At 37.4% G+C, this 72089-nt stretch overlaps 3 protein-coding genes across 6 annotated transcripts; 1 reads left to right on the plus strand and 2 right to left on the minus strand.

The window, feature by feature from the left end:
- The first annotated feature begins 4174 nt into the window (after positions 1-4174).
- Positions 4175-7478, plus strand: LOC110604588 (40S ribosomal protein S7). The gene is made up of 6 exons (XM_021742825.2): positions 4175-4333; positions 5246-5330; positions 5422-5495; positions 5579-5702; positions 6189-6371; positions 7172-7478. Exons 2-6 carry the CDS (start codon positions 5256-5258, stop codon positions 7289-7291), a joined length of 576 nt encoding a protein of 191 aa, XP_021598517.1. The 5' UTR covers positions 4175-4333; positions 5246-5255; the 3' UTR covers positions 7292-7478.
- Positions 7479-25059: 17581 nt separating this feature from the next.
- Positions 25060-28857, minus strand: LOC110605031 (MDIS1-interacting receptor like kinase 2-like). 2 transcript variants are annotated; one of them, XM_021743325.2, is made up of 2 exons: positions 25759-28841; positions 25060-25630 (listed from the first exon to the last, which is right to left on the minus strand). In XM_021743325.2, the coding sequence occupies exons 1-2, from the start codon at positions 28496-28498 to the stop codon at positions 25242-25244; spliced, it is 3129 nt and encodes a 1042-aa protein (XP_021599017.1). In that variant the 5' UTR covers positions 28499-28841; the 3' UTR covers positions 25060-25241. The 2 variants fall into 2 exon arrangements, with proteins under 2 accessions (XP_021599017.1, XP_043808272.1); XM_043952337.1 differs by having other exon boundaries at positions 25454-25643; positions 25759-28857.
- Positions 28858-31299: 2442 nt separating this feature from the next.
- On the minus strand, positions 31300-52399 carry LOC110605168 (HEAT repeat-containing protein 6). Of its 3 annotated transcripts, XM_021743524.2 has the most exons (27): positions 52027-52399; positions 51825-51923; positions 51536-51717; positions 50983-51256; positions 50840-50907; positions 50647-50716; positions 49839-50204; positions 49417-49496; positions 49254-49305; positions 48534-48687; positions 48303-48390; positions 47638-47740; positions 47411-47501; positions 41481-41593; positions 40635-40817; positions 40191-40442; positions 39592-39687; positions 39367-39461; positions 39196-39259; positions 39010-39097; positions 38849-38922; positions 34753-34896; positions 34549-34622; positions 34036-34142; positions 32990-33108; positions 32767-32844; positions 31300-31589 (listed from the first exon to the last, which is right to left on the minus strand). In XM_021743524.2, the coding sequence occupies exons 1-27, from the start codon at positions 52216-52218 to the stop codon at positions 31398-31400; spliced, it is 3498 nt and encodes a 1165-aa protein (XP_021599216.1). In that variant the 5' UTR covers positions 52219-52399; the 3' UTR covers positions 31300-31397. The 3 variants fall into 3 exon arrangements, 2 of the variants coding, with proteins under 2 accessions (XP_021599216.1, XP_021599217.1); XM_021743525.2 differs by lacking the exons at positions 50647-50716; positions 50840-50907; XR_006349164.1 differs by lacking the exons at positions 31300-31589; positions 34036-34142 and having other exon boundaries at positions 32814-32844.
- Between the last annotated feature and the right edge of the window lie 19690 nt (positions 52400-72089).

The raw sequence follows: 72089 nt of genomic DNA on the forward strand, positions 1-72089 counted from the left end.
GGATGTGTTAATATTATGGTGGTTAATAGATTTAGTAAGTATGATATTTTCATCCTTATTCCTTCATCTTTTAATGTTGAAGATGTTGCTACATTATTCTTCAAGCATATGGTCAAGCATTATGGACTTTCAAGGTCCATTATTAGTGATTGAGATGCAAGGTTCACGAGAAGATTTGGAAGGGGTTGTTCAAGCTCATGGGGACTGATTTGAACTTCTCTACTAGTTTTCATCCATAGACGAATGGAAAGACGGAGCGAGTAAATACTTTGTTAGAAATCTACTTAAGGCACTTTATAAGTGCTAATTAAAGGGATTGGGTGCATCTTTTGGATATTTCTCAATTCTCTTATAATTTACAAAAGAATGAGTTTACATAAGCTAGTCCATTTAAGGTGGCTACGGGAAAATAACTATTAACTCCATACCATGGCTACTAAGTATAGTCGAAAGAGCATAGAAGCATACAAATTTGGCAAGTCATGGCAAGAGAAACCCAAAGTGACAAAAAAGTTCCTTAGCAAGGCATAAAAGAAAATGAAGAAGTGGGCCGATGGTTCTAGAAGGCACGTGGAGTTCTAAGAGAGGGATTTGGTCCACAAAGGCCTACTTCGGCAACATGAAGAAGAAGTGGGCCGATGGTTATAAAGCTCCTTTCTCACACAGTAAGAAACTATGGAAAGGTGCACAAAGGCCTATTTCGGCAATATTAGGACCCTTTTCCTATAGAGAAAAAGGTTGGAAAAGCCATATAAAGGCTCACCTAGTGTTACATGTTAGCATGCTCAAGCCTTTTTATAAGGATGAAGAAGAACCAAGTCAAGGTTATTCTTATTAAACCAACAACGATAAGTACCATTCATGCTAATAAAGTTTAGAAATTATTACTCAATGAGTTGTGTTTGTAAGGGGTAACTACCCGAGCTTCAAGAAATACTTAGTGAGGTAGCGGGGTCTACCCAGTGTAAAGGCATCTTGGGAGTATGAGTTGAACCTACGACAAAATGAAGATAAGGTGCTTGAGTATTGGTAAGGAGCAAGATGTCGCCAAAATAGTTGGAGGAGAATATGACACTCCTCTAGTAAGCTCTTGCAAATCCAAGGGAAGCCATCGACCAAGTGAGGTTTGGCTAGACCAAGCACAGGAAGTTCAAAACAATCAGTGGCAAAATAAGATTTGATTGGTGCTGGGAGTAGGCTTGCAAAACATAAAGGCAGGCAACACAAGCGTTGACAAGAAGCAATAGGGAGGCGCATGTAGGCAACTAGAGGGGCATGAGTTTGTTAGGCCTGTAAAGTTGCAAAATTGAGGTTAAATTGGAGAAGCACACACTAGTGGACCTATGGGAGATGTGCAAAGAGGTTCTATCAGGCCCAAAAGAATACTGAAAGGCTTTAGACGATGCTGGAATATGCTAGTAGTGTCCCGAAGCTTCCCATCAACCTAATGAGGCGTTCTGAGAGATTTTTCTCTCAAATAAACCTCATTTGAAAGTTTTCAGAAATTGCTAGGTGGGACCCATGGGACACTTATCACTTTACTAGATGATCCTTATATTTTAGATATTTTAGAAATAATACCAAGTGAATTTTAACTATATATAAAGGAAGTGGGAAAAACTATAAATACTTATACCTCCTCATTTTTAGGCATCCTTAAAAAGAGCCTTGTAAGAACAATCCCTCCAAAGTTGTAACCTATCCTTGTATTTGTTTTTCCTGAACAATACAAGCTTTCCATTTGCTTTACTATTATGTTTTCTTTTCTCCTTGATTTTTCTTTCATTCTTTTAATTTTCAGTGGTGCATTTCTTAGTAATTCATTGTTTTTATTAGATTACCTTGTATTGAAAGGTTGATTTGGTCTTGGTAAAAATTAAGTATCGCACGGATTTTTGAAATTTTAGCTAATTGATGCTACAAACTTGCAAAGAGATGTGATGCATGACACAAGCATGTAAAACTTGTTACTAGACATGACTACGGCACAGTTGGGATCATGAACCGTACTGGTAAAATTCAAAATCAGATTGGTCAAACTCGAAATTGAACCGGTCAATCGATTCTAGTTCCTAAACTGGATCGGAACCTTAGACTAGAGGACCGATTACGATTCCCCTTCAGTGAATCAGAATTAAAATCAGATCGAAATCGATCGATTCAAATCAACGATTCAGTTTGATTTTTTTTAAAAACAAATTATTTTATAAATCTGTGACCCTTGAAATTGATATATAAACAAGTTAAATTATTAAATAATTAAATTAAAAATTTTTTTTAACTTGTAAAAATTTTTTTACATTTAAATGTAATATTATTATATTTTTTTATATTATATGTAAAATTATTTTATTATTTATCATGTAAATGGATATATTTTAAATATTTTATTTATTTAATAAAATATATATTTAATAATATTTAAAACTTATATTTATTTCTTTATATTTTATTTGAATTTTTTAATTTTAAATTTTTTTCAAATCGAAATCTATTTATAATTTGGACTTAATTTAAAACTGGAAATTTGAATTTAATTTAAAACCGGAACTAAAATCGTGAAAAATCAAAACTATAATTACTTTAAAATTGGATCGAAATCGAATTGAAAATCAAAATTATCTCGAACCACTTTAAATCAAACTAATTTCAATTTGATTTATAAGATAAATTGAATCACCAATTCTGAACCAAAATCAACCCATAACCACGCCTACTTGTTGCTAACTTAAAGGAAGTGAAGCTTTTTCTCATAAAAAAAAATAACACCTACAATATTTTTTAATAATATAAAATAAAATATTAATTATAGATGATACTAAATAAGGTATACCCATTTAATATTTTAGAATTTTAATTAAAATTATGATATTTTGTTAGAAAAATTTGGAATTTTGTGAAAAGTATAATGTTTTAATATAAATTTACAACTTAATTGCAACATTTTCATAAGATGATTTTTTTTTCTATAAATTAAAGAATTATGAAAAAGTTATTAACTTGGAAAAACAGATATGTGAATTTTTCATAATAATATAAAAATATTAAGTAGAGATAAAGTCGAGTAATGTATACTGTTCTAGCATTATAATTTTAATTGGGATTATCATTTTATAAAAAGTCTAAGATTTTATAAAAAAATAATAATGATTTAATGTAAATTTATAAATTATTTTATAATTTTTTTTTGAAATGAGAATTGGAGATTGAGGGAATAAACCTAGCAGATAGATTTATCACTATACTATAATTGTGAGTGCCCTTTTATAATTTTATATTTTTTATTTTTATAAGAGAATTTGCTATAGAAAATTATTTTATTAAAATTTTGAAACAAATTACGTTACCTTATTTTTATTTTTATTGTATGATTGTCATAAAGCAGAGTTAAAAACAAAAGATTATTGGCAATTTGTTAAAATTAGTAATTTTTTAATTATGTATAATTAAATTAATAAATTAATCTACCAAATTCATAAATTTCACAAGCAATAATATGAATATCTATTATCTAATTATTATAAATTAATACAAAATTTTAATTAAATTATTATTTGATATATTTTTTAAAATAATAAATTAGGGAATTAATTAAAGAATCATTGTGTTCGTATTAAATTATCAACTACATTAAAATTAACTTATTCAAAACTACGCAGTTTTGAATAGAATTTAGGGGTGAGCATTCGGTCGGTTCGGTTCAAAATCGAACCGAACTGAATAAACCAAAAACTGAATTTTTAGTGTTTATAAAAATCGAACCGAATCAATTTTGGTTAGAAATCGAATCGAACCGAATCGGTCTGATTCGGTTCGATTCGATTCGGTTTGATCGGTTTTGATTTTTAATAATATTTTTATTTTTTACACTTTATTTTTAATATTTTAAAATTTAATTAAAATATTTTAATCTTAATATGATTTAATTTCTCTATATTATTGAAAAAATATATTATTATTACTAATCGGTTTGATTCGGTTTTTTTAGTTTTTTTCTAATCAAAATCGAACCGAACCGAAATAATCGAAATTTCTGAAATTAAAAATCGAACCGAATCGAAATATATAAAAAACCGAACCAAATTTTTAAATCGATTCGATTCGATCGGTTTTTTCAATTTGAACCGAATCCTGCTGAACCCTAAATAGAAAGACGTAAACCTGGTATAAAAGGCTTAAGGCTTACATCTTCTACAGCTACTTTCTTCACTTTGCCCTAGCCGCAGCCCACTCCCAGGCTTCCTCCGACTGCGGCATCAACCTTCCTCCCATTTTTAGCTTTGATTCTTCGCTGCGACTGCTCCTTTCTGCTCTTCGCTTTTTCCGAGCTCAGGTAAATTTCCTCTTCTTCTTTTAGGCTTCGTTGATTTCGAAGCAACACAATGGAGATGTGGAATGATTTCTTGACGGTTTATGAACTGCTATTTGGAGACTAGTAATCTCGTCCCTATGTTGTGATTAATAAAATGTAGTGGTGAAAAAGGAAATTTCTATGTCTTGTGGCTAAGAGCTTTTCTTATAATATAATGTAATCTAGATTCAGATTAGACATGATGGGCCTCTACCAAGAAATATAGATGTAATGCCATAAGTCAAGGCAGAGCTCATCTATTAACAGGGCAATAGATGAAAACTGTGCGCAAGTGATATGCAACTTGTTAAAAATGATGGTAACAATAAGAGTTATAATGAAATAAGTAATGAATATGATTTGGAAAACACTTGTATTTTTGAAGACTCAATATATTTTTAGTTCATAGAAAAGAATGAGTGCGTTATCATTATTATTATTTGGTTTTAGTGTATTTATGTGCTTCTGTGATGAATACGTTTCATGGCTTTGTTCATGTAAATGGCATGTGTGGATTCTGTGATTCATGATAAATTATTTTATTCCTCATTTTTTAAATTCTATCCGAATTGTGATAATTGTCTTGCTTTTCAGGTGCCATGTTTTGGCAATTCAAAAGTTTTATATTTTGACATTTTTGGTTTGAAGTGTCTCTGTTCATTATATATTCAGAGAACCAGACCTCAACATTTTCCATTTCCATTTTCATGTTCTCTTTACGATTATGTCAAGGGGCTTTTGATTGGGTTGGTTTCCAGCATAACTTTGATTTATGCCTCGTCTTCTTCTCTTACTGGGTTCTAATTATTTGTTCAAATGCAATGTCAAATTATCTGTTCCATTCTTGTTGTTTATTTTGTTTCTTTCCTGAGTTATTACATCTATATGATCCAGTTTTGTGAAGATGTATACTGCAAAGCAGAAGATTCACAAGGACAAGGATGCTGAACCCACTGAATTTGAGGAATCCGTAGCGCAGGTTTTAAAATGCTTTTGTTGATATATGTATGTGAAACCAAAGCAAAATGTAACTTTGATTTTGACAATGTTTGCTTCTCTTTTCATTGTAGGCTTTCTTTGATCTGGAAAATACTAACCAGGAGCTGAAAAGTGACATGAAGGATCTCTACATCAATTCAGCTATGTAAGAATGGTCTAAATTGATGCATGCATCATAGCATTCATGGCTTTAGCTTCTTGTTTATTTTTCTTCTGTACATGTTGCAGCCAAATCGATCTTGCTGGGAACCGGAAGGCTGTTGTCATCCATGTTCCTTTCAGATTGAGGAAAGCTTATAGAAAGATTCATGTTAGGCTTGTGAGAGAACTTGAGAAGAAGTTCAGTGGAAAGGTAATCTAAACTTCTGTTATTGGGGTCTCTTTCAATATTATTACCATCCTAAAGAAACAAAATAAGAAAACAACAAATTAGGCCTTCTTTTTATAGGAAAACTTGATATATTGGGATATCTTTGTTAAATCATGGCAAGTTTGTTTTATAGTAAGATCTAAGAAGTATTGTTTCTTTAGTTGTAAATAAATCTATTCTTTTTAGGTTTGGTTTCTCATTATTTTAAACGTTTCATAATTATTGTTTTATAAAGACCAATTTGATATTTTTGTTACTATAGCTGTAAGTCCATATATTTGTGTTTTTTGGTTGCCTTGTTATTTTATTTCCTTCCTGCCTTTTTGCCTCTGGTGCCAATCAGACGTGATTATTATCTAGAGGAAGTATTGTTCTCAATTTAGTATGATGTGCCAACCTAAAGAATTTTTTATGATTTTAATGTTGCAAGTGGTCTTATTTTTATATTTCCTTCTTGTTGTCTTATAGGATGTAATCCTGATTGCTAGTAGGAGGATATTAAGGCCTCCAAAGAAAGGTTCAGCTGCTCAAAGGCCTCGCACCCGTACGCTTACTGCCGTGCACGAGGCAATGTTGGAGGATATTGTACTGCCTGCTGAAATTGTTGGGAAGCGTACCAGATACCGAATTGATGGGTCTAAGATAATGAAGGTAGTTACATACATGAGAATTGGTAGTCACAATCACTTTCTAATTCTACCCATCTTATTAGTCGAAAATTTTATTTATTATATAGAGCTAACTTGTTATCCATTGTTGTAGATAATCCTAAAATCATTAATCCTCAAAAATTTTATTTATTATATAGAGAGCTAACTTATTATCCATTGTTTGAGATAATCCTAAAATCATTAATCCTTGCTTTCTTGTTAAAATCAGTAATCCTTTCTTTCTTCTTAAAAAAATTTCTTATACTCGAGTGTTTTCTATCCTATATAATTTGTCACTCTTTTTGACTTCTAATTTATTTATCCTCCTTTATAATAATAACTTTTTTAATAAAATTTTGATAATTAATTTAATAGATTAAATAATAAAAACAATTCTCTATACGTTAAGAAAACTAATATTATTATTATAAAAATGCGTTTATGTAAATATATTATGATATATTAGTTGTATAAAAACTATTTTTATTATGTACTTTATAAATTTTTTTAATTATCAAAATGTTGATAAATACAAAGGCAATTATTATTAGGAAAGTAACTAAATTAGGAGAAAAAATAAATTACAGGTCGAAAAGAGTAATTAATTGGAAGAGAAAAAAGGGGGGATTGTAATTTTGGTTACATGTAATAATAGTTGACAAGTCACCATAAATTATCTCCGAGCATTTTATTTTTTGTACAAAAACATTTTCTATGCATAATTTTGGATGCACCAGATATTAGATGCATTCAGGTTGTCGATGAGTTTATTATTTAATTAGCTGTTCATGTTATTCAAAGGTTTTCTTGGACCCAAAGGAGAGGAACAACACAGAGTACAAGTTGGAGACTTTTGCTGCAGTTTACAGGAAGCTCTCGGGCAAAGATGTTGTGTTTGAGTTTCCGGTGACCGAGGCATAAAAAAGTGCAGAGCTGGCTGGCATCTTTGCATGTTTTTTTCCTAGCAAATTTAGTTTAGTAGGCTATTTAAAATTCTCAAAATTAAGTCAATTTATCAGGATTTTGTGGTGGATCCATTTTCTTAATGTTACAGATGCTCATTTCCAAGTACTTTTCATAAATACGATGTTTTTAGTGTCTATCTACATATATTGAATGCCAAAATTCATCGCATACAACCCAGAATTTTATTGACCTTTCAAATTAAAACAAATAATTGAAATCGGAATATGATTTATAATTGAATAAAAATGAAAAATATTTTAATTTTATTAGTTAAATATATCAATAAAAATTTGTAATGATAACAGTTTATTCATAAAAAATAATAATATAAATGTAATATTATTTTTAAAATTATGAAAATTTTTATTGATAATATTATAATAAATATATTTTTTATATGAACGTGACATAAAGGCCTGGTACAATATAATTGATGTCAAATGGAAATATTTTTTTTAGTATAAAAGTGAATATTTCAAATAAAAAAAATGATAGAAATTCAAGCCTGTAATATAATGACTCGAGTTTGTAATCTCATCTACTTTGTATTTTGAAATCGATCGTATTATTTCTAATTATTTTATAATAAATATATTAATAAATAAAAATTTAACTGTTTGGATTATTTTAATTACTATTTAACGATAACTGAATAATGTACACTTAATCATTACTCATCAAAAATCAAAATTAAGTTTGTTCTATGGTGTAAGATAAACAATAGAATAAATTATTATACTATAAAATAAAATTACATGAGTAAAAAAATAATAATTATCCTTTTAACAGAATAATACAATTTCAATCGAGATAATATTTTTTATAGACATTGATATTTACTGATGTGATATGATATAATAATAGAAATATCTATAATTTTTTTTTAAATTTTTATCAATTATAGCTTAAGTTTATAATCTTTCTTAATTATATTTAACTAACTAGTTAACTTAAATTAGTTAAAATAAATATTTATTTATTAATTCAATAAAATTTAATATTTATTTTACTTGGTATGATAACAATAAAATTTCCCTTTTTCTATGCTTATTTTTTAATTAAATGAATTTATGAAAATTACTTGCAAAAATAGATAAAAATTTTAATTTTTTAAATGAGAAATTTCATATAAAAATATCAATAATAACGATAATCATTATCTTTCATAGAGGGAGGATAAGAGATTATAGATGATTTATGGAGGAAGGTGACAAAAATAAAAAGAGAGGTAGGTGAAGAAAGGGGGGAGGGGAAAAGTGTTGTGTCAGCCTAAGATGGCTGGTGGATTGGGTTGTCGGGACTATAGGAGTTTTAACCTTGCATTATTAGCCAAACAAGGATGGCGGTTACTCAACAATCCGTCTTCTTTGGTGGCGCAAGTTCTAAAGGCAAAATATTTTTATTGCTGTGATTTTATGCATGCTACTATTGGTGGGTCACTAGTTATACTTGGTGTAGTATTTTGGCAAGTAAGACGGTCTTAGAAAAGGAATTGCGTTAGCAGATTAAAAATGGCAACATGGTTGCATTTAGGGTGACAAATGGATTCCCGAACTAAGTCTTTTTCAATCATTACTCCACCGAGAGTGATGTCACCAGAACCTAGAGTTTCCTTTTGATTGATACTGGTAGTAGATCATGGAATTGGTCTTTGATTCAACAACTTTTGCTTCCTGTGGACATTGAACGTATTCATCGGATCCTCTTGGGAGGGATGACGGGGATGATGTGTATGTTTGGCACTATTCCTCCTCGGGTCACTGTCTTGTCAAAAGTGGATATAGGGTGGCTTTAAACCTGTCTAGTGTGGAGGGAGGTGGTGAGTCCAGGTCACAGAGGTGTTTTGGAAGAAGCTTTGGAAGGTTCAGGTACCATATAAAATGACTATGTTTAGTTGGCGAGCATCTTTAGATATCGTGCCCACTCAAGAAATGCTACAGTGATGCATGCACCATGTTGATTCGGGTTGTTTCTTCTGCGATTATTGGGAGACGATGCTCCATTTGTGTCGTGACTGTCCCACTTCTAATCCACTTTGGTTGATGATTAACCTTCTGGCGGCATGCCGTATTGAGGGCGGGAGTTTTAAGCATTGGTGTGAGGGTGGTCTTGAAACTTATTCTACAGACGAAGCTGTGTTATTCTTGCATGCTGGTTATCGAATAAGGGAGGCACGTAATCAATTTCTGCATGAAGGTAAGCCCATCATTCTGCCTTCCTTTATTGTCAAATCTTACACTCTGTATAGGAATATGTGATAGTTAACGACAACGAGGAGGCGTCTTCAAGTTTTGGGACAGCTTGATCTGTACACTAGCTTCCGCTGGGTTTTCTAAGCCTGACGTACGTCTCTATATATACGGATTTGAGTGATATAGATAAATGGGACCATATAAAGAAAGCGGTTAGACGCTGGAAGAAAAAAGGAAGAGAAATAAAAGGGAAGGAACGTCTGATCAAACTTATACATCTGTAAATTTTCTATTTTCTAGATCTAAGAATATCAGTTGGTTTGATTACGATGAATGTCTACGTTAGCCTTGCTTCTTTCGGGAAATCAAATTTGGGGTTATTTTTCAAAATGATAAAGCAGAGGTCATGGCATGTGCTTCCAAATGTGTAGTAGGGGAGTGGGAACTGAAGGTTGCTGAAGCTATGGCAACGGCTTATGGTCTGCAACTTGCTATTGATCTTTACTTTTCACGGGTTATTGCGGGCAATTTTTCAAATAATGTATGTTTAAAAAAATAATTTTAAAATGATGCAGGATCCGAAAATATTTTCGAATCCTGTGTGTCAACCCAGCTTATTCGGCAGTCATACTGCCGAACACGCTAGTTCGACACTCAAAGTGTCTAACAGCAGCAAGTTCGACACTATGAGTGTCGAACTTTGCTGATTTGTGCCGCGGGCAAATTATCTGCCCGAAGAGAAGCAGGCCAACATTCTTCGGCACTCTAAGTGCCGAAGATGTGAAAGCTGCATGCACCTGCGTGGTGCATGCATGCAATTATATAAAAAAAAAATTATTATTTATTTTTTTATATTATAATAATAAATAATTTTATTTTATATTTAAATTTTTGTTAAAATTTTTTAATATATATTAAAAATTAATAATTTTAAAATAAATAATTTATATTATAATAATAATAAATTATTTATTATTAATTTTATTGATGTTTAAGTTTTTGTAAATAATTTTGTTAGAAAATATACAATTTAATATTTTTAAAATAAATAATAACTATGAAAATAAAATGAAGTATTTTTTTATTAATATAATAATTTAATTTTTAAAAATATTTTATCCGTTCTATTTATTTATTATTTTAAATTTATTATTTAATTTTTATTACAACAAATTATAATAAATTATAATAAAATTATAATCTAAAAAAATAAATAATAAGCAGAAAGGGCTGTTTCATTCTTTGATCTGCTAAACATTCGATCATAATTTTATAGTTTTATTACAACAAATTATAATAAATTATAATAAAATTATAATCTAAAAAAATAAATAATAATTTTAAAATAATAAATAAATAGAATGGATGAAATGTTTTTAAAAATTAAATTATTATATTAATAAGAAAAATATTTCATTTTATTTTCATAATTATTATTTATTTTAAAAATATTAAATTATATATTTTCTAATAAAATTATTTACAAAAACTTAAACATTAATAAAATTAATAATAAATAATTTATTATTATTATAATATAAATTATTTATTTTAAAATTATTAATTTTTAATATATATTAAAAAATTTTAACAAAAATTTAAATATAAAATAAAATTATTTATTATTATAATATAAAAAAATAAATAATAATTTTTTTTTATATATAATTGCATGCATGCACCATGCAGGTGCATGCATGCATGGCCTGCAGGCTCGTGGAAGCCTGCAGGCTTTCACATCTTCGGCACTTAGAGTGCCGAAGAATGTTGGCCTGCTTCTCCACAAAACAGCAAAGTTCGACACTCATAGTGTCGAACTTGCTGTTGTTCGACACTATGAGTGTCGAACCAGCGTGTTCGATAGTATGACTACCGAACAAGCTGGGTTGACACACAGAATCCGAAAATATTTTCGGATCCTGCATCATTTTAAAATTATTTTTTTAAATATACATGATTTAAAAAATTGCTCGGTTATTGCTGAATCAGACTGTGAGACGATCGTTGGCTATTTGGTTGAACAGACTGGTCTTCAAAATGCAATAGGTGTAGCTTTGACAGATTGTGGTTATGCTAGCTCCCTCCTTTCTACTTGTCGTTGGATGTACTCTCCGCGCAGGTGTAACATGGCTGCTCACAGCCTTGTAGTTTTCTGTCATGGAGTAGAGAGCGAGTTTGTTTGGATTGAGGATGTTCCCTCTGTGTTAGCCTCCACTATTTCTACTGATGCTGTTTTAGCTTTCTGATGTTTATAAATCTTTTTAATTTCAAAAAAAGAAATTTTTTCTTCACAACAATCTGTCATTAACATATATATATATATATATATAACGAAATGAAAACTCATATTTGTACTAGCTCCGATGAGGTAAGCGGTGTAGGTTCAATTTTGATTGCCATCAATTGCAAATTTTTTTGGTTAAAAATGACTGGTTTGATTTGAAAGGCTCGATTCGAATCGAATGGATTGGCGGTTTACTAATTAAGTGGCTAATCAAAGTGGTTTATATCAATTTCTTAAATTAAGGGCCTTTTATTTAAATTAGATTCGATTTTCAAATCTGTCTCACTAGTCCAATTCGATTTGGATAATCTAGATTTTAGGATTCAATTGTTGTATTCTCATTGCAAATTAATGGACATAGAGAGAGAGTTAGTCTGTTTTTCTTTTTAACAAAAAGCATTAAGTATTAAAAATTTATTAACTAATTAATTCAAAATTGTATCAGACAAGTGCATTTAAAAGGATAAAATATTTTTTAATTTTTTAATTTGCTAAGAATTCAATTCAATTTATTAATTTTTTATCATCTCTTTTCTGTTTTTTTTAAAAAAATTTTTTTACTTATCTAAGTTAAATAATTTTAGGTTGTGAGTTGATTCAAACTACCCACTAAATTGATGAATAAAAAGGAAAGAAATAATTCACGTTTTCGGAATTCTTCTTAATATTATTTGTGCAAAATAATTTATATGTGAAATATATTTTGTTTAGAAATAATTTATTTTCCAGCATTCAGTTATAACATCAATATAGAAAATTTTACTTTAATCTAAAATTGATAAAGAAATTTTACTTTAAGTTTATTATTCAGACTATTTGATTCTATGTATAAGTATTTTTGTATGATGAATTGAAAAAGAATGATTGAATTTCATTCGGTGGGGGCTCTAAAGGCCCACAAAACAGAAAGATTCATTAATTATCATGAAATAGAACTTGTTTTGAGTAAGGATAAGAAGGCTTGGTCCTTTAAAATCTCTAAGTATTTTAATTTGGTGTGCTTAATACAGAGTTGGAGATTGCTTTTCAATCATGATTCTTTTCCTTTCTACATTCTCAAAACTAAATATTCTTGTAGAGTATATTTTTTTTATATGAATGAAGAGTTTAACTCAAATTTTATTTGAAAGAATATTTTACACACCAATAATTTATTGAATTTGAGTACAAAGTGGAGATCATGAAATGGAGATACGATTAGAGTTTAAAGAGATCCATGGCTTCTAAGAGAAGATAATTTCTATATTGAAACCCCTTGTATGGATGGGTTGAACGATCTAATAATCTCAAGTTTGATTAATGAATATGTGATAGGATGGAACTTGCACTTATTATTTGAATTATTATTGCCGGTTGATGTCGGCTATATTACCTATATTTCTTTAAGCATCTATAGACAAGTGCGATATTATTTAAAAAATAGAATATATTATATTAAATTAGGTTATTATTTATTATCTAGCATGCATGAGAATCTAGGTCATTATGCTATTATGGGATTCTGGAATAAGTTATAGAAGTTGGAGGTGCCATCAAAGTAAAAAATATTACTTAGAGAGTTTTACGTGGTATTCTTGCACCTAATAATAATAGGTTGGAAGGAGGGTGGTTACACGTCGAACTCTAGGCGCAAGATTTGTGGGCTTGTGGAAAATGATTTACATGTATTGCTACATTGTCCCGTGTTAGCAATTTTGGGTTTGTCATATTTCTATATCATCTATATGTACTATTAATAAGTTGATTTAGTTTACTTTCAGTCTTTCTGATCTTTCTTTATAAGATAAGGTATGTTTGACACTCTAGACCTTATGGAATAGAAGGAATGATTAACTTTAGACCGGACAGATTTTGGTTCCACACCAAATTGCTCGTCGAGCAGAGGAATCATTTTCATCCTGGGTAGGCACTCAATCTCATTTTGGAGTGTTAAATAGGATATCCTCTACTTCTCCTATTATAAAATGGTCAGTTCCTAGTGTTGGAAAATTTAAATATAATGTTAATGTATGATTTAGTAATCAACCAACAATTAGTTATAATGCTATTCTTAGAGATGATTTTAGGTGTTTTACAGCAACAATTTCAATTTTTGTATGAGATAATGTACGATCTAAAATGATCGAAAATCTTATTCTTTGTAAATCCCTATTAAAATTTGTCAATTATAACACAAGTATGGCGGATATCAAGCTTGATTTAAAATTTATGGTTTACGCTATATTTTTTTAAAAGAATAACTTTTCACATGATTGTAAGTATTAATTGATGCAAAGGCCAAATTGAATCTTGACTTAAATTAAGAAACAAATTAATATTATTGCTCACTTGTTAGTTAGAGAAACCGTTTCTTATACTAATTCCACTTTGTGGTCTTTTTATTTAGACTTTTTGTATAATATTTTATGTTCCAAGTTTGAAGTTTTTTCACTTAATATTTTAGTTTTATGTTGAATATATGGAAAAAGACCAACAACTGTCGGTCTGGATTATAATGAATCGTTACGTTTTTCTCATATATTATTTAATAAAATTTTAATTTGAAAAGAAAAATTTTATGTAAAGTTATTATTTAATTTGTTAGAATTCTTTTTACGGTACAACTAGTAATTAAAGTTCAATTAAAGGCAATGATGCAGGATCCAACTCGTAACATCCAGATTGAATGAGATGTCTTTAATTGGACGGTTAAATGCCATAAGTAAATTTGTTAGTCTGATACATTTTATAGAAATATTAAAAAACAATACCTTATCATATTATTTATAAAAATTGTTATAAATACTCTTATTTAATAATAATACTAATAATAATAATAATAATTACAAATTTTATTATATTTATCATTAAAATGAGATAATTCAATGAATAATTTGTGAAAATATTATATTTTACACCATATATATAAATTAGTGAAAAACACAAAAATAATTTAAATTAATTATTTGAACTCATACAATTCAGTTAATTTGAATTAAATTATTACAATTAATATTAAAATTACTCATAGCATAAAATATTATGAGAGACTAATGGATTTGTAAGAAAAAAAATTACACACTTTGTAGTAAGACTAAATAAAGTCTGGGTCTTAACACCTTTACCTAATATATATGTTAGGTAAATATATGTTAAATAAATCTAACTCATTTTAAAAAGTTCTAGGGAAAAATGTCTAAAACTGTAAGATCTTCTTAAATATATTTAAAAAGAAAATTGAAAATGCAAAGAATATTGAAGAAACAAAGGCACTTTTCGACAAACTAGCTGTTTTTATAGCTGCTATCTATTTTAGTAATGGTCAACTATTTTACTATCTGGTAATTGTTAAATATTAATTTTTAATAATTCACTGTTCATATAATGGTTTACGTAGAATGTTTAGTTAAAAAATATTAAATTAGTCATTAAATATAAAATGATAAAAAAATTTAAAGAATAAAAGAAAAATCCAATAATCACACAATTCAAAAAATAAATAATATATATGTAACGACCCGGAAATCCGGACCGCTACCGGCGCTAGGATCCAGATCGGCATAAGGTCGCCGGGACCCGTAGCAAGCCTACTATGCATCCTGTACAGCTGGTATAATCCCAAACATGATCAAACATAATCGTAAAACATTTAAAACTTTACCTTTAACCAGTATGACCTGTGTATGCACTATGACTGAACTCATAGAACCCCTAGGGTCAGCATACTCTATGTCAAACTCGGTTCATCACATGTAACAACATAAAATAAAACTCATGTATAAAGGGATTAACCAACTCGGGCCAAGCACAATACTATAACTCTGAACATATAACATAATATCGTATTACAACATAACTCGTTTACATCCTTACATAACTTTACATTACATCATGTCCACTACTATTCTATTACATAAACATGACCATGGACGTAACCTGCTGATCTCCTGACTATCTCTGACCCTGCAAACCTGGGGTTAGGGGAGAGGGGTGAGCTAAAAAGCCCAGTGAGCAGAAATCATAAAAGAAAACAGTTCATTTTAACATATGCTATCATGGAATGCGTCACATCACAAATATATCACCTCAAGGATGAATCTGTCACCAATAGCCCTCTACATATCAATCTCGTACCATAACAAGTCAACAATACTCTATGCCAGGGGCGATACGGCCACGCCTGGACTTCACATACTCTATGCCAGGGGCGATACGGCCACACCTGGACTTCTCATGCTCTATGCCAGGGGCGATACGGCCACACCTGGACTTCTCATGCTCTATGCCAGGGGCGATACGGCCACACCTGGACTTCTCATCTCATATCATATCGTACATGCCATGTCATATCATTCCATATCATGTCACAACATACTGAGGGCTAGAGGATCATCCAGTATCCATCCACATCATCATCATCGTATTATGCAATGCATCATATTCGTGAATTCTAATGCAAATAACCTATTGCATAACATGGTATTCATGATGCATGAACATGCTTGAACATGCTGAAAACATTTGATTTAAAACATAATGGTTGGTTCCACTCACCTCTGGCTAGCTCTGGACTAACTCTGAAGCAGCTAATACTGCTAAACACCTCGGTTCCTCGGGTCCGGTCCTACACAGGTGGACTCCAGTGAGGTGCCAAACATACTCTAAACAACTCATAAACAACTCCCCAAAAACCCCCTAAAGCATCACTTAAACATGCATAGAAAACACTCATGAAAAGGCTGGATAGGGCACTTTCGGCGGCACCTTCGGCGGCCGAACTCTCTCTCCAGAGACGAAAGTCAGGCACTTTCGGCGGCCGAACATTACCTTCGGCGGCCGAAAGTCTGCTTTCAAGCCAAAACCCAACTTTCAGGGGCAAGGTTAGGCGGCCAAACCATGCATCCTCAGGCAGGTTCGGCAGCCGAAACCACCTTTGGCGGTCGAACCTGAGTTCATCCAGAACTCAGCCTTTGTGCATTTCAAGCCTCCCAAACCTTCCAAACACCCCAAAACAAGCATCCAACTCCTCAAACACATGCATACATCCTTAACCATGCACAAGGGAGCTCAAACAAGCTTAAACTCCCTAAAACAACATCTAAAGCATACATAGATAGTTTATGACCCACATAGGCCAAAACCATCAAAACAAACCAAACCTCACATACTCTCTCCCAATCATGCATACTCTCTCCCATATGCTCAAGGGGCTCGAAAACTAACTTAAACCCCAACACAAACATCACATGAACATACATTATCATACATTGGGCATAAAACCCACATAAACCCTAACATGCATATCTACCCATACTAAACCATCAAAACCATCTTAAAACTTCATGAAACGTAAAGGAAAGCATAGATCCACACTTACCTCTTGAAGATCGAGGGTTGGTGCGACCCAAAGCTTGAGATGTGGAGAACCCAAACTCTTAAAGTCTCCAAGCTCTCCAAACCTTGATCCAAGCTTTAAAACTCTTCAAAACAACCATATAGCTTATAAAACATGAAGGATTTGAAGAAAAAGCAAGAAAACGACTATAGGAGGACATGAACACACCTGAGCTCGAGAATGGGGAGAAAACTCGCCCATTTTCGGTCTGAGGGGCTTTTATAGGTGGCCAGCCAAACCTCCTTCGGCGGCCTAACGTGCAAGCAAAACACCCCCATGTTCGGCGGCCGAAATTGAGGTTCAGCGGCCGAACCTGGTTTGTTCAAACATAGCTTTCGGAGGCCGAAAGCGCTCCCAAAACCAACTCATGTTCGGCGGCCGAACTTGACTTTCGGCGGCCGAACCTGGCAAAAACCTCCTTGGTCTTTTCTTTTCAAAACTCCAATCTTTTCCATTTAAAACCATGAAAATCAGTAAAAACATTTTAGAAATCACATTTTACCCCTCTAGAAGACTCTGGCATCATCAAAATTCCATATTCCAACGGAGATTCCGCCGGAAGGTAGGGATTCCAATGCCGGAATCTAGCCAGGTATTACATTCTTCCCCCCTTTAAGAACATTCGTCCTCGAATGTTCAAACAAACAAACAGGCAACTCAAACATAGCATCAAACATACATAAGCAAGCAAAACCTAAAAAACCTCTCTTCTAAAAGAGAGACACGGTCATTGCTGGAGTATAAACTCTCGGTCTCCCCGGTGAACTTTTCATCTCAAGGTGATTCTAAGGGACTTTCACCATCGGGATTTCCTTGTTTCCACACTTTCTGACTTGTGTGTCTGCGGTCCGTACTAGCTGCTCAACATAGGTGAGATCCTCTATGGTCTCCACCTCTGGTTCCTTTAAGAACCTCACTCGGACCCGACACGAACTCATATATTGTGGAAACATGGAAAAACGAATGGATCTCTTCCATTAAAGTGGGTAAACCTAACTCGTGGGATGCATTCCCAAATCCTTTGCAGGATTTCGAAGAGTCCAATGTATCTGAGAGCTAATTTACCTTTCCGCCCATAGCGAATCACCCTCTCTTTAGGAGACACCTCCAGCAAACCTCGACTTCCTCGAGAACCTCAACACGCTTCCGCCGTGCACTCTGACAAAAACTCTTCTTCTCTTCTGAAACTCTACATGCCTCTTGCGGACGACTTCATACTCTCCTGCTGACTCACAGCAGTTCTGATTCTTCTCATCTTCTGACTATTGGCTTTCTTCTTACTGTACTAAGGGATGGGGTAAGCTGCCAAGTGGTTTCCGGTTGAGGGCATCTATCGAAATATTTGCCTCAGCCGAATATACCGAACCTTGAAGTCGCGAATACCACGCAGTTTTTACCCATCTCCTATACCTCATGTTCTTCTCCCTTGACTCAAGATGTATTGCAAGCTCTTTCAATCTGTAAGGATCTGTCCACATACCTTATACAGGTATCACCTCCACATCTTGAGTGCAAGTATTACCATTGCCATCTCTGGATCGTGTGTAATATGATTCAACTCATGCTTCTTCAGCTACCTAGAAGCATAAGCAATCATTCTACCACTTTACATTAACACACAACCTAGTCCCTCACGGGACGCATCACAGGACACTGTGAAATCTCCATCACTGGCGGACAGAGCCACCACTGGTGCTGACATCAACATTTCCTTTGGCTTTTCAAAGCCCTCTTCACTCTAAGTAGACCACACACCCTCTGGTTCTTCTTGATCCATCTGGCCATAGGAGCGGCAACTCTAGAGAAGTTCTAGATGAACCTCCATTAGGTAACCTGCCCAACCCAAAAAGCTCTCGATCTTAGTCACTACAAGGGGCCTGGGCTAGTTAGCTACAACTTCAACTTTCTCAGGTCTACTTCACTTTTCTTTTCTCCGACACACATGACCCAAGAAGGATATGCTCCTCGACCAGAACTCACATTGGAGAACTAGGCATCCAAGCCATGTTCTCTCAGGATCTGCAATCCTGATTTCAGATGATGGGCATACTCTTCTGCATTTCTGAAACTCGCCGAGATACCGTCAATGAAGACAATAACGGAGTGATCCAGAAACCAATTAAAACTCTGCTTATGAGATCCATGAATGATGTAGGGGCGTTCATTAACCCGAACGACATTCCTAGGAACTCGTAGTGCCCATATCTGGTTCTAAACACTGTTCTCAGCACATCTTCTTCCTTGATCTTAACTGATGGTACCTAGACTTCAGATCTATCTTGAAAAGGCAACTAGCTCCTGCTAGCTGGCTTAAAATAGATCGTCGATCCAAGGTAGCAAACACTTATTCTGGGTAGTGACCTTGCTCAACGACTTGTAGTCGATACAAAGTCCTAGGGATCCATCCTTCATCCTCATAACAATACTGGAACACCCCAAGGCGAAGTGCTCAGTCAGATGGGAACCCTTAACTACCAACTCTCACAACTGATCCTTATAACTCTTTAAACTCTGTTGATACCATCCTGTGGGGAGGGATAGAGGTTGGTCCAATTCCATGCATTACTTCTATTTTTAAACTCTATCTCCCTGACAGGTGGTAGTCCTGGGAACTCATCTGGGGAAACATCTAAACTCTCTAACAAAGGGCACTGAGGCGGGCTCCCTGACCCGACTGCTATACTCTCTCAGAAGAGCTGGAATCCCTGACAACTTTTCCTGAACAACCTACGAGCCTATAGGGTTGATACTGAACCTTTAGGTATCCCTATTCTGTCCCCTCTAAGGACTAACTCTGATCCATCCTGACCTCTGAACCTGACTACCTTGTCTCTGCGGACTAGGTAGTACCACTAGTAGAAGAACCAATCCAACCCTAGAATGACGTCAAACAGTCAAATCTAGAACCGCTAGGTCAGCTGGAAGGCATCTACTCACAACACATACTCTGGCTATACCGGCAGACTGACTCTGCCACAGATGGATCACTCTTGGGTGCACTGACCCCAAGGGGATACTCTAACCCATAAGCTATCAACCCAATCTCACGAGGGCTCACAAGCAAACAAAGAAAAGAGAAACATCAAGGTTCATAAAACAGACACATCAGAACATACCGGAGTGAGATTACCTGATCCCATCGGGTTCGATGTGTTAGCCTCCTGCTGGGTCATGGCGAAGATCCGTGCTGGAGCTGATGGACCTTCCCCACGGGAACTTGCTGAAGAAGGGGCTGTCCCCCTGTCTCCGCCTCTACCACTGCCCTGAAACATGACTGGAGCTGATGGCTGAGCCATACTGCCTGGAGTTGTCTGATGGGACGGTGCCATAAAAGCTGCCTTAGGACACTCCCGAGCTATGTGTCCCTCCTGGCTGCATCTGTAACATGCTGTGGTCCCAAACCGACAGACTCCCTTATGCGGCCTACCGCACCTTGCACACTCTGCAACCTCTGTGCCTGAGCTCGAGCCACCTCCTAATCCCAGACCAGACTTTATCCGATTCCAGAACTTGTTCTTCTTTGATCTTCTGAGACCTCTGTCTCCCTTCTTACTTTTTGTGACAGCCTCACTTAGAGGGGAGAGATTAACATCACTTGTCCTCGGGAGTTGGAAACCCGAAGACTGTGCCACAGACAGTTTAACTGTCCCTTGGATAATGGCACTAGCCTCCATTCTCCGTGCCATATCCACTATAACATGGAAGCTCTCCCTTTCTGCTGATTGAACCAACGAGGAATACCTGGAGTGAAGCTTCATAACATATCTCCTAGACTTCTTCAGGTCTGTGTCAAGACCTTGTCCTGCAAACGGCAACAGCTCCAGGAACCTGTCCGTAAACTCATCTATACTCATCTCTTCTGTCTGCCTTAGCTGCTCAAACTCAATCATCTTTAGTTCTCTGGAACTATCTGGAAAAGCCCATCCTGCAAACTTATTGGCAAACTGCTCCCAGGATAAGCTCTCCAACCTTGGGTCCACATAGTTTTTGAACCACTCCCTTGCCTTCTTGCATTTCAATGTGAACCCTGCCATCTGAATGGCTCTACTGTCACTTGCTCCTAGCTCATCTGTTATCATCTTTACCGTTCTGAGATACTCAAAAGGGTCATCGCCTGCTTCGAACTTGGGGGCATCCAACTTGAGGTAATCTGTCATCTTTACTTTACCCCCAACTGATGAACCAGGTTTGAGTATCCGGACATCAGGGACTATTGGTTCTGCTGGTGGAGGAGGAGGTGCAGCATCCCCTGGGTTAGGGTTTGCTGGACCTGGGAAAAAGGGTGAGGATGGAAACATGGGGTACTGTGGGTAAAAGGGAGGATAGGGCATAAAGGTGGGATATGGATTATGGCTAAAGAAATCCGATGTACCTCCCATCGGATACCCTGGCCCTTGCGGGTAGGGTGGATACTGTGGTGGAACAAAGCCCGAGGCCTGAGTGCCTCCTTGGGACTCTCCCATATCCTCTACTGACATACTCATGCCCAAACTACTATCTCTTCTTTGGTTATCCTCCTCTGTTTCCATCACATCCGCTGACATAACTTCATGAACTGATCTCCTCCGACCTGCATCAAAAGACCTTCTAGGGTCCCTTGATGTACTTTCCCTGATCGTCCTACAAGATCTTGCCCTCTGCAGAGTAGGGGAATGGGCATCCATTCCCTCATTCTCTGGCGGAGCTCCAGTCAATCTCGCAGATCGACGAGTTCCTCTCATCTTGACTTCTGAAAGCATAACATAGCACATAAACATTAGCATCTTATGGTTCATGTGGAAACACATGAACCTGCACCACATACATAACATACATATCATAGCATTAATGCACATGCTCATCGTCATGGCATTTCACATCATCATACAAGACAGGACTCCATATCCTATCCTAGTGGACATGATCTTCCTATTGTGCTTGCCCTACTATAACCTTTATGAGCCCTACACACTATAGGTCCGACCATGTGAACCTAGGGCTCTGATACCATTCTGTAACGACCCGGAAATCCGGACCGCTACCGGCGCTAGGATCCAGATCGGCATAAGGCCGCCGGGACCCGTAGCAAGCCTACTATGCATCCTGTACAGCTGGTATAATCCCAAACATGATCAAACATAATCGTAAAACATTTAAAACTTTACCTTTAACCAGTATGACCTGTGTATGCACTATGACTGAACTCATAGAATCCCTAGGGTCAGCATACTCTATGTCAAACTCGGTTCATCACATGTAACAACATAAAATAAAACTCATGTACAAAGGGATTAACCAACTCGGGCCAAGCATAATACTATAACTCTGAACATATAACATAATATCGTATTACAACATAACTCGTTTACATCCTTACATAACTTTACATTACATCATGTCCACTACTATTCTATTACATAAACATGACCATGGACGTAACCTGCTGATCTCCTGACTATCTCTGACCCTGCAAACCTGGGGTTAGGGGAGAGGGGTGAGCTAAAAAGCCTAGTGAGCAGAAACCATAAAAGAAAACAGTTCATTTTAACATATGTTATCATGGAATGCGTCACATCACAAATATATCACCTCAAGGATGAATCTGTCATCAATAGCCCTCTACATATCAATCTCGTACCATAACAAGTCAACAATACTCTATGCCAGGGGCGATACGGCCACGCCTGGACTTCACATACTCTATGCAAGGGGCGATACGGCCACACCTGGACTTCTCATGCTCTATGCCAGGGGCGATACGGCCACACCTGGACTTCTCATGCTCTATGCCAGGGGCGATACGGCCACACCTGGACTTCTCATCTCATATCATATCGTACATGCCATGTCATATCATTCCATATCATGTCACAACATACTGAGGGCTAGAGGATCATCCAGTATCCATCCATATCATCATCATCGTATTATGCAATGCATCATATTCGTGAATTCTAATGCAAACAACTTATTGCATAACATGGTATTCATGATGCATGAACATGCTTGAACATGCTGAAAACATTTGATTTAAAACATAATGGTTGGTTCCACTCACCTCTGGCTAGCTCTGGACTAACTCTGAAGCAGCTAACACTGCTAAACACCTCGGTTCCTCGGGTCCGGTCCTACACAGGTGGACTCCAGTGAGGTGCCAAACATACTCTAAACAACTCATAAACAACTCCCCAAAAACCCCCTAAAGCATCACTTAAACATGCATAGAAAACACTCATGAAAAGGCTGGACAGGGTACTTTCGGCGGCACCTTCGGCGGCCGAACTCTCTCTCTAGAGACGAAAGTCAGGCACTTTCGGCGGCCGAACATTACCTTCGGCGGCCGAAAGTCTGCTTTCAAGCCAAAACCCAACTTTCGGGGGCAAGGTTAGGCGGCCAAACCATGCATCCTCAGGCAGGTTCGGCGGCCGAAACCACCTTTGGCGGCCGAACCTGAGTTCATCCAGAACTCAGCCTTTGTGCATTTCAAGCCTCCCAAACCTTCCAAACACCCCAAAACAAGCATCCAACTCCTCAAACACATGCATACATCCTTAACCATGCACAAGGGAGCTCAAACAAGCTTAAACTCCCTAAAACAACATCTAAAGCATACATAGATAGTTTATGACCCACATAGGCCAAAACCATCAAAACAAACCAAACCTCACATACTCTCTCCCAATCATGCATACTCTCTCCCATATGCTCAAGGGGCTCGAAAACTAACTTAAACCCCAACACAAACATCACATGAACATACATTATCATACATTGGGCATAAAACCCACATAAACCCTAACATGCATATCTACCCATACTAAACCATCAAAACCATCTTAAAACTTCATGAAACGTAAAGGAAAGCATAGATCCACACTTACCTCTTGAAGATCGAGGGTTGGTGCGACCCAAAGCTTGAGATGTGGAGAACCCAAACTCTTAAAGTCTCCAAGCTCTCCAAACCTTGATCCAAGCTTTAAAACTCTTCAAAACAACCATATAGCTTATAAAACATGAAGGATTTGAAGAAAAAGCAAGAAAACGACTATAGGAGGACATGAACACACCTGAGCTCGAGAATGGGGAGAAAACTCGCCCATTTTCGGTCTGAGGGGCTTTTATAGGTGGCCAGCCAAACCTTCTTCGGCGGCCTAACGTGCAAGCAAAACACCCCCATGTTCGGCGGCCGAACTTGAGGTTCAGCGGCCGAACCTGGTTTGTTCAAACATAGCTTTCGGAGGCCGAAAGCGCTCCCAAAACCAACTCATGTTCGGCGGCCGAACTTGACTTTCGGCGGCCGAACCTGGCAAAAACCTCCTTGGTCTTTTCTTTTCAAAACTCCAATCTTTTCCATTTAAAACCATGAAAATCAGTAAAAACATTTTAGAAATCACATTTTACCCCTCTAGAAGACTCTGGCATCATCAAAATTCCATATTCCAACGGAGATTCCGCCGGAAGGTAGGGATTCCGATGCCGGAATCTAGCCGGGTATTACAATATATATATATATATATATATATATATATATATATATATATATATATATATATATATATATATAAATTTAACATGTTTCATTAATATAGTTATGTCTACAGCGGCTGGAGTTTTCTTATTTGTCTGTGACTTTTCAAACGGAATATATTAAAAAAATATTACATATTTATATTCTAAAAAAAATATAAAAAAATAAAATAATTTTTAAAAAAATTCATCTTGGAGCTTTGCTATTGAACCTTACCTTCAGATGGGAGGCTCCTGCCCTCTACAACTCTCGGCCAACTCAGCACGGAGTTGAATTTACTACTATAAGATATGGTATACTGTTCATAATATATTATAAGATTTTATATTTTAAGACTTCTATGAATACATAAAAAAGAAAAGAGTATATGTGTTAGAAAATTACAATTAATTACTACAAAAATCTAAACATTAGGAAATGGAAACTTTACAATAACCACCTGTTCAACCTCCAACTACTAGTAGTATAAATAAGTAGTCATCAAATAATAAACAACAAAAATATTATTTTGATTTAATCTAAACACTAAATACTAACAATAAACGCTATTACTGAATACAATCAAAATATTCATTCTTTGACATTGATTTAAATACCAATTCATGTAATTTTATCATGGAGAATGGTTTAGAAATGGGAGGATATTTAGCTATCAACTTAGAAGAAATTTGTTGCATAGTTGGACGAGATTGGGGATTGGTATGCAAGCATGAAAGTGCTAAAGCAGTAACGTAGACTACACCTTCTGCAACTTGATTTCCAAGATATGGAAGACGTGGATCTACCAAATCCTTTAACAATATTTGTTGATAGACTGGTGAAGCCCAAAGAGATGAGAGAAGATTGCCTGGATGCTTTCCCATTATTATCTCCAATGTTACTACTCCAAAACTATATACGTCGCATTTTTCATTCACTTCCATCGTGTAAGCCAACTCTGAAAAAAAAAACTAGGATTATGATTTATATTGACATAAACATTTGAATTTTTATCTTAAGTTAGCATTCAAATAATGATTGTTAAGCTCTTAACGAGTTAGAAAGCATATAGAGAAGGGCATGTACCTGGAGCTATGTATCCAAAGGTACCAGCAAATGAAGTCCAGTTGGATGGGTGAGGCATCAAAAGCCTAGCTGTGCCAAAATCAGACAGACGAGCTTCATATTCTGAATCCAACAGAACATTGTTGCTGGAGATGTCCCGATGAATTATAGGAAATGGGCAATTATGGTGCATATAAGACAAAGCATTTGCTACTCCTTTCACAATATTTAACCTTTTCATCCAATCCAATTCTACTGCTTCCTCTTCCATGCTTAAAATCATTCTCAAACTTCCTCTTTCTACCAACTCATACACCAGAAATGCGTGCTTTGAACATGAACAAAAACCATATAACTTGACAATATTTCGATGTCGAATCTCTGTTAACACTTCAATCTCTCTTTCAAAAGCTTTTAAATTTGACGAGTCTTGTAATGGGTGAAGTTTTTTTACTGCAAATACTCGACCTGATGGCATTACAGCTTTATAAACAACTCCATATCCACCTGCTCCAATGAAATACTTGGAGTTGAAATCCTCAGTTGCCCTGATGATATTTTCATACTGTATTTCCATATCATGGTCTGGTATTACCATTATCTTTTCACAATTTTGCTCAATTGGTTGGGCTTTTCTTGTTCTAGTTCGATGGAGAATCAAGAAACATCCAATCCAGATAAAGACCAGAGATAGAGTTGCCAAAAGAGGAAGAAGAATCAAAATGACAACTTGATTCCTTTTTGTCTGAGTGGTTTTGCTGCTTTTAATGAATTTGCAGGGCTTTAAACCACTGGCAGTGACAATGGCATTACTACACAGGCCTTTGTTGTTTCTGTATGCATCAAAAGAAGACTCAATGAAAGTTTTAACATCAGGAAGAGGACCTTCTAACTCATTGTAGGATATATCCACAGCAGTTAAGCTCAACAGATCATCAAAATTGCCCGGAATCGAACCGGAGAGCATGTTATGTGAGAGATTTAGCACTTCTAAAGTTCTTAGATGCCCAAGTTGTAGTGGGATTTGTTGAATCAACAAGTTATGACTAAGATCAAGAACTTGTAGAAAATGTAGATTGCCTATCTCAAATGGAATGCTTCCTGTAAATTCGTTTCGACTTAAATTCAAGATCATTAAACTTGACAACTCAGAAAGTTGAGGAATTGAACCACTTAGATTATTTGCTGCTAAATTAAGTTCATTCAGATTAAAAAGCAACTTGACATCTGAAGGAACAGCACCAAAAAGTTTATTATTGTTAAGACGAAGGCTAAGCAGCAACTTCAACTTCCCCAATTCATTTGGAATTTTCCCTTGCAAATGATTCCAGGAAAGATCAATGACACTTAAAAGAGTAGCATTTCCAAGCTCAAAGGGAATAGAACCTGAGATATAATTGTTTGAGAGTTTTAGGCAAGTGATGTTTGTCCACTTCCCTAGTTTCCATGAAAGCTCTCCAAGCAATCTATTGTTACTCAAGTCCATGTAATACAAATGTGGATATATCCCAAAATCTTCTGAAACATTCCCTGTTAATTGATTCTCTTCAAGCCTTATTCTATATAGACTAGTACAATTTCTCAAGGTTTTGGGGATTGAGCCTGAGAAATAATTTTTGGCTGCTGTAAAATTTTTAAGTAACCCTCCAAGGCAGACATTATCTGGCAAAGGACCAGTGAATTGGTTTCCAGACAATCTTAGAGACATCAAATGGGTAAGATTATTGATTTCCGGAGGCAGGGAACCATTGAGCTGATTGAAAAACAAGTTTAAAACTTGAAGGGATTTAAGTTGTCCTAATTCTGGAGGAACCCTTCCAGATAAATTATTTCCATACAAAGCTAAATCAGCCAGCATAGTCATGTTTCCAAGCACAGAAGGAATGGGTCCTGAAAGTTGATTGTAAAAAAGCCATAGAGTAGACAATTTTCTCATCTGACTCACTTCTCCAGGTATGGGACCACTTAACTGATTCTTGGAGAAGTCAAGGTAGGATAATTTGCTCAAGTTTCCAATGGAAGTAGGGATTCTCCCAGTAAGAGAATTACTCGACAAATCGAGATAATTAAGAGATATCAGCAACCCAATCTCAGAAGGTAGGGAACCAGAGAGCTTGTTACCCCTTAAGCAGAGAGTAGATAGATTTCCCAGGTTTGTTACTGAAGTTGGTATTGAACTGGAGAGATTGTTTTCACACAAATAAAGCTCAGAAAGAGACCTCAGCATGCCAAATGCAGAAGGGATATGGCCATTAAAGAGATTATGAGATAGAGACAAGCTGTTAAGGTTTGTCAGGAAACCTATCTCAGGTGGAATGTTTCCTGTGAGATAATTATTGGACAAGTCCAAGGATCTTATTTTGGAGAGATTACAGACATGTGATGGAAGGCTTCCATGCAATGAGTTGTTTGAAAGTTGAAGACGTAAAAGGTTGGCAAAGGATGAAAAATTGAAACTATCAAGCGTACCTCTTAAGCCTAAATTAGCAAGGCTCAAACTGGTGATGCTTCCAGAGTTATCACAAGTGATTCCAACCCAGTTGCAAGGTTTGCTTCCTACCCAAGAAGATAAAACAGATTGGCTGTGGTTGTCAAGGCTTGCTTTCCATTTCAAAAGAGAATTGGCTTCTGTTCCACCATTTGCTGCTTCATGCTTTGCATTAAAAGATAATTCAGTTACTGAAGCAGCACAATTATTGTTGAAGAAACATACAGAAGACAAAATGATGAACATGTAGAGTGATTTCTCAAGCAACAGCATTGTGGGATGGGAGATTATTTCAGGTCCTTTTTTTTTATTTAAGAACTTGAAAAGGAGATGGATTTCATGGGAGGGTGAAGACTGAAGAGAGAAGAGAGAAGAGAGAAGAGAGAAGGATTTATTATAGAGGAATGTCTTAGCTTGAGCAGGTCTAGAAGCTCACATATTGAATGGAAACTTAACTCGTGTCAACTACTGAATAATGACTACTAGACTTGACTTGAACAAGTGGCTGAGAATCATCTATCTCATCAATTATTACTTTTTGACAATTTGACTATGAAGACTTGACCTGATAGTTTCTGTCCGTAAAGACTACGATAGCCAATAGGAAAGCACTGCTATTTTCTTATGATCAACTTACCTTATGATCAACTTAGAAAAGAAAAAAAATATCCAGGAAGTAAAAGGAGCGGGAGAAATTGATTGGATTTTGCATTATTATTCCTGCCTTTGGCTTTCTCTAGCACAAGGATTTTATCTCGAGCTGCAGCTGGTTTCTTATTCCTTTATAAAGCTTAGAACGTGTAAGTTATTTTTTTAAAATAATTTTGTTAAAATATATTTTCTACGTACAAATTATTAAGATGAAATAAATGAAAATTTTCTATTTTCTGAGGATTGATGTACTCAAAAAAATTAATTGATGGAATTTTAAGTCATTTTTTTGAAAACTTTATTAACACTATTATATATAAAATTTATTAATATTATATATTTTAAATAATTAAGAATGGAATAAGTTATTGTATGGAAAAATATTTAAACAGTAAATATTTTCTATAAAATATATTTTTTATAGGTAAATTATTTTCTAAAAATAAATGGAACAAAATTACAAAAATTTTTTTTTCTTTACTAATGAACCTATTTCTAGGTTTTTAACTGAAAACAAAAATTTGAAACTGCCGAAATAGACACAGAAATCTAAATATATATGCATGCACTGAATAATTACAAGAAGAAAAGAAAAATAACATTAATGGGTTAATGTAATTTGACCGTAAAATTTATGTTCATGGATAAAACAGATATAAAATTTTTTAAAAAATATAATATAATTTTTCAGAACTCTCAAACTGCGTATGTATTTTTCGAAAATCATTCAATTCTATCCTAATAGGCAAAAAAAAAAAAAAAACTGTTCATACTGCTGAAGGCATAACTCTTTGCATCCAACAAGGTCAATGTTAGGCTCTGGGTACTTTGCTATAGCACAAGCCTCACATAAAATACTCTTTCATGAAAAAAATATATTTAAAAAAGTTTAAGCTATATAAATTAATAGAAACTTTAAAAATAATAAGAAAATAAAGAATAGCAACTGAAATGAGAGTGAAAGAAGCTGGCCTCTAGGATCGTATTAGTTTCCTTGTATGTGAATTGTCAATTTTCAAAGAATGAAAATATGTCAAGACTTGGGCATGAATAGATGGAGGAATCTTTCGTTTCTGCAACTCAACATTGGCAAAAGTGGGCCTTTTTATTCTTCAGTACATAAAAATAGCCTCCTCAAATCACAGGAACCAACAAAAAAGAATACTTCCAATATTAATATGTTCCAAAATCAATTTATAATATTCAATAATTACAATTAAAATTTGTAAAACAACTTCCAAATAAGATTAAAATTCACAAACAAATAAAAATATTTCACTAGTTACCAACTAAAATATACAAAGAACACATAAATTCCTTGAAGAATACAAAAAGAAATACAAAGAATATGATATATACACAAAGAGCACAAAGAATACACATAAATACTTTTGAAAAAGCACTCAGATGATGGCCTTCAGAAACAACCCACACCAAATTGCGACATTGATGCTTCGACAATGGCCTTCAGAAGTTCAGCATGGAATATAGGGGAGGGTAATGCTTCAACACCAAGACATGCACAGCTTCAACTCGGCGAAAACAGACGGTGATCGGCGAGAATAGATAGCGATTTGGAAAATTTGGAGAAGGAAAGAAGAAGAAGATTGATTGGCCGCAAAAATGGGAGAATAAACAAAGAATGGGAGAAGAAGAGAAGGACCAACAAGAATGGAGAAGGGAAGGAGGATGAGAAGAAATACATAGAGACAAGGGTTACAGCCTTCCAGGCAGTTGAAAGAAAAAGTGGGGAAAAGGTTTAGTGAAAGGTCATCTCATCTTATACATGAATAGGGTTACAAATAAAACAATGTAGTTTTATGATTTTAGTCGACGGTTATTTAATCAAAGTAAAAAATCAAAATTTAAAATATTAATTATTAAAAGAAATCAAATAGATTAAATAATGGAATCAATTAATTTAATTTGATTTAATTTTAACCAAAAACTACCTTCCCTAAAAGCCGCTGCAAATGTTGCGTTGCGTTATCATTGGCGAGAGCGGATAGGCTATGCATGAATTTGGGTGGCAGCAGCTAGAGTGCTTTTCAAGGAAAACCTCTAGTCAAATTACAATTTAATCCCTACAAGTTGTTTTAAAAATTAGATATGAAAATGAAAGTAAAATTGAATTTGATAATTTTTTCTCTTTCATCTGTTTTTTTTTAAATTATTTCACTAATGAAAAAAAAAAATATAAATATTTTAATAAATTTCTAAAAATATAAAAATTAACTCGTGAATAATAATATTTAAAAATTAAATAATGAATCTCCCTTAAATATTAATGGGTCCATTATTATAAATTAATTAAAATATTTTTTTAATAGAACACAATTTTTATTTACTTTCTTTTTTAATATCGCAAAATATTATTCACTTTTTCTTTTTTACACTTTAGTTAATTAAATAATTTAAGTCAATTAACTAATTATACTACTATTATATTACTACCCATAGATTGGAACTATTCAATCCAACCAAAAGAAATGTACAAAAACATGACGGCTAATTTTGTCATTCACTGTATGCTATTGTTCAATTTCTCAAATTTCCGTGCAATTGCCTGATGGTTGTCGCTCCCATACACTTCAATGAGCGAATGTATTGCCTTGGATATCACCTGTTTCTTTTGCCTTTCAGCCTCAGGCCTACTGGTCTCCCCTAGTGTGGTGCACAAACCCTTCAACCAATCCTCCAGAAATGAGGCTTTCTGTACGAGACACAAAAAGAATGACTCACAATTTGACCGAGTTCCATAAATGAACCATCAGAATGGCAAGCAAGCCATGCAAACATCATCAAGTCAAAGCTAAGCGTGCATTTAGTTAAAAAAATAATTTTTTATTTGTAATTTTGTTCATTTTCTTCGTTTTGCTTTCCATAGAAAATTGAAAAAATTGACATAATGCCTTCATTTCATATAATATTAAAAATTATTTTCAATTGGAAAACTTATAAAATATATTCAAATTATCAATATTTTTTTACAAAATATGGTTTTTTTTAATAATACTTCCACCTTAATTTTTATATTAATTTAGAATAATGAAAAAGAATTCACAATTGATTCAAAAAGAGTCAAGTGCGTATTTACATTTTAATCTAAATTTTTTAATTTTAATTTAATTAATCCAATTTTATATTTTGTAACCAATATGTAAATTTCTAAAATTAATAGTGTATGTGGCAAAATTGCACCAAAATATAAAGATTGTATTTTAGTGCAAAAGTTGTACTAATTAAATTAAAATTAAAAAAGTTAAATTAAAAATATAAATACACGTAAACATTGAGCTTTTTAAATCAATTACCTAATTTAAAATAAAAAAAATTATGCATACTTAAATATATAAATATAATTATTTTTGCAAAACCATATTTTTCACTTTTCCAATATAATGAATAAAATATAGAAAATAATCATTTTAGTATTTTTTTTTATTTTCTTTATAAAATTTAGAAAACATAAAATTCGTTTTCTGTTTTCGAATTAGAGTATAAAAGTTAAAATAAACAAATTTTAATTATAAAAAATAAGGAATTTTTTTTTAAAAAAAAAGAAGACACGTTTTTTTAATTAAACACGCTCTAACAGATGGATAAGTTGGGAAGCACTTCAATTAAACTCTGGATTGCTCTAACAGATGGATAAGTTGGGAAGCACTTCAATTAAACTATGGATTGTCACTCCTGTTGTGGAATTTCTTTTTCTTTAAAAACAAAAGAAAAGAAGAGGGAGGATCCTCCTGCCACTTACCCCTTTTCGTTCCATTAACTCCCATATCACGCGACAAGTTTGAAATCAAATCTAGGTGCAGAAAATAGAATTTCTAGGCAAAGAAAAATATCGGAGTTTTAAACAGTAATTGGAAGTATAAAATACTTACCTTCACAAGGAAATCTTTCAAAGGTTGGTGATCAGCAGTCGAAGCAAGGATAAGCACATGCAACATGGTCGATGTTATCTGTGACAGGGAGAAAGATATCTAAGGAAAGGTAGGTACATGGTCGACTGACGTCTAATGTAAAAGAGCCCTTGATCTAAAACACGATATAAAAGGAAATAAATCAGTACACTGCAAAGAGTATTAAAAAACACAGGATCTTGACCTGCTTATCCAGTGCAACCCTGTATTTGAAACTAGATGGCACATCTATCTGGTCTGAAGCTAGATTTTCAATTATATGTTCCAGACCTTGGACAACATCTGAGAAGGATTTACCATAGCCTGCATAGATAAACAGGATAAGTTGAAGTCAAACGAATTAATCAGCATCTTTCAGAAGATTTGATCATATTAAGACTCCATTTGTTTCACGCACAATATTTTCCCATTAAACATTCCTCACATTCTCTAACAATTAGGACACTAAAAAATTGGTCAATAGAAAAAAAAATTTTATTAAAGAAAAAGTTAAACATTTTTAAAGAAGATTTCCTCTATTGAAAAAAAAAAAAGTAATTTTCTAGACTTTTTAAAGTCCCCATTAAAACTACTAAACTTCATAGTTATTAAAGGCTCAGGGGCATCAACGCGTCAAGAGGTCCTGGAACCTAGGTGCAAGGCACAAGTGCCCACCTGAACAGCGCAAGGTGCAAATTTAAAAAAAAAAAAGAAATATGAATAATTTATCAAAATTTAAGTAATATTAGATTTTAAATTTATCTACTTTCATAATTGTAGAATTTTTGTGATATAATAAAATTTCTCCTTCTCTTTCTCCTTCACGTCTGCTGGAAATGGGGCCTATTGCGCTTAGAACACAGAGGCGCGCCTGGACAGCGCCAGGCACCTAGTACGCCTTGGGTCACCTTTGCAACATTGCACGCCTGGGGGGCTTTCAGAGGCTGCCCTTGGAGCTTGGCTCGCCTTGCGCCTTAGGCGTGCCTAACAACTATGCTAAACAACTTTCTATACATAAATTTAGTAACATCCTTTATTTTTAATATCGTAACCAAATAATAGGAGATAAGTTATTTTCTCAGAAAATATTTTCCACCACCAAACAAATGAAACCTAAATGTTCGAATAAGTAATTACAACTGTCAGTACGTCGAGAAGTTCCACCCACAGTGAACACTCATAAAAGGAATTAAGGTGGATAAACTCATCTTGTTCCTGAAAATTGCTAAAGTGATCGTAGCCACTACTCACCATTCGCTGAAGCTGGCACAGCCAATGCAGCAGCAGCTTGTATCCTGATCTTAAAGTTGGAAGAATCACGTAGAAGGACTAAAAGAATGCTAAAAACAGATGGAGCCCTGCCAAAAGATTTATTGCACATAATTGTACCTAGAAGTTAGATTAAGAACATAATTTAAGACACAAGGAGAGTGATATACAAAATGCAGACATGGTGTCTAAAAACAGCACCTTCTCATTGAGCAGTTAAATAATGCAACAACTATTCAACTAAAAATCACAGTGAGTCTCATGTCCCAGCACAGCAGAGCAGCAACACAACAATTTAAACTTTAATTCATAAATGAACTAAAATAAAAGAACAAAAACAACTGGGCATTATCCAGTGGAAATTAGTTCAGAGTAGCTACATATGAAAAATTAGCAAGGGAGACTAGCTATAACATGTTCAAGTTCCATTGACCGTGCAGATGCAAGAATTTAGAAGTAGCATAAAATGCAAATCCATCTATTATTACACCTTACCAATCCATATCTTGCAGTCTTAATGTCTCATTTAGAAATAGATTGCTCAGAGCATGACAAACATTCCATTGGACCTGTTAATTTATATCAATACTTCAGTAAAGGCCATGATGGAACTAGTTGAAATACAAATGTGGTCTGTGTATTAACCAAAGCAAAGCTAAACGGTTTTTCCTAGGAAATTGAGTGTAAGGGAAATAATACCTTAACGTTCCCAGTTATAACACAAGAAAGGAATGCTTGAACCATTCTCTCCAACAAAAGTAGATCATCAGTTGATGACGATTTTGATTTGCATCTGACAAACCTGGAAAGATTTCCAAGAGCCCTGACAGCATTGGATTTGATCTGATGGTAAAAAAAAATGGACACCAGAAAGTTAATAACAGTTTTCCAAACTTTGAAGGATAGCAAATGATGAATCCCAAAAATAAACATCATCTGAAACTCATTTAGAAATAAAGATGGTGGGGCAGGGAATCATGGTACATGGAATCACAATGAATGTTTCTGTCTTGTATAACAATAATTATCTAATTCAAAGCATCATCATAGACCCCTAGACTTTATTTTGGTATTCAATGATAAAAGGGGAAGGCCAGCAAATCATATTCAGGAAAGAAAAAGAAAAGAAGTGAAAATAAATATACCTCGTATTGTTTGGATGTCTCTTTTAAATGGAAGGAAGTTAAACTTATCCTTACAATCATAGCATTTGTTTGTTGGTTGAGGGTATATTGGTAAACAGAAAACTACACTTAGCTTATTTCTTCCCTTTTATTGGCATGGTTTCCTTCCAAAATGGAAAGGAAATAGAAACTGGGCTTCGACAGAAATTGGAAAGTTCAGCTTCATCTCAGATTACACAATACCAATGAAATTGCATCTCATTTCCCTCTATAGCAAGGAAATTGCATTAAACCTCATTTTCCCTCACTTCTCCACAAACAAACAAGCTATAAAAAGAAAATGTACTAAACAAATGGAGATAAACATTTATCTTGTTACAGGCTAAAAGGTGGATTTAGGCCCACTTCCAAAGAAAAACCCATTAAGAGTATACTACAGAAGAAGTTTCAGAAGGAAAGGACAGAAGGCAGAGGGAATGGAAGATTCCAGCATGGGACCACGGCTGCAAATGACAAATCTCTTATACCGTTAGAGTGAATCTGGCCAGGGCTGCAATTGAGATGATTAGAAATTATTCTTGTGCATAAATAAGCAGATTGTTATTAGGGGTTAGTTTTTCCTGATCTGAACATTTTTCAGCTATAGCTAGGATACTTGTAGTTGGGAGCATTCTCCTGGAATTTGCATTGTACTCGTTGATTCCTCGATACGAGTCCTCTACTTCTTTAATTCCTCTATTTTCAAAGTTCCTTGCTCTATCATTTGGTCTGACCTGCCAGATCTTGACAATGATTAAAACTAGAATTGAGGGACGAGTTGATCAAATAGAGAGGAGCTTAACAGACATGCAAGCATTGCTGGCAGCTTTGAAGTTGGATCAAGAACAGCGTATGACGTCCTTTCAATCTGAACAAGTGCCTTGCAAGAATAGAATCTTTACTCACTTCTTTGGATCATGGAAATGCAATAGACGAGGATGGAGCTACTTCCTACATTTTGCCTACTCAAATTTCTACACCTAATCTTCAACCCGTTAACCAATCCATTGTTTCAGAGCAATCTATGCTTATTGTGAAGGTGGAACTTCCTAATTTTGATGGAACCGACCCTGGGCTGCAAGAGCTAAGCAATATTTTACCCTCCATAATACTTCTGAGAATATGAAGGTACATAATACTTCCGAGAATATAAAGGTACAACTTGCTTTCATTTGCATGGGAGAAGCAACCTTATATCGGTTGTGACGACTAACAAAGTGAGATCCCAACTTGACTTGGTCCCAATTAGTGCAAAAGCTTTTGCTTCATTAAGGAGGAGATCGTCGTGCTATTCCCTATGAACACTTAGCAACTATTAGACAAGAAAATTTGATTGTTGATTATATTGACGAATTTGTGGCTCTTACTTGTCAGATTGATAGTTTAACAAATATAGGTGAGGATTTGCTCCCATGAAACACTGGATATTTCCCTCACAATGAATCTCACTTGGGTATTGAAATGGAGATACAGTTTATGAATCCTTCCTCTATTACCGTGAAACACTCTCGAGATGGAGGTAGAAGATAGGCTTCAAGGTTTCAATCAGGCCATCGTTCTACAGGTAAGTCTGAAACCCAAAACCATTAACCCTTACCAATCTACCCACATCAGATAAGTTTGGGAAATTAAGTCTTCTTCCCAGACGATTAAAACTCTTCCACCTTACCTCCTTTCGATTCTTGTCAAACCCTCATCCTAAGGGCACTAGGCATTACTCCCACCAAGAAATTTTTCTATCTCAAAGCAAAAGGGTTGTGTTACAAGGGTAAACAACCATTTCACCCTATGCATGAATGCCCAAATAAAACCTTAGTGCTCTTATTGTAGGGGACAATGAACTTGTGCCACCTGATTTAGCTAAAGACCTTCAAAATGCTACTCCTAATTCTCCGATAATGACAATAACTGATGTAGCCCATTTCTTTACTATGGAGCTACTTTTTTATTTGATGGGGGCATTTCTTCTCTCCAGAGTATGATGTTACAAGGAATTTAATCAGGATATCAAGTCAAGGTCATGATAGATAGCGGCGCAAGCCATAATTTCATGGCTGGTAAGTTGGTGGACATCTTAAAGCTTTCAGTTGAACCAACACCAGTTTTGCTATTTGACTAGGGGAAGACCATAAAGTGGAATCTTCTGGAGTTTGTAGTCAGTATAGGTGGATTTGGGCAAATTACTAGTAACATCTAATTGTTTCCTCGTTCCTTTGGGAGGAGTGGATCTCATTTTGGGCATAGCATGGCTTCAGACTCGGGGAGAAGTACAAGTTAATTGGGTCACCATGCAGACAACACTAGAATATAGAGGCAGTTCTATAACTTTGGCTGGAAATCCTTCTTATACTAGGCAAGTGCTTTTGCAACTCAATTACAAAAATTAGTTGATGTTGATTATTTTGTCCTCTTATGGTAAATTTTAGAATTAGATACTCCTTTAATATCTGAAGCTGAAATCACTAAGTTGCAACAAAAGGAATTGGATGTGTTGCTTTTACAATATCAGTTGCATCAAATTTGGGTGTTAGAGGCAAATATTCCAAAGATAGCATTTCAAACTCATTCAGGGAAATACAAGTTTGTGGTCATGCCATTTGTCCTAACCAATGCGCGGGTAACGTTCCAAGCAATAATGAATGAATTATTCAAGCCCTATCTTCATCGGTTTCCTTCGATGATATCCTCATTTAGAGCAAGAGCTGGGAGGAACATTTACACCACTTGCAAACAGTATTATAGTTGCTTCTAAGCCTTCAATTTCACATTAACGCGAAAAAGAAAGGAACTTTGTTAAAACTACCATTGAATATCTAGACCATGTGGTACCTGCGACAAGGGTAGCAATGGACCCAACCAAGGATTCCAATGTTCTGAATTAGCCACAACCTAAGTCGTTACGAGCAATCATGGAATTTTTGGGTTTGATAGGGTATTGCCAGCATTTCATCTAGAATTATAGCATTATTGCTAAGCCATTAACTTAGCTGTTAAAGAAGTAACACCAAGGAAAACTTCAATGGGCAGATGATGCACAAGCTGCTTTTGATTCGCTCCAATAGGCACTGACCTCTTCACCTGTTTTAGCTACCCAAGATTTCTCTAAACAGTATGTCTTGAATGCAATGCTTCCGGCTCAAGAGTGTTGTACTTATGCAAGATCGAAGGCCCATTGCCTATTACACTAAAGCTTTATCCCCTCAATCTCAATCACAATCCATCTATGAACAAGAAATGATGGTTCTGGTTCTCACTGTGCAACATTAGAAACCATACTTGCTAGGGAGAAAATTTATTGTCTCCACCAATCCAAATAACTTATATGCTATTTACTGGAGCAATACATTTCTACCCTAGCCAACACAAATGGGGAGCTAAATTGTTAGGCTATGATTTTTCAATTAATTATAAAGTTGGTTCCTTAGTCCTAGCACACCAGAAATTAAGAAATCCCTGCCCTCTATTACTCCACTTATTCGCATTTGCTATTGCAAAGGTGAAAACAATCTCACCAACATCATGAAACAATAAACACAGAATTTAACATGACCATTAATAATTCTATCATGTTTGAATGCAGGAGTAAAAAGAATCACTAATAGAAATGACCTTGTTCTAATTAATTGATTTACCTTGTCACCATCCTTTGTCAGACGCAAAGCACAATCAGCTAAGAATTCCATTAACTGCGAGTTTGCATTTGAATCTATAATAGAAGGAGAAAACAGTTGCTTCAAAATCAAAATCAATGATCCTTTTAGATTAAACTTAGCATATCATAAATTTAGACCACCTGACGACTTGTCCAAAGGAAAATCATCAATACAGTGACGCAGAGAATCACAAATATTTGCAAAAGCCCACGAGGCTGTTATTCGCACCTAAAATTAGAAGTATTCAGCATTTCAGTTTAGACCCTTTACCCCCAAAGAGTCAGATTTGAAAGATGAAATAATAAGGCAAAGGCATTATAAGATACCGAAACCAAGGGATCACGAGTGTTGATCTCAACAGCGTGGACAAACTTCGCAAGAATCTCCGCACTAGATGATTTAGGTTCACAAAATTTCCAAGTGAAGTCTTAGAAATGACCAAGTTGCATAAGATAACCAGGATATATGTAGATCATTTAACAAAATTCCAGAATCACCTGCGAGATATTTGTGGAAAGCAAGAGATGACTCCTATAGCTCGACAGGCAGCTGACCTAACTGAAGGAACCTCATCATCTACAGCAGCATTGACCTACAAAGATTTTGGAGGTATAATTCATACACTTGAATAAAAATTTAGGAGAGAGAGAAAGAGATTTTTTCCCATCCACACCTTTCAGAAAGCAAACATGGTTGCAAGTAAAAGTTGCACAAATACTTACCAAAGAAGAAACAACAAATTCCTGTTTCTCCTTTGAGAGAAAGATGAATGCAGAAGAAGTAATGCCCGCAAAACAAGTCAGTGATGCAGTTCTCACCTTCCACAAGCAAAACAGATGATATGAATATAAATAAATTAATAGTTCTGCCATATATGAGTGGAAAAGAGAAATATCTATCTTAATGTCAAGTAAATTTGCCCGCTTAATATTTTTATCATGATACAATATAACTCCATGTTCGATCTCATCAAAATCACATTAATCAAATTTGATTTTTTTTCCAAGAGCCGGAATGCTCTTCTTTTCATCTGAATGCCAGAGATGCCGCTTCCACAGTATGCCCCCCAAAAAATGTGGAAAATAACCTTAACGTTCTAATCGCTAAGGCCCAAATGGGTTCATAACTAGATGAGTATATTTAGCGTACAGCAATGGGATGCAGAAAAGAATAAAATACACTGCATAGCTAATGTACCTCATATTGCCCATGACTTTTGACACACAAATTTTAAGCATATAAGATGACAATAAATATTTCTATACAACCAAACGTATCTGGAACTCAATTGTTCAAAGGCAACAAAATAAACACAACCAACCATGGCAGAAGAATGGCCCAGTATCAGAGGTATGTGATTCTCTAAAGTTATAGACCATTGCTCGCTTCCTGACTCGAATGCCTTTGGTTCTTCATTAGTATCTTCTGCACTCTCCAGTCCATATGATGGTGCTGATGATACTTTCTTTGTCCTTGCGCAATCAGATATAAATGAGGTATCCAATAATTTATCATCTAAAACATCTTCAGTTCCTTTAAACCCAGATATTGCACGAAGACACTCATCCAAAACCTGCAATAGGGAAAAAAAAGTAAATATCTTCTAGACAATGGTTGCATGTTCATCTACCTGAGTCCTGTGGGTAAGTGCAGTATACAATCATGACCACTCATGCATTAGCCACCACCAATTTCTAAATATATTGATTCTGATCCTCAGTGTGCAGAATAGGTTAGAAGTTGGGAAATGCAAACCGTATGTTACCTTGATAGCAGCTGTTATGACTTTTTCCTCAGTGAACCCAATATTTTCTCCCATATGTCCCTTCCATGCCCTAGCAGGAACTTCTGGAGCAGCAACTCTCAAAACTTTGGGGAGTAAGGTGGAAATTTGTTCCCAGCATGCAAATGCTACGCTTGGGTAGTTGTGTATAACAACTCTAAGGGCCTGCGACACATAATTAGTGATGTAATGGAATAACTGTACAACAGCAGACTTGTCAGGATATATTTTTTGGGATTACTACCATATATATTCAATATTAGCTTGATATGAGAAGATACTTAATATCACTACTAATTTATGATATTCTGCAATAAGGTTTTAATTTATATATTGAATTTTCCCTTTTTCCCATTCTTTTCCTACTAGTCTATTTTTGTTCTAAGTTCTCTTCTTGGTTATTCACAATCTTAATTTTATTTTATACCAGGAATAATTATTAAACTACAACATAAAACTAAACTGAGTTAAATATTTGGCGAAGCATGAGCATAGCCAAGATTAACGAAATCAAAATCACTCAGAAATGATTTCAACTCCTTTCTGTAAATGCTGCAGTTTATCATGAACTTGATTTTCAGCTTCAGTGACAGGTTACAAACAATTCCTCTTCCAGTTTCAACGCCTGAAGAGCCTTTGATAACAAAACAATTTGATCAAGCACATTAAGGTTGCTAGTTCCAAAATGGTTGAAAACAAACTATACATGTAAGCGCACACTATGAGGGAAACCACAAGCTTGTGCGGAATGCTACTACTCTACTACTAAAAATATCCAGTGACAAGTATCAAAATTTCAAAAAACATCCATCTTTACCACAATATTACCTGGAGAGCTTCAAAGCACATTGATGAGTTTGTTAGGAGCTCAGAATATCGATATAGTGTAGAAAGAACACCTGAACTTTTTTTGGACTCAACACCACCTCCCCCAACACCACCTGGAAAAAGGCTTCAAAAGATATCAAAGTCAAATCAGATAAACGCTCAAGAGCAAGAATACAAATGACAAATAAGATGAAAATTTCCAATATAATGAGTGAAAAGGAACAAGCTGCAATTCCCTTGCGTTTTATTCACAAAAACAAGTAAACATGTTAGGACAGAAACCCTTTGGCTTTTGCTGGGAAAGAAGAGGAAGAACAGAAAAAAAGTAAAGAAAGGAAGAGACAGAGAAATAGATTGAGAAAGATTAGAGAAGAAGAGGGATTTTATTAATAGAATTTAGAATGACCGAAAGGAGTCTTGTAGCCCAATTTATACAGCTATTTCTCATTCATTTCTATAGTTTCAACTGCACTCCCTTTCTGATAACTGCTCACTAACAAACTCTCCAGCTATAACAGCTTCTCCCTCCATTTCCCTAGTTAACTTTTCCCGTATGTGTAGAAATACCTCCCCCATTAGCACATTCTTGTCCCTGAGAATGTTTAAATTCTGGAAATTGAGCCTGAATGGAGGTTATATCTAATGTGGAGTATGTTAGTGGTAAATCCATAGGGAATGAAAAGGGCTTCAAAGGGCAGAATTTTTCAGCGAAACAGAAACTGTCACAGGGGTCTGAGTTCAAACACATGCAGCAACAACGAAAACACTTAAACAACCTCCTAAGCAGCCAAGAAATCCCACTTGGTTCAGCCAACGATCACAATTTGAAATGAGGTTCCACTGGCACAAACTCTAACCATGAAAACACAACAGAAATTTACAACTATATGTAGGGACTCCTCATACAGATCATCCCAACATTTACAAGTGTACACATTAAATAGAAACAAGACAGCAATTACAAGTGGGAATTACAAAGCAGTTATGACTAACATCGCCACCCATGTAGGAGAAAACTGCCCACAACTGCCTAAGTCAAAACTGTCTGCTTGCTAGCACAACTGCCACACACCTGTAGGCAACTCCCTAGCCTCAAGTAACTTCCAGCAACTGCCTCATCATGGGCCTGCAGCCAATTCCAGCAACTCTGCACACATGTGGGAGTGGACTGACAACCAAGCCCATCCTATGCAAGCAACCGCCTTAGCAGCCCAAGGCCTCCGGCAAGCTTGCACCAAGCAAGCAATTCCTCATTGTCCAACTATTAACCAATGTAGAGAATCCCTATAATTATACTTTATTAAAGGGATTTTATTTTCTACCTTTATTGTAAATATTCCTAATTAGTTGTGTTGTAAATATTCTTAATTAGGTGTGTCGTAAATATTTTTAATTAGATTGATTCTTTATGTATAAATAGCCAAACCTTGTAAAAATCAACTCTATTGGAATAATCACAGAAAATTCCTCCCAAAATTCTTCATAGTATAGAGCCCTACACCTGTTTTTAGGGTTTCAATTTGAAAATTTTCAATTTTAGGGTTTCAAGAACCTTAACCCTTGGAATTGATACTACTATACCTAGGAGCCTCCTTTCTTCTCACTGCCGATACCAACAATGTCGCCACACCATCGCTGGCCAGTCCTCACATTCCGGTAGCCGTCCTCCGAGTGCATGGCCCTCACGCGCCACCTGTGTAGGCGCGTTCCCTTCTATCCCGATGGATTTGACTTGCCCAAACGCCGACGACCGCCTCCACTTATTTCCGACCACTTCTCGCTACTTCTTGGTTGTCTTGGTGTTGGGTTAGGTCTTCTCGATGTTTGCAACTTCTATTGAGTTATTTTACATCTCCTCTTCTGCCTAGATTTGTTGTTTCCTAGCTTGAACATACTAGACACGAAAGCGACTAGTGAGGGTAATATAAGTGCTTCTTATAAGGCTTTGTCTCTTGGTAATGCTTCATAGATTATTGATTCCGGTGCAAATAGATATATGATGGGCTATTCTAAAGGCTTCCTTAATTACCTTCTATGTCTAAAGAAGGATATTGTCAAAATAGCTGATGGCTCTTTCACTCTTATCTCTGGAACCTGTTAATTGTATTCCAAATATTAAGCTATTCTCTGTTCTTTATATTCCTCATTTTCCTGTTAGTCTTTTATCAACTAGTGCTCTTACCAAGGCTTTTAACATAAAATTGAGTTTTTTCTTTTCCTGGTTATTGTGTTATTCAGAATCTTCAAAATTTTAAGAGGATTGACAAGATGGTTGTATATATTGGAAGGTAAACCCGAGTTCTAGTTCATCTCAAGCCTTTTTTTTGGAGATAATACAAATATCAACTAGGAAATCATACAGTGACAAACGATTAGGACAACCATCCTTTTATGCTTTAGAAAAACTATATCCTGACTTATTTTCCAAGACTCAAGTTGGATCACAAGGCCCTTAAATGTGTGTTTATTGAGTATTCTTCGACACAGAAGGGATACAGGTGCTATCACCCTCCATCTAGAAAATACATTGTCAATATGGATGTCACCTTCAACTAAACCCTACTTCAGTACCACCCACTCACCTCTTCAAATGGAGAATAATGAGCAAAAAGAGGAGATCCTGAATTCTGCGATTCTGAATGATATATAGAGGGTTCGAGTTCTAGTAGACAGGGGGGAGATGTCCATTCAAGGGGAGAGGATTGGATGTTTGGACAAGCCAAATTTGAGGAGGTATTCGAGGAGAGACAATGCAGAAGAAGCCATTATGCAATCTACTTAGAGTCAAGAATCTTCTTCTAGTGAGTTACCCATAACTCTTGAATGCTCCAATAATTTATATAAACTTATTACACAAAGAAAAGGGGACAGATCTTGTACTAAACACCCTATTTCTAACTTTATTTCTTATGAATTCTTATCTCCCTCCTATAGAGCCTTTGCCTTGTTTGTCTATTTCCTCAGTGTCTATTCCTCAATATTGGAAGAAAGCTCTTGTAGATGAGAAGATATAAGGAAAGATGTGCAGGTTAAAAAAGGCTTTATATGGGCTAAAACAACCTCCCAAAGCTTAGTTTGACAGGTTTAGCAGAGCCATAATGTCCTTTGGTTATCAACAGAGCAATGCTAATCACACTCAATTTATTAAACATCACAAGAATAAGATCACCCTTTTTATTGTGTATGTTATGTTGATATAGTGGTGACAGGTGATCACAAAGAGAAAATGACTCAACTAAAAAGGTTATTGGCTCAAGAATTTGAAATCAAAGATCTAGAAAAGCTGCAATATTTCCTAGGTATTGAGAAAGCTAGATCAGAAAAAGAAATCTTCATCTTCCAAAAAAAGTACATTTTGGATCATTTGGAAGAAACTAGTATGTTAGATTATAAACCAACAGAATCTCCTGTTGAAAGTAATCACAAGATGCAAGCAGGAACCTGATGAGTACGTGGATAGTGGAAGATAGTAGAGATTGGTAGAAAGGTTGATTTATCTCACACACTCAATTGGATATAGCCTATGTTGTTAGCTTAGTCAGTCAATTCATGCATATATAATACTGGCGAGACTCATATGCAGGCTATACTTTGAGATGCTTAAAGTCTGCGACAGGGAAAGGGCTTCTTTACTCCAAATATAGTCACATTCGAGTTGAAGCTTTTATAGATGCAAATTGGGCAGAATCTCTCAATGACAAGAGAAGAGATCTACCTCTGGCTACTACACAGTTGTAGAAGGGAACCTTGTCACCTGGAAGAGCAATGGCCGAAAGTGTGTAAACTTTATGGTTGCAGAAGTTATTGAAGGAGCTGAGGTTGCCCGAGAGAGACAAGATAGTTTTGTATTGTGACAACAAAGTTGCCATCAGTATAGCATAAAATCCAGTCCAACATGACCAAACGAAGCATATTAAGGTTGATCGGCACTTCATTAAAGAAAAATTAACAGACGGTGTCTTGAGCTTAGTTCATACAACTTGTGAATGTGTTTACTAAAAGGCTCAACAATAAGGTCTACCATAATCTGATTTGCAAGTTGAGCATGTGTGACATCTATACACCAACTTGAAGGGGAGTGTTGACTTATTTGCTAATTCTAGGAATATAATTTGATTTGATTAGGATCCTTAATTATCTCTGTAATTACTCTTTGATTATTTGCTTCCTATTTAGTTATAATTCTTTGTGTATAAATAGTCATATAAATCAAGATCAAGAGTGAAATACAACAATACTCCAAAATTCTTCACCTTGTCTTGTTTCTATTTAACGTGTATACATATAAATGTTGCAATGATCTACATGAGTCCCTTTGTATAGTTAGTCTTCCTTTCATGAATAAAGGTTGGGAGTTATTGCTATAAATTTTTGTTGTGTTTTCATCATTAAGAGTTTATGCCAATAGAACCCCATTTTGAAATTATGATTTTTGGCTGAACCAAGTGGGATTTCTTGGTTGCCTGACAGGTTGTTCAAGTGTTTTCATTGTTGGTGCGTGGGATTGAACTTACACCTTATGACAATTTGGTAAGGGCTAGAAATACGCCAAGGGGCATGCCAAAGATTCTGCCTAATTTTTTATGGTCGCAGCATCATTGTTGTTGATTGTTGACCAATGGCCAAAAGGAGGTGGACTACACCACCTATCCCAAACGTTTTACCGGTCCTACGCTGTCAAAGTCATTTGGGCACAAACACACGCCAACACATGAAGCTTTTTACGGCGCCTAAGGCAGGTGACTCTCTTCGACTTGTGTCACCTTTTGATTTTCTTTCCTTCTACTATCAAAGACCCCTTTGTGGCTTTAGATAACTACTACAGTAAAATTCCTGGAGCTTGCTTCTTCTATAAGGGTTGAGTATTAGTAAATTAGTAGTTTGGAGATATCTCAATTGATCAATAACCTCAAGGTATTGTGAAGTTATCTTAAGACAGACTTGGTTGTAATGGGTAAAATTGTGACTTCAACTAGAGCCAAATAAGATCAGTTTTTGTAGTACAAGGCTATAAAATAGTGGCCAACCTCATCCATTGTCTCCTTCCACAATTTGTTAATCTCTTTTCCTGTCTTTCTCATTCTTCTATTTCTCAATCTTCATGGATTCGTAACTATGGTGCTTTTAACCACATCTCTACTACTAAAACTATTCTTTCTACCTTTTCTCTTCTCCAATCATCTCTACTGTCACTTTGGCCAATGAGTCTAAAACTATGGTTAATGGAATATAGGAGGCACATCCTCTTCCCTCTATACCTTTAATCTCAATCTTGTTTGCTCTTGGATGTCTCTACAATTTAGTTTCCATTAGTAAATTAACCAAACTAAATTGTTTCGTTGCCTTCTTTGTTGATTTATGTTATTGTCCAGGATTGGAATACAAGGAAGGTTATTGGCACAGGATATGAGTCGCAAGAACTATATCATCTCTCTAACCCAAATTATCCCGTTGCTTTTACTTCTGCTGCTTCTGCCAACCTCCTTCATAGTCATTTCGATCATCCAAATCATATCAAACTTCATAAATAATAGTTCCCACTGTCTCTAATTTATCTTCTCAAAATGTGTATCTTGGCATCTTGGTAAACATACTTGCCCTTCATTTCCTAAAAGAATAAATAATAAAGCAACTTCTGCTTTTGAAATTGATCATTCAGACATTTGAGGCCCAAGTCGTGTCAGTTCAGTTTTAGGCTTTCATACTTTGTGACTCATTAATGATTATTCTTGGTGCACTTGATTGTTCTTAATGAAAAATAGATCTGATTTATTCTCTATCTTCCAAAATTTTTGTTTTTGAAATACAAAATCAATTTGATGTGTCAATTAAAATGTTACGTAGTGATAATGCAAGTGAATATTTGTCTCACCCTTTCAATCAGTTTATGTTGTTCGGAACTTGAAAGGTATACTATAACCAAACCTAACCTATTGATATCTCTTCCAATAGCATTTCTTTTACATGTGGAGATGGAGGTGAAGTTGATAAAGCTGCCGTCAAGCAATTAATAGTAGTAGCCTGCAAAATAGGTTAAAATATGATATAGGCATCACAACTAAGAGTTGCATAAAATCCTATCACCACTCCTAGCCCTTAAACAAAGGGAAAAAAGAAACACATTAATTTCCTCATATTGCAATAAAACAAAACTAACCAGCAAACTAGTTTGATCACTTTTGAAAGGGAACCCATTTTCAGTCCTCGATAACAAAGAAGTGATTATTGTAGGCAACAATTCTCCAGGCATTCTTGAATATCTGTTGGATTATCCAAATCACCCAAAAAAATAAGTAATACAAGGATATACATTGTTTTTCCAGAAAGAAGAATGCAAACGACGCATGATGTAGAAAAACTAAGCTAAATTAGAATAGATCACATATTCTTGTTCACCATATATGAGCATAGTATAAACCACAAAAACGATAACTAAGCCTTAATCTCAAACTAGTTGAGGTAGTCTATATGGATCCTTTTTCGCCATTCAACTCTAGAGCAAGGGATGAAACAGAAGAAAAAAGATCATCAAAAAGCAAATCTAGCTTAACTAGAGACAACCGACACAAGGCAGATCTCAATATTGGGCTAACTTACATTGGCTACAACAATTGACATGGCGTGGTGCTTTAACAAAGTGTTAACTAAAATACAATTACTTTGGCAAGACCTTCAGCAACCAATTTATGGTTTAGACACAAACAGAGCATAATAAAGCTAACATCAACACAAGCAAAAATGCGGGCACATAGCAATTGATGTATCAGATAGAAAAAGTCCAAAAAAAACAAACACTAGTAGTTTTGAGAAGAAAATTCATACGGTGTAGATGATATCAGGAGCATGAGAATCTTGAATAAAGATCCCAGCATTCTATTGTGAGTTTCATGCTGGATCAAGTACAGGACACCTACAGCAAAAGTCAAAGGAGGCATATATAATACATTAGCGCATAAGCACCAAGTACTAAACAATAAACAAAAGAAACATTATAGGTGCAGCACAATTTACATCAAGATAACCAAAATGTATGGCAGAATTGCTTCCAAGTACCAGTATGAAGTTGCATCAGCATTAGCCCAAGCGAACTTGAAAGTGCCATGAAAGATCCACATCTAGTAGATTCCTTGTATTCTGCAACTTGAAGAAAAACAGATGAAGGCCCGTCCAACATAACTGCCAGAGTTGAGGCAGATGCAATCCGTGCCTAGACATATAAAGCCAAGAAAAGGTTAGAAGCATCAATGGAATAAAAACAGAATATAGGCAGATATATTAAAACTGAAAAGGTGCAAGAAAAGAATAATCACTGAAGAACTTCCCAAAGGGAAGGTACATGATCGATCTAGCCATCGACAAATAGTTTGGTAGGGGAAGAAAGAGATTTCATGGAAGAAAATATTTTTGAATAGGAGTTGTTTCCTTCCATGTGTATGTGGTCAAAGAGAGGGAATGGAACAAATCAAAATTTTCCTAGTCTGAATTGAAGGACAGCAATATGCAGACACCAAAGCACCCTCACAATATAAGTCTAGTTTAAAAAGGAAAGACAAATATAACCAGTTGCTTCTCTTCTCTACCAATTCCATCCAACATGAGCAGATATAATCTTATGGGCCCCAGAGGAATGGAAGCCTTAGATTTTCTTTTACCTCTTCCCCATTTGCAATCAAACCAAACTGGGACAAGGACCTCTTTTTAGACATTCACTTCAGACAAACAAATTTTAAATGTCTGAAAGAGAAATTGACAGAAAAACTAGTATGGCATTACCTTTAAATAAGGGTCAAATAGCAAGCACGTCATTAGAGTAGCTTCAAACTTTCTGCAAGTGGAGTAAGAAAAGACGAAGAATTGAAGTAGTTCACACAGAAAGAAACAAAAAAAGAGCATCAATGAAAAAAAATTGATTTAGTGAAAAAAAAGGAGACAACACCTTGGTTGCAGTACATCATTAGTTGGTAACAGTACTGTCCACTGGGTAGTCAATGATTTGCTATCAGCTTGACAAAGATCCTTGCCATGGAATGAAAAGGTAAAATGGTGTCAGAGTTGGAAGTGATACTTGCAAATTCTCCCAATGGAATTTTCCACCAACTATTTAAACTTCAAGAGGGTGTGTTATCTTTCTAAATTAGTTGGGAAACTATAATAGACATAGGCAAACAACCCAACAAGATGACATCCTAGTTTAACTATATAAAGATGTATATTTAAAATACATCTTAAAGTTTACCAAATAAAAGTAGCAGTGATTGAACGACGTTGGAAATGCAGCCAAGATTAAAATGTCAGTTATTTCATTAACAGAAAGATATACAAACTTCCAATTGTAGAAGATTGCTTGAAAAAGCTCACCTGTATGCAAACAATGGCAGCAACTCTAACCTTAGAGTTTTGAATACTTTCAGTGTCCTTCACTGATCCATCATTGTCACTGCAATCTGAATCTGATGACACAAACTCAGTAGCAGAAGATTCATGATCATATATGCATACAGAATCCTGAATTCTTGGCTGCTTCATGCTTATGTTTTCCTTTTTGCGCAAGTGTGGAGGCCTGTATGGAGCATGATCTTTCCTCACAGATTCTTCTAAAGTCAACTTAAGGCGCATTTTACTAAATTCTTTTTCTTCGTGACTATTGGCTAGGAAAGAAAATTCTGTTCTACTGGTAAGGCCATAAACAAAGAACATCCGAAGCGTTGCCACAAAACTAGACACCTATAAATATGAAGAATAAATTAATGTGCAGATATATGTAAATCAATATACGTGTAAAGACCAAAGGCCACAGACATTTTCACATGGGCCCACCTAGCTCCACCTCAAAAGCTAGCTTACAAGGGGAGTGTCCATTTAAAATGTACATCCTTGTGCAAAAAACCATTTTACATGGCTCACCGACCTGTAGAAGGATGGCTCTAATACCAAATGATATGGACCCACCAAACTCCATCTCAAACGCTAGCTAACTTGCAAGGGGAGGTTTGGGAACCCATTCATATAACATCTAAAACCACCTTCTAGAACCGATGTGGGATGCATCAATTAATATGGACATGCCTAACTCCCAAGACCACTCTCTAGAACCAATGTGGACTCATCACCAATAGATATCAATAACTTGATCTTACATTCAAAAAGGGTGAATGGATTAACATACATGGTCAAGAAGAGAATCTTTAGGATCCATAAGAACCATGTGCAGACTATTAAGAAGAGATGCATAAAACCTGCAAGATAGAAGGATCGCCACTGATGAGGGTTAAAAGGTACACCAAACAAATATGTATTTTTTGTTAGTGGTGTGCACGTGCTTGCATATTAATTTGGGGTTAAGGTGATAGTTCCCATACCTAGACATAACAAAGTCTTCAACGAGCGAACTTTTAGATGCCAAAGAATCCATTACTTTCCTATGCACCTAATTAAAAAACTTGCTCGACTTATTTCAGAGGAATCATCACGTAAGGAAGGAGATAACATAATAAATTATTACCTTTATTGTAGATTGCCATATGTCGGCAGGAAAAGAAGATCCAACTCTTACAAATGCTCCACCAAGCATAGTAAACACCACAGTCTGAACCTCCCATAAACTACTGTACTTAGATAACCTCTTTCCAGTTGCTGCAGATGACCTTTGCTTGCCACTTATATTACATGAGTTAATCAACTGTGCGTGAGAGTGCTCGACAATGCAAAGGAGGAATTTTACAAGTTGAATATTATCCGATAGAGAAAATCTTTGGTGATGCACATTGACAAGATGCCTAAAGAAAGATATTAAAAATAGAGAGAGAGCGGGGTTCAGAAATGAGCTCACTACAATACTGATATTAAAAGTAAGAAGTGTGTCAGGAGCCAAAATCTAGTGTGTGCAAGATAAACGAACAAAGGCAGGAAAAAGGCAGCATTAAACAGGAAAAAGAAAAACTGTTTACAGACGCTACTAAAAACAATGTTGATTGTAATGTATGCCCAACTGCACAAATGACGGTGCTGAGTTAAGTTGCTGCACAAGGCAAAATGGAAAAGAGAGAAAATTTAACCTTATGGTTTCTATGCATTCCATGGCGGATTTAACGATAGCAGCATTAGAACTAAAAAGTGGTGCAACTGCCGTTTTGCGGATGAAGAATTGCAGTATCGTTGAAGAGGAATTGAGAATGAGAGTCCAAGACGAAGAATTTATTTGAAGAGAAACACGTTGACAATGGCATATCTCATGCATCTGGTAGGATAGAGAAAACGAAATAAATTTGGTGAAAATGAATGTCAGCAATTAAAATTTCCTTTTTTTTCTTTTTGGTGGGGGTGTTATTTTGGCAAAGGCAGTACCAAGTGAGAAATGTGAGAAAAAATGGAGTCCGAATCTTGTCCACCATATTCAAACGAATTAGCAGCCAATTCCAGCAGAAACGACAAATCGGACGTTACCTAAAAACAACCTGTATTAGCATAGAAAGAAAAGAAAACAATTGTACAGTAGAAGAAAGATCAATTGGAAAGGGGGAGTAAAGTATTAGTTGCTACTTAGTACCTCGTGAGGAGGAAGGTCAGGAGCGGCAGATATAAGAGAGTTGGAATGGGAAAAGATGAGATTATGAAGAAGTTCTCCGATTGATTTAGACTCCGATTTTGGACTTCTGGTTAGGGTTTCATCCCGCAGCGTCAGAAATGCCGTCCTCCATGTCCTTATCATTAAGGACGACGACTTCGACGACGCGGCCATTCTACCATTCGACAGTAAGAAGACGAAGCGGCGGAGGAGAGCAAAGAAGCAACCAGGAGCAGCGGACGTAGCAACGACGTTGACAGCGTGAAGAGCAGAGGAACGATCGGCGGGAGGCTGTACCAGAGGGAGAGGTGCAGAAGCCGAAGGTGGGGGGAGGGGGGGGGGGAATCTAGGGGATCGGCGGGTGCTGTCACTTAGCCAAGACGTGAAAGACTACATTACCCTCAGACATTTCCCTGCGTTTGGATGTTTTTTTTTCCCGACTTTGTTTGAAATTAACAAAGTTTTCTATTTAATTTCTGATTATCATAGTTATTAATAAATTGTTTAAGTAATTAAAATATTTTTATTTTTTTATAAAATAATTTTTTTATTTTTGTAAAAAAATAAATAATAAGAAAAAAATTTTAAAAATCTAAATTTGCTCCCAATAATTTCTTTTTTAATAACTCAATTTTTAAAATTTATTTTTTTAATTTTTTTAATAACTCAATTTTTTATTTTTTTTTCAATAATTCATTTTTTTTATTTTTTTAATAATTTAATTTTTAAAATTTAATTTTAAAAAATAAATAAATAATAATTTAATATTTTAATATATTTTTAATGGTAAAATAAATAAAATTAAATGATTAATTAAAATAAAAAGAGTAAAACATTTTAATAATTTTTTAAAAATATATAAATTAATTTATTAATAATAACGATATTCAATAATTAAATAATAAATCTCTCAGTAAAATATTAGTTAGGATAAATATGGCTCCAAATATTAGTTAGGATAAATATGGCTCTAAATTCATTTTGAACTTGATAATTATTTTTCAATATATAAAAAGTTAATCCATGCCTTTCACATTTTCCTTTTTTTTTTCCAAGAGAAAAGAGATGGGGCATGTTTGGGTTGAAATTAATTGTGGGTTTTTCATCCGGTTTGTTTTTAAACTAGTGTTTTTGTTCACACATATAGGTGATGGTTTGGCTTTAGAGGAGAAGGGAGAGGTTGAAGTAGGTGTGATTGATGACAATATACATGACTTATTTGTTCCATCTCTTAGAGTTAGATATTGGTGGGGAGTAATAATCTGATTAAGTTAAAAAAAAATTAATTGAACCGAATTAATTTATAAATTTAATTTAATTTTTTATTTTTTTAATTTAATTCGATTTATTTTTAAAAATTTCGATTCGGCCTTAATAAAAAGAATTGATAAAATCGAAGCAAACCATTTAATAGTAATAGTATATTATTTTTAATAATACAGTGAGTGTGGAATTCACCTCTGTGCTTAGAAAGAATCTCACATCGATAGTTTACGGCAAATCGAAATTGTATATAATAGCTAGTAACAAAACTACTAAATAACTTGAATTAATAATTTTGAGCTAACTGAAAAGTGAGTCCAAAATTTATTTTGGTCAGTTTGGATCGGACTGTTTCAGAGAGATTAGACCATAATTAAGGTTGAAATACTTCAATTAAATTTTAAAATATTAAAAATAACGTGCAAAAAAAATAAAATTTTCATTAAAAAGTCTAACTGATCAAATTGAACCAAATCAAACTGAATTAAATCGATTTGATTCAAATCGATTTATACTCAAAATAAACTTGGTTAGATTTTCACAAATATTAAAATTTCATTTTTCGATTTATTCGATTCAATTTTGAACCGAACCGATTGAACTAAATATTGGAAACATGCAAAAGCCTAAAAAGAACAGGAAAAGAAAGTATCAAGATGTAAACAGTCTCGAGGATAATTCCAGGACAAGGTTGTGTGCTTAATTATTCAAATTATAAAGATAGGACACTATAGCTATAGAAATCTTCAATCTTGTTTCATTATAATCGTATTGCTTTTTTCATCATATTATAAATAATTATAATAATTATATGGTGGTAAAATAGTATAAATTGCGGGTAATACTCAGAAATATCATTCTAATAACATAATAATGACAGACCTGTTGAGATCGTGATACATACATGAGAGAAAAGAAGAGTCCTTTACACCAGACCCTTTGGTCCCACTGGGCAGCTTTTACCTGTGCTCGGAATAAGCATGCCAACTTCACCTATACTTGGAACAAGTAGACCGACCTCTTTAAAGCGCATAGAACCTCATTAGGGTCATAATTGCGTGTGCAATAGAGCTGATAGATGTGACACGCGTAATGGATAAGATATGGGTCAAGCGGCTCAGCATTTATTTGCCAACTGCCCGCCATTAATGAGCCATCTGGCACACCTGCCACGACACGTCACCATCCAATCCGTAAGGACATCTGTCAAAACGCCTTAACTTGGTCAGGGTATAAATGCCCCTGGACCAACCGCCTTTGAGGGGGATATCTTTGAACCATCACTGAATTACAAAACACATGCTCTCTTTTCCAAACCTCAATCTCCACGAACCGAAAACTTCTCTACCCTATTAACTCCCAATGATCTAATCAGAGCCATTAACTTCCCCATGAATTAAACCCTTGCCTATGTGTTCTCATCCTGTTACTTCATCGGATCTCAGACTTATCAATTGGCACCGTCTGTTAGAAAACGAAGGAAGATTACCCAAACAACCGGAGTTTTCCAAACAAAAGCCTACTAAGATCCACCATGGCTAACCAAGAAAATAACCCGTTGACACCTTTTGGAAATGAAAACTCAACTCCAAAAACTCCAAATCCTCAAGATTTCCCATGACATTGTTCCCATTCCCCTCTAATCAAACATTGCCTAACACACCTTACACCACCAACCCCATTCCAACAAACACTATTCCTCAAACACACATATCAAACTAAGACCTACAAGCAATGTCAATGCAGCTACAACAAACAATAATGTGGATGAGTCAAATAATGCAACAAAGAGGTCTCACCCCACCCATGGCCATGGATCCAACACCCACCATAACCCCTAGCCAAATACCTACACCAATTTTCAACCTAGAAATTGAAAATCATGACCAAGCCACCACAATCCATTTGACCCAAAAAAGAAGGGAAGTGAACTTTCCAGGGAGCCTCCAGCCAAATCCAGGAGTTGTACAGTGAGGAGCCTGATAGAGAAAGATGATGATATGCCAGAAAGATATGAGGTAGAAAGCAAAGAAGAGGGTACTAGCTTAAAGGCCCCCATGACCAGCAAGAAGACTAGCACGAAAGATGGAGTGGCTGAGAAGCTGGAAAGGCTGAAGGGAGAGTTGTTAGCCGAATTAAAAACCAAGCTGGAGCCCACACGAGTTTGAGAACGACATCCTCGTTTGTGGCTTGCATTCAGAGGAGACCATCCCTAAAAAGTTTCTGATGCTAACCATGGGGCATATAACGACACAGGAAACCCCAGGGATCATGTGATCAATTACAAAATTTTCATAGAGTTTCAAACTCACTTTGATTCCTTACTTTGTAAAGTATTCCTAACCACTTTAACTGGAGCACCCCTAACCTGGTTCAACAATCTGGAGGCGGAAAGCAGCAAAACTTTCTATGACTTAGCCACTTCATTTATTGGGGATATTTATAGCCAGTGTCCCAGCCTAGAGGAAGACCAACTATCTAGAGACAGTTAGGTAGAAAAAGGATGAAACCCTGCGGTAGTAAGTGGCTCATTTTAATGCAGAAGCTCTCTAGATTCCTAATCTAGATGAATCCAAGGTGGAAGCAATGCAGAAGGGAATTACCTCAGCTAAGTTCTTTGGGTCCTTGACCAAAAAACCTCCGACCATATTGGCAGAGTTGATGTAGTGGGTGGAGAAATATATTAGGCCGAATTTACTTAAGAATTTCGAGAGAAGGACTAGATAAAAGGACGATCGGATGATGATAGGAGGGAGCATGTAGACCGGAGGGCCAACTGAAGTTTGGGGGGCTCTAAGTAGATACCAAGATAATAGGGAAGCTGACTACTGACCTAGGCCCCCTCCTCATCAAGACATTATCCCTTTGAATGTCTCTATGGCAAAAGTCTTAGTTTCTGTACAAGACAAGAACCTGATTACATGGCCATAACCTCTACAGTCCGATTCCAAGACCAAAGACCCTAACCAGTATTGTCAATTCCATAAAACCAATTGCCATGATACAAACAACTGCTACTAGTTTAGAAATGAGATAGAGAAGCTAATTAAGAGAGGTCATTTGAAAAACTTTGTAAAGAAGGAAATGGCGCTTGGAAGCAGGCCGAAAGAAAGAAGGGAGCTCGTTAAGCAAAGGGCGATGAGACTTGTGAATGATGGATCCAGTGGAACCATCAATATGATAGTAAGGGAAGAAATAGGACAACCCCTTCGGGTTAACAGGAAAAGAAGAAGGAGTGGTAAGTTGAAAGAAGTGGAAGTCATGCAGGTTGCCAAACGCATCCCGAGGGTAGTGAGCTTTTCAGTGGCTGATGGGGAAGGGATCGAGATACCACATGATGATGCCTTGGTGGTCGAACCCATCATTCACAACTTTAAAAGTCTAGAAAATTCTGATGGATGATGGGAGCAAAGTGAATCTCTTGCCATGTCGGGTGTTTAAAGCCATGAAAATAGTTGATGAGGACATGGTGAAAGATCAGGCACCAGTTAAAGGCATAGGCAGGGTGCCTGTGCCGGTAGAAGGGAAAATCAAGTTGTTGTTGACCTTAGGGGCATCGCCGACCACCCGGACCCAGTATGTCTAGTTCCTTGTTTTCAAGCCATTGGCATACAATGCGATCCTAGGCCGACCAATCCTATATGACTTCAAGGTGGCCACAAGCATTAGATATTTGTGCATAAAATTCCCCACTGAAGCTGGGGTGGCTACCATAAAGGGGAGACAGGAAGAGTCCTGATTGGTATACCTGGTGACCATGACAAAAGAAGAAGATGAGAGGTACACCCAGAAGTTATAGAGGTTAGAGATGAGGAGAAAGAATAGAGAACCCAGCCAACAAGAGAGCTCGAAAGCTTTATTCTAAATGAAGGAGATCCTGAAAGAGTCTTCAGTATGAATGCATACCTGACACAAGAATAAAAAACAATTGTAAAAGCCTTAGTCTGAGGTCATGCAAATAGTTTCACTTGGAAGCTAGTCGACATGCCAAGCATTGACCCTCAAATTATGTCCCACCAGCTAAATGTGTGACCAAATGCAAGACTAGCGAAGCAGAAAAAGATAATGTATGGGGTAGAGAAAAGGGAAGCTATGAGGTCAGAAGTAGAAAAATTAGTAGAAGCAAATTTTGTAAGGAAAGTGGCTTACCTTGAATGATTAGCTAACCCCGTTCTTGTGAAAAAATCCAATGGGAAGTGCCGGATGTGTATAGATTTTACTGATATTAATTAGGCTTATCCAAAAGATTATTATCCTTTGCCTAATATTAATAAATTAGTTGATGCTATAGCCGATTTTGAGTATCTGTCTTCTTTAGATGTAATGTCAGGTTACCATCAAATTCCCATGCATAAAGCAGACAAGGAGAAAACCTCCTTCATCACTGAAACAGGACTTATTGCTACCGGGCAATGCCTTTGGACTGAAGAATGCAGGAGCATCCTATCAGAGGTTGATGAATAGGATTTTCAAGGACTATATAGGCCGGAATGCATAGGTGTATATGGATGATATCATAATCAAAAGTCGTTCCTTTGAGGAACATGTAGAAGACCTAAAAGAAATCTTTGCGTTCCTTGAAAAATACCGAATGAAGCTCAATCTGGCCAAATGTGCCTTCTTCATCAGAAGGGAAAAATTTCTGGGCTATATGGTTAGTGCACGAGGGACAGAACCAAATCCGGAGAAAGTCAAGGCCATTCTTGAAATGCCAAAGTGGACCCATATCAGAGATATCCAGAGGTTAATGGGGAGGATTATAGCATTGAGAAAATTTATGTCAAAGTCAGTAGAAAAATGCCTGTCATTCTTCAAAAAACTGAGGAAGTCTCCCAACTTTGAATGGACGAAGGAATGCCAGCAAGCCTTGAAAGATTACTTTAGCTTACCCAAAGTCCTCAGCCGACCCATAGATAAAGAGACCTTTATATCTACCTACCTGCCTCTGATCAAGCGGTTAGTGCAATTCTAGTCCGAGAGGACAATGGAGCCCAAAAATCGATTTGCTATGTGAGCAAGGTATTGAAGGGAGTAGAGACCCGATATCCTAATATTAAAAAAACAGCATTGGCACTCCTTTTGGATGTTAGAAAATTCAAGGTATACTTGGAGAACCATCAGGGGATCATGGTCATAGACTTACCACTCAGAAGAATCTTACACAGGCCGAAAATGTCAAGCTGGATGCTAGCATGGTCAGTAGAGATGGGACCTTACTGTTTAAAGTATAGACCACAAATAGCAATTAAGGCTCAGGTTGTAATACCCGGCTAGAATCCGGCATCGGAATTCCTGTCGTCCGGTGGAATCCGGGGTGTCGGAATTCTATAGGAGGGTAGGAGTTATGTTTTCCTCCGTGTTATGATGTGTGTTAATGTGTTAAGGTCAAATGGAATTAAGTTTTGAGCTGAAATGACCCAAGGCAGATGAGCCAAGTTCGGCCGCCGAAGGTAAGTTCGGCCGCCGAAAGTGCTCAAGGTTCAGCTTCCGAAGTGCAAGTTCGGCCCCCGAATGTGGCATGATTTTGCATGCGATTGGGTAGCCGAAGCTGAGGTGGCCAGCCAGCTGAGTCATGTAGTGAGACAGATGTTGGCCTCAGATTCTTGCCATAGAGCAGGCCACGTCTCTCATGACTCATCTGCAAGTGGTAGTAGCTGCTCATGCAGAAGAGTAGTGTGTGTTTTTTTTAAGGTTTTGAACGTTTTGACGAAACACAAACCTAAGTGTTTGAGAGTTTGAGCGGTTGAAGGACGTTGGTCCGTTTCCTTTTGTTCAGAGTGTTTAGCTTCTTCTTACAGGAGGTAAGTGGTGCTCTTGAACCTGTTGATATGTTTTTTTGAAGGTTTTATAGGATTTATGAAGAGAGAGGCATGTTTGGTGGTTTTGATGATATATGTATGTATATATGTTTATGTGGTCTGTTTGATTTGTTGTTTGGGGTTATTAGATAGTTTTGGACCCCTGTGAACATATACTTGCGTATATGTGTGTGGAATAGTTGAAGTATGCATGTTTGGAGATGTTGGGAGATGTTGAAGGGAAGGAGGAGCTTGGTTTGCCGTCGGGCTGAGTTCTGGATGAACTTAGGTTCGACAGCCGAAGGTTCATTCGGCCGCCGAACCTCTTGCATGGTGGCCTAGGATGCCACAGCTTGCCCCGCAAGTTTTGCATGTTCGGCTCTGTTTGGGGGATTCGGCCGCCGAAGGTGCCGCCGAAGATTAGAGCCTTTCGTCTCTGGAGTGCCTTTTGGCCCCCGAAACTTGCCCCCGAAAGGGTTCGGCCGCCGAAGCTTGAGATTCGGCCGCCGAAGGTTTGCATGGATAGTTGAGTGAGGTTAAGGGGATTCTTGGGGAGGTTAATAGAGTGATTTAGAAGCTCGATTCATAAGCTAGTTTGGTCCCTCATTTGAGTTTATCTGTACCTATACAGACCAGAGGAACCAGAGAGAGCAGCAGTGAGTTCTGCTCCAGAGTTTTACCGAGCCTGCAGAGTCAGTCAGTCCAGATAGCCAGAGGTGAGTGGAACTAAACTTAACTCTTTTAATTGACGAATGGAATGTTTTAGCATATCTCATGTATCATGATTATGCCATAGGTTGATTGCATTAGTATCCACGAATATGTTGCATTGCATAGTTATTTGTTGATGTGGGTGAATGCTGAATGATCCAATAGTCTCAGACAGGAAGTCCAGGAGCCTTTGACTACGCCCTGGCAGGTATAGTAAAGACCAGGAGCCTTTGACTACGCCCTGGCAGGTATAGTAAAGACCAGGAGCCTTTGACTACGCCCTGGCAGGTATAGTAAAGACCAGGAGTCTTTGACTACGCCCTGGCAATGGTAAGTACAGAGGTGTTATATACACATATACATATATGACAGGAAGACCAGGTGCTCGATTCTACGCCCTGGCACAGAGTTACTGGGACTATGTGGTGACAGATTTACTCTTGCTGTGGTTTATCTGTGTTATGACGCATTCCATGAGATCATGTTTTACTGAGATGTTTTACTGTTCTACTCACTGGGCTATAGAGCTCATCCCACTCCCTTAACCCCAGTTTTGCAGGTTCAGTGTACAGTGTACAGGGACAGTCCAGCAGAGTACGGAAAGAGTAAAGAGAATTGTAATAGCCTAGAGTGGACATGTAATATGAAAGAAATGTAATATTTGTGTGTCTACAGGTCGACATGTGCTTGACTTAGTGATGTATGTGTTGTACATGATCTGGATATGTATCTCTGTTTTTCTGTATGTGAAAAACCAGGCTTAACAGGTATGAGTTAACCCATCTAGAGCAAGCTCTAGTCAGGGGTACAGAGTACAGAGTACAGAATACAGAGTACAGAGTACAGAGATAGTGCATGCACAGGTTAAGCCTTGGTTCAGCAAAGAGTTTTTATTTTCACAGAAAATGTATGATCATGTATGAGTTATACAGGTACACAGAGAGTATAGCAGGCTTGCTACGGGTTCTGGCGGCCTTAAGCCGACCTGAATCCTAGCGCCGGTGACGGTCCATTTTGGGGTCGTTACAGATTGGTATCAGAGCCCTAGGTTCACATGATCGGACCTATAGAGATAGTGTCGGGCTCCTAGAGGTTAAAAGTGGTCAAGCACAATAGGAAATCATGTCCACTAGGATAGGGTGTTGCGTCCTATCTGTGATATGCCATGAGTTATGCATGTGCCTTATTGTTATGTGTTGTTTATGTGCTAAAGTGCTATGTTATATGTTGTGTTTCCAGAGAGTAAAGATGAGAGGAACTCGTCGATGAGCTTGATTGACTGGAGTCCCACCAGAGAATGAGAGATCAGCTGCTCGTCCTCCTGCATTGCCGAGGGCAAGGTCTCAGAGATCTAGCAGGGAAGGTACGTCACTAGACCCTAGAAGGTCTGTCGACAAGAGCAGAAGGGGAACAGCGAGAGGAGAAAGATCAGAGGAAAGGAGGGAAGCCATGGAGATTGATCAGTCGCGAGATGATAGCATGGGTATAGGCAGATTTGAGGAAGGTATGGGAGAGTCACAGGGAGGTGCTCAGACCTCAGGTTTTGGCTATCCAGAGTATCCGATGGGAGGTATGTCGGAGTACTCTAGTTTTGTCCCATATCCTCCGTACATGCCATATATGCCTTATCCTTATTACCCACCATATCCTATGTATCCATCTTCCCCTACCCATCCAAGTGCAGCACACCCAGAGCCAAATGAACCAGTACCACCACCAGAACCAGTAGCCCCTGTTGACAGACATCAACCTAGCTCATCTGGAGGTAAAGTGCAAATGACGGAGTACTTGAAATTGGATGCTCCTAAATATAACACGGGAGATGATCCATTTGATTACCTCAGAGCAGTTAGGATGATAACCAGTGAATTGGGAGCAGATGATAGGAGAGCCATTGAGATGGCAGGTTTCACATTAAAATGCAAGAAAGCCAGAGAATGGTTTAAGAACTATGTGGAACCCAGAATGGACAGCATGTCATGGGGAGAGTTCGCCAATGCGTTTGCAGGGTGGGCTTTTCCTGACAGTTCTCGGGAGATGAAAGTCATAGAGTTCGAACAGTTGCGACAGACAGACGAGATGAGTGTTGATGAATTCACAGATAAGTTCCTAGATTTGCTTCAGTATGTGGGTCAAGCCTATGATACTGATCAGAAGAAGGCAAGGAGATATACGATGAGATTGCATCCCAGGTATGCTTCCTTGATTCTTCCAGCAGAAAAGGAGAGTTTCCACACCATAATGGACGCAGCCAGGAAAATGGAAGCTAGTGCCAATATTCAGAAACAGGCAAAGGCACAGGCTTCGGGTTCTAAGGCCCCCAGTGCAGGTCCGTCAGGCAGTAAGAGATGGGATAGAGCAAAAGGAACAAAGAGTAAGTTCTGGAATAAAGTCAAGTCAGGTCTGGGAATAGGTAGTGGCTCAAGCTCTGGCACAGCTCCAGTCTGCAGAAGATGCGGAAGACCACATGTAGGGACTTGTCGGATGGGATCTACTGCGTGTTTTAAATGTGGACAGGAAGGGCATATTGCTCGGGATTGTCCTCAGGTGACTTTTGCACCATCCCAGCAGATGAGTTCAGGTAGTGTGGTACAGCCAGTTGTACGGCCAGCAGCTCCAGTCATGCCTCAGAGTAGTGGCAGAGGTAGAGGGAGAGGGGCAGCCTCTACTTCAGCAGCAGGTTCCCGAGGTGGAAATCCGGTAGCCCCCGCACGGATTTTCACTGTGACACAGGAGGAGGCTAACATGTCGAACACAGTGGTGTCAGGTAATCTCATCATTGGGTGTTCAGATGTGTATGCTTTGATGGACCCCGGTGCTTCTCATTCCTTTATTGCTTCGAGAGCCATAGAGAGATTGGGTTTGATCAGTTCTGAGTTAGAGTATCCTCTCTGGGTCAGTGGACCTAAATGTGACCCATCAGTGGCAGTGTCAGTCTGTCATTTCAGTCTAGTGTTTATAGAGGGTAGATACCTTCCAGCTGACCTTGTGGTTCTAGATTTGACGGATTTTGATGTCATTCTAGGGATGGATTGGTTATCTACATATAGTGCTACTTTGGACTGTAGAGAGAAGCTAGTGAGTCTCAGAGACCAGGATGGGTCAGAGTGTGTCTTCAGAGGAGACAGGAGAGGTACACCCAGAGGTATGATTTCAGCCCTTCAGGCTCGTCGTTTGCTTAGGAGGGGTTGTCAGGGGTTTCTAGCTCATGTGAGAGAGCTAGACAGTCAGGTTAGGGAACCAGCCACAGTACCAGTAGTTCGAGAGTTTCTCGATGTGTTCCCAGACGATTTACCAGGACTCCCACCTGATAGGGAGATAGGGTTTGAAATTGAATTGCTGCCAGGTACGAGACCTATCTCTATTCCTCCCTACAGGATGGCGCCAGCAGAGTTAAAAGAGTTAAAAGAGCAGTTGCAGGACTTGGTAGATAAGGGTTTCATCCGCCCTAGTACCTCACCTTGGGGTGCTCCAGTGCTCTTTGTCAGAAAGAAGGATGGATCCCTCAGACTTTGTATCGACTACAGACAGTTGAACAAGGTCACTATTAAGAATAGATATCCGCTACCTCGGATTGATGATCTATTTGACCAGCTAGCTGGAGCAGGTTGTTTCTCGAAAATAGATCTGAGATCCGGGTATCATCAGTTGAGAGTCAGAGAGGCAGATGTGCCTACGACAGCTTTCAGAACCAGATATGGGCATTATGAGTTCTTAGTGATGCCGTTCGGGTTGACTAACGCCCCTGCAGCATTCATGGACCTCATGAACAGAGTTTTCAGTGAGTTTCTGGATCACTTTGTCATTGTTTTCATCGATGATATTTTAGTGTATTCCAGAGACGCAGAGGAGCATGCCCAGCATCTGAGGATAGTTTTGCAGACACTGAGAGAGCATGGTTTATATGCCAAGTTCTCGAAGTGTGAGTTTTGGTTGAGGAGCATTTCCTTCTTGGGACATGTGGTATCAGCAGAGGGTATTGAGGTAGACCCCAAGAAGATAGAGGCTGTAGCTAACTGGCCCAGACCCACGACAGTGACTGAGATTAAAAGCTTTCTGGGACTGGCAGGTTACTATAGGAGGTTCGTTCAGAACTTCTCAAAGATAGCGGCTCCTATGACCAAATTGACTCAGAAGAACCAGAAGTTTGTCTGGTCAGACCAATGTGAAGAGAGCTTTGAAGAGCTCAAGAAGAGATTGACAACAGCACCAGTGCTAGCTCTGCCTGTCAGTCATGAGGATTTCACAGTGTTCTGTGATGCATCTCGAGTGGGATTGGGCTGTGTATTGATGCAGAGTGATAGGGTGATAGCTTATGCGTCAAGACAGTTGAAGAAGCACGAGTTGAATTACCCTACCCATGACCTAGAGATGGCAGCAGTTATCTTTGCACTTAAGATGTGGCGGCATTACCTCTACGGGGTTAAATGCGAGATCTTCACTGATCACAAGAGTTTACAGTACATCTTGAGTCAGAGAGAGCTGAATATGAGGCAGCGGAGATGGGTAGAATTGCTCAGTGATTATGATTGTAAGATCCAGTATCATCCGGGTAAGGCGAATGTCGTGGCAGACGCCCTCAGCCGGAAGTCACTAGGCAGTTTATCCCATATAGCAACAGAGCGGAGACCAGTTGTGATGGAGCTGTACAAGCTCTTAGAAGAGGGATTACAGTTAGAGTTGTCTGGTACAGGTGCGTTGATAGCACAGATGAGAGTGACACCTGTGTTTCTGGAGCAGATAGCTCAGAGACAACATGAAGACCCTGAGTTGATGAAAATTGCCAGGACTGTTCAGTCAGGCAACAGTGCAGAATTCAGATTTGACAGCAAAGGGATCCTTCGCTATGGGAGTCGACTTTGTGTACCAGATAGGAGCAGTATGAAGGAAGACATTATGAGGGAAGCTCATAATGCAAGATATAGTGTTCACCCAGGAGCCACCAAGATGTATCAGGATCTGAAAAGGGTCTATTGGTGGCCAGCCATGAAGAAAGAGGTGGCGCAGTTTATGATAGCTTGTGAAGTTTGCCAGAGGGTGAAACTAGAGCATCAGAAACCAGCAGGAATGCTTAACCCATTGCCGATTCCAGAGTGGAAATGGGAGAACATAGCCATGGATTTTGTAGTGGGTTTACCAGCAGCGTCCAACAGAATAGACTCTATATGGGTAATTGTGGACAGATTCACAAAAGCTGCTCATTTTCTTCCAGTTCGGAGTACCTATTCTGTGGATAAGTTGGCACAGGTCTATCTGGATGAGATAGTGAGATTACATGGTGTTCCCGTGTCGATAGTGTCAGATAGAGGACCTCAGTTTACCTCTAGATTTTGGCGAAGTCTGCAGAGTGCGATGGGCACGAGATTAGAGTTTAGCACTGCTTTCCACCCACAGACTGATGGACAGTCAGAGAGGACCATCCAGACCATAGAGGATATGCTTCGACTGTGTGTGTTAGACTTTGGCGGTTCTTGGAGGCAGCATCTACCTTTGGTGGAGTTTGCCTACAATAACAGCCATCATGCTAGCATTGGGATGGCTCCTTATGAAGCTTTGTATGGGAGGAAGTGCAGATCCCCTGTTTGTTGGGAAGAGATTGGAGAGAAGGCTCTTGCAGGGCCAGAGTTAGTAGAGATTACTAGTCGAGTGGTGCCCGTGATCAGAGATAGAATCAGGACAGCGCAGAGTAGACAGAAAAGTTATGCAGACGTTCGCAGAAAACAGTTAGAGTTTCAGGAGGGTAATTGGGTATTGCTAAAAGTGTCTCCAATGAAAGGAGTGGTTCGGTTTGGAAAGAAGGGTAAGTTAGCTCCACGGTACATTGGACCCTTTGAGATTTTGCAGAGGATCGGAAATGTGTCGTATAAGCTAGATTTGCCTGCTTCTATGGAGAGGATTCACCCGGTATTTCATGTTTCTATGCTACGGCAGTTTGTGTCAGATCCGAATCAGGTTCTGAGTGAGCCTGAAGTGGAGATTCATACAGATCTCACCTATATAGAGCAGCCAGTGCGGATTCTGGACACGCAGATCAGACAGCTAAGGAACAAAGAGATTCCGATGGTGAAAGTTCTGTGGAACCACCATAACCTAGAAGAGTGCACCTGGGAGACGCGGGAGTCTATGCTCCAGCAGTATCCATATTTGTTTTGAGGTTAGTTTCCTCCGGTTTATGTGTTATTTGTTTTTGGAACATTCGAGGACGAATGGTCTTAAGGAGGGGAGAATGTAATACCCGGCTAGAATCCGGCATCGGAATTCCTGTCGTCCGGTGGAATCCGGGGTGTCGGAATTCTATAGGAGGGTAGGAGTTATGTTTTCCTCCGTGTTATGATGTGTGTTAATGTGTTAAGGTCAAATGGAATTAAGTTTTGAGCTGAAATGACCCAAGGCAGATGAGCCAAGTTCGGCCGCCGAAGGTAAGTTCGGCCGCCGAAAGTGCTCAAGGTTCGGCTTCCGAAGTGCAAGTTCGGCCCCCGAATGTGGCATGATTTTGCATGCGATTGGGTAGCCGAAGCTGAGGTGGCCAGCCAGCTGAGTCATGTAGTGAGACAGATGTTGGCCTCAGATTCTTGCCATAGAGCAGGCCACGTCTCTCATGACTCATCTGCAAGTGGTAGTAGCTGCTCATGCAGAAGAGTAGTGTGTGTTTTTTTTTAAGGTTTTGAACGTTTTGACGAAACACAAACCTAAGTGTTTGAGAGTTTGAGCGGTTGAAGGACGTTGGTCCGTTTCCTTTTGATCAGAGTGTTTAGCTTCTTCTTACAGGAGGTAAGTGGTGCTCTTGAACCTGTTGATATGTTTTTTTGAAGGTTTTATAGGATTTATGAAGAGAGAGGCATGTTTGGTGGTTTTGATGATATATGTATGTATATATGTTTATGTGGTCTGTTTGATTTGTTGTTTGGGGTTATTAGATAGTTTTGGACCCCTGTGAACATATACTTGCGTATATGTGTGTGGAATAGTTGAAGTATGCATGTTTGGAGATGTTGGGAGATGTTGAAGGGAAGGAAGAGCTTGGTTTGCCGTCGGGCTGAGTTCTGGATGAACTCAGGTTCGGCAGCCGAAGGTTCATTCGGCCGCCGAACCTCTTGCATGGTGGCCTAGGATGCCACAGCTTGCCCCGCGAGTTTTGAATGTTCGGCTCTGTTTGGGGGATTCGGCCGCCGAAGGTGCCGTCGAAGATTAGAGCCTTTCGTCTCTGGAGTGCCTTTTGGCCCCCGAAACTTGCCCCCGAAAGGGTTCGGCCGCCGAAGCTTGAGATTCGGCCGCCGAAGGTTTGCATGGATAGTTGAGTGAGGTTAAGGGGATTCTTGGGGAGGTTAATAGAGTGATTTAGAAGCTCGATTCATAAGCTAGTTTGGTCCCTCATTTGAGTTTATCTGTACCTATACAGACCAGAGGAACCAGAGAGAGCAGCAGTGAGTTCTGCTCCAGAGTTTTACCGAGCCTGCAGAGTCAGTCAGTCCAGATAGCCAGAGGTGAGTGGAACTAAACTTAACTCTTTTAATTGACGAATGGAATGTTTTAGCATATCTCATGCATCATGATTATGCCATAGGTTGATTGCATTAGTATCCACGAATATGTTGCATTGCATAGTTATTTGTTGATGTGGGTGAATGCTGAATGATCCAATAGTCTCAGACAGGAAGTCCAGGAGCCTTTGACTACGCCCTGGCAGGTATAGTAAAGACCAGGAGCCTTTGACTACGCCCTGGCAATGGTAAGTACAGAGGTGTTATATACACATATACATATATGACAGGAAGACCAGGTGCTCGATTCTACGCCCTGGCACAGAGTTACTGGGACTATGTGGTGACAGGTTTACTCTTGCTGTGGTTTATCTGTGTTATGACGCATTCCATGAGATCATGTTTTACTGAGATGTTTTACTGTTCTACTCACTGGGCTATAGAGCTCATCCCACTCCCTTAACCCCAGTTTTGCAGGTTCAGTGTACAGTGTACAGGGACAGTCCAGCAGAGTACGGAAAGAGTAAAGAGAATTGTAATAGACTAGAGTGGACATGTAATATGAAAGAAATGTAATATTTGTGTGTCTACAGGTCGACATGTGCTTGACTTAGTGATGTATGTGTTGTACATGATCTGGATATGTATCTCTGTTTTTCTGTATGTGAAAAACCAGGCTTAACAGGTATGAGTTAACCCATCTAGAGCAAGCTCTAGTCAGGGGTACAGAGTACAGAGTACAGAATACAGAGTACAGAGTACAGAGATAGTGCATGCACAGGTTAAGCCTTGGTTCAGCAAAGAGTTTTTATTTTCACAGAAAATGTATGATCATGTATGAGTTATACAGGTACACAGAGAGTATAGCAGGCTTGCTACGGGTTCTGGCGGCCTTAAGCCGACCTGAATCCTAGCGCCGGTGACGGTCCATTTTGGGGTCGTTACAGATTGGTATTGGCAGGCTTTATAGCTGAGTGCTCATTCAGTGAGCGAAAGGGAAGCTCAAAAACAAAAGAAGAAGAAGGGCAGACAAAAGAGGTCAACGAGGATGACCACTTGTACCTCTGGACCCTATACATAGACGGGGCGGCTAGACCCAATCAGAGTGGGGTAGGAGCAATCTTGAAAGGCTCAGACAGGTTGGTCATCTGAAATGCCCTATGTTTTTATTTTCCTATAACCCACAATATGGCAGAGTATGAGGCCTTAGTCAATGGAATGCGATTGGCCTTAGAGATAGAGGTAAGTATCCTAAACGTACTCAGTGATTCACAGTTAGTGGTTCACCAGGTTCGAGGAGTATATGAAGCCCGAGATGAAATAATGAAACAATATCTAGCCTGAGTAAAAGAACTGCAATCTGAGTTCACAATGAAGAACATCCCTTTCTGAGTGGATTTGATTCCACATACTCAAAATGTAGAAGCCGATTTATTGAGCTGACTGACTCTAGAAGAGCTGAAGCAATTACCTCTAGGAAGTGCTTATGGAGATCATATCACAGTCGAGCTTTGAAAGATCAGCACTGATCATGAGCATACATTTCGAGCCAAGTTGGATGAACCCCTTCATCAAATATCTTGACCAAGGGGGACTACCCAATGATAAGAATGAGGTGAAGAAAATCTCAACCAAGGTAGAGAATTATCTATATGAAGACAGGATACTATTCAAAAGAGGAAAATCAACACCTTGGCTAGATGTGTAGGGTAAGAAGAAGCCCTCATCATCATCGAAGAAATTCATCAAGGCTATGTGGAACCCATGAAGGGGCATTTACTCTGGTTAACAAAATTTTTAGGCAGGGATACTATTGGTCGAATTTGAAAGAAAATGTAGAGAAATTTGTGAAGAAGTGTCACATCTGCTAGCGATATGGAAGGGCAATCAATACGCCAACAATAAACCAGACCGACATCTCGACGCCTTAGACTTTCTCCCAGTGGGGAATTGATATCATCGGTCCTTTCCCTTAAACCATCGGCTAGTGGAAGTATGTGACAGTCACCATAGAATACTTATCCAAATGGCTAGAGGCTGAGTGGTCAGAAGCATTACAGCCCGGTAGATGATTGACTTCGTCTGGGGTAATATCATATGTCGGTTTAGAGTACCCCGCGTCCTCAATTTAGACAATGGACCAAATTTAATTGCAAAGAATTTGAGAAATTTACAAGAAACCTGGGGATAGATACAGATTTGCATTAGTAGCTCATTCCCAGACCAATGGGCAAACCAAGGTCACTAATCGAACGATTCTATCAGGGCTAAAGAAAAGGCTGGATGGGGCAAAAACCGGATGGGCAGATGAACTCCCAAGCATATTATGGGCTTGTAGAACTTCAACTCGCGCAGCAATATGGGAAACTCCTTTCTCCTTAGCCTATGGAACTGAGGCAATGGTGCCAATAGAGTTAAACATCTCCACTTACTGAGTACAATATTACGACGAGCTAACCAATGGTGAAAAGCTGCGAAGCAGTCTAGATGACTTGGAAGAAAGGAGAGACGCCACAAGCATCCGGGCCACAGCCTACCAACAAAAGGTAGTAAGATATTGCAATCACAAAGTCAAGGAAAGGATATTAAGAGCAGGAGACCTAGTTCTATGAAAGTTGGATGCAACTGGCAAAAGGGAAGGACAAGTAAACTCACCCCCACATGGGAAGGGCCTTTCAAGATCATTAAAGTAGTCAGACCAGGCGTTGTAACGACCCGGAAATCCGGACCGCTACCGGCGCTAGGATCCAGATCGGCATAAGGCCGCCGGGACCCGTAGCAAGCCTACTATGCATCCTGTACAGCTGGTATAATCCCAAACATGATCCAACATAAGCATAAACTTTAAAACATAAAACTGTAAACTTTTTCTTTAACCCGTTTGACCTGTGTATGCACTATGACTGAACTCATAGAACCCCTAGGGTCAGCATACTCTATGTCAAACTCGGTCCATCACATGAAATAACATAAAATAAAACTCATGTACAAAGGGATTATTCAACTCGGGCCAAGCACAATACTATAACTCTGAACATATAACATAAGGTCATATTACAATACAACTCTTTTTTTTTTTTACATCAATCCATAAACTTAGATTACATCATGTCCACAACTATTCTATTACATAAGCATGACCATGGACGTATCCAGCTGATCTCCTGACTATCTCTGAACCTGCAAACCTGGGGATAGGGGAGAGGGGTGAGCTAAAAAGCCCAGTGAGCAGAAACTAAAAACATTTGCTTTAATTCCACACTTTTTAGGTATATTATTATTCATTTTATTTTATCAAATCATTTAACTTTTTCTTTCTCATGCTTTCATGAAATGCAACACATCACAGCTAATCACATAAAGGATGAATTTGTCACCACTAGCCCTCTGCATATCATAACATGTCCAACTACACCAGGGGCGATTAGGCCTCACCTAGTGCTCGCTTACATAACTCATATCATAACATGTCCAACTACACCAGGGGCGATTAGGCCTCACCTAGTGTTCGCTTACATAAACATAGTACCAGGGGCGACCTGGTCTTTCTATCTCATATCATACCATGGCATATCATATCATATTATCTCATCTCATACTGAGGGCTAAGGATCATCCAACATTCATCCACATCAACAACATAATATGCAATGCATCATATTCGTGAATACTAATGCAATACAACCTACTACATATCATGGCATTTTATGATGCATGAACATGCTTAACATATGATTTATTTACTTTAATATAAGGGAGTTGTGTTCCACTCACCTGTGACTAGCTCAGGGCCGACTCTGAAACGGCTGACAATACTAAACACCTCGGTTCCTCGGGTCCGATCCTACACAGGTGGACTCCAGTGAGGTGCCAAACATACTCTAAACAACTCATAAAAGACTACCCAAAAACCCTCTAAAACATCCTGAAAACATTACATGAAAACATGCAAGAAAAGTCTGGACAGGGCACTTTCGGCGGCACCTTCGGCGGCCGAAAGTCCAGACAGACCCGAAAGTCAGGCACTTTCGGCGGCACCTTCGGCGGCCGAAAGTCCCAGACAGATCCGAAAGACAGGCAGGTTCGGGGGCACCTTCGGCGGCCGAACCTTCTCTCCAGAGACGAAAGTCAGGCACTTTCGGCGGCCGAACATTACCTTCGGCGGCCGAAAGTCTGCTTTCAAGCCAAAACTCCACTTTCGGGGGCAAGGTTAGGCGGCCAAACCATGCATCCTTAGGCAGGTTCGGCGGCCGAAACCACCTTCGGCGGCCGAACCTGAGTTCGTCCAGAACTCAGCCTTTGTGCATTTCAAGCCTCCCAAACCTTCCATACACCCCAAAACAAGCATCAAACTTCTCAAACACATGCATACATCCTCAACCATGCACAAGGGAGCTCAAACAAGCTTAAGCTCCCAAAAACAACATCTAAAGCATACATGGATAGTTTATGACCCACATAGGCCAAAACCATCAAAACAAACCAAACCTCACATACTCTCTCCCAATCATGCATACTCTCTCCCATAAGCTCAAGGGGCTTGAAAACTAACTTAAACCCCAACACAAACATCACATGAACATACATTATCATACATTGGGCATAAAACCCACATAAACCCTAACATGCATATCTACCCATCAAAACCATCTTAAAACTTCATGAAACGTAAAGAAAAACATAGATCCACACTTACCTCTTGAAGATCGAGGGTTGGTGCGACCCAAAGCTTGAGATGTGGAGAACCCAAACTCTTAAAGTCTCCAAGCTCTCCAAACCTTGATCCAAGCTT

Source organism: Manihot esculenta, chromosome 17 (assembly GCF_001659605.2).
Source record: "Manihot esculenta cultivar AM560-2 chromosome 17, M.esculenta_v8, whole genome shotgun sequence".
Taxonomy (NCBI): domain Eukaryota; kingdom Viridiplantae; phylum Streptophyta; class Magnoliopsida; order Malpighiales; family Euphorbiaceae; genus Manihot; species Manihot esculenta.

What these genes read in the sequence shown, in the direction of transcription:
- LOC110605031 (XM_021743325.2), bottom strand. Translation starts at nt 28,498, where the DNA reads ATGCTGTTGCTTGAGAAATCACTCTACATGTTCATCATTTTGTCTTCT. An exon ending in CTTTGGATACATAGCTCCAG is followed by an intron (nt 25,631 to 25,758) that starts GTACATGCCCTT and finishes TTTTTTTTTCAG; the next exon opens with AGTTGGCTTACACGATGGAA.
- LOC110605168 (XM_021743524.2), bottom strand. Translation starts at nt 52,218, where the DNA reads ATGGCCGCGTCGTCGAAGTCGTCGTCCTTAATGATAAGGACATGGAGG. An exon ending in CTGACCTTCCTCCTCACGAG is followed by an intron (nt 51,924 to 52,026) that starts GTACTAAGTAGC and finishes GGTTGTTTTTAG; the next exon opens with GTAACGTCCGATTTGTCGTT. An exon ending in ATTGGAAGAGATATCAATAG is followed by an intron (nt 41,594 to 47,410) that starts GTTAGGTTTGGT and finishes GCCTTTTTCCAG; the next exon opens with GTGGTGTTGGGGGAGGTGGT.
- LOC110604588 (XM_021742825.2), top strand. Translation starts at nt 5,256, where the DNA reads ATGTATACTGCAAAGCAGAAGATTCACAAGGACAAGGATGCTGAACCC. An exon ending in CTCTACATCAATTCAGCTAT is followed by an intron (nt 5,496 to 5,578) that starts GTAAGAATGGTC and finishes TACATGTTGCAG; the next exon opens with CCAAATCGATCTTGCTGGGA. An exon ending in AGAAGAAGTTCAGTGGAAAG is followed by an intron (nt 5,703 to 6,188) that starts GTAATCTAAACT and finishes GTTGTCTTATAG; the next exon opens with GATGTAATCCTGATTGCTAG.